The following is a 62518-nucleotide window of genomic DNA, read 5'->3' on the forward strand; positions in this document are numbered from 1 at the left end:
CCATTGATAAAGTGTAGACTTTACACCACCAGGCATGTTTTGGATGCTGCATCTTTCCTCAAGTTATGATTATTAAACAGGGTAAGTTTTTGTATTCCCAAGAAACTACATGTAAGCCCTACTCTGTCATAATGTAGATTTTTAATTGTTCTCATCATCGTCAATAGGTTTAGGGTGGAGTCACAATAAAGGATCAAAGTTTTGCAGAGATTATATACAGAAAAAAATTCTTTAAAAATCTTCTTTTTAAAGGTGCTTAGACACAGATTTGAAGTTAATATTTACTCAAATTTTCTGTATAATTTCATGACTTATATGTTGCTATAGCATTTCATATGAAAATTTGATAAAAATCTTATTTTATCTGGAAGAATTTCTGGACGCGTTTGATAGACACATCCTTGCACTTTCACAAATTTTAACTTTATCCTTATTACTTTAGAAAAGTAGCAATTATGTTGTTTATTAATGAAAAAAAGTAAAACTATAATGCAGAAATTTCAGAGTAGAAATGTAGAAAGCAAAATCCTCTCACCAGTATTGTCCGTCCGTGCTCAGTGTTGTGTGCAGAGTTGAACAATTGAACACACCAGGTGAAACGTAAACATTAACAACAACAGAGCTCGTGCCCTGTTTACAAAAACAGTTTGCGTTTCACTGGTGTGTTCAATTTGTTAAACTCTGTACACAACCACACAACACTGAGCACGGGCTGATAATACTTAAGTGAGTGGGTTTTGCTTTCGCACATTTTTACTCTGAATTTTCTGGATTATAGATGTAAAATTATTCGTCAATACACAACAAAATTGCTACTTTTCTTAAGTATTAAGGATAAAGTTAAAAATTGTGAAAGTGCAGGGATGTGTTAATCAAACGTCTCCCGAAATTCGTAGTTTCAATAATTTCCAGATTAAATAAGTTTTTAATTTTATTTTGGTGTGAAATGCTATAGCAACATATAAGTTGTGATATTATACAGAAAATTTGAGAAAATACAAACTTCAAATCTGTGTCTAAGCACCTTTAAGAACAAGACACTCTATAGTAATTTTAATTTGCAAGCACCCCGAGGTAGTGAAGAAATCATGTTCCCCAGTCGTAATGTGGAGCCAGGATAGGGGATTAAATTCTACCTGGGAATATGACATATAATGGCCCTGCTGTTCTTGAGATTTAACTTTCTTCCAATATTTTATATTTGATCAGTACACTATTTATATTTTATTTCAATTTTAATAGGAAAAACAAAAAATACGTCATAGGTGGCTTTAAAATACTCATGAAACATGCTTGAAGTCTCAGATTCATTAAAATAAGAAGAGATGTCTTGTAAACTCATTCTGCATTGTCTTAATACTCAAAATTAACTATTAAGTCTGAACTAATTTACAATGTTTGTTTTATAATATAATTATATTGGTAATTTCATAGGAAAGAAGAGGTAAAAACACATTTAAATCAGTTCACGATACTCAACGATCATTTAATTAAAATCATTGAAGAAACACAGGACAGACTGGGTAATGACGTGTTTATACAGCAATTAACATCTCGAAAACTGACCAATTATCCCTGCGATGTCAATCCGGAGAGGCTTATTTATTAATTATCTCCCAATCAGCTTAAATAGACAGATGAAAAAACTAAAGTCTCAGATATATTGTGTTTTTTTTTATTGAATTTTTTGGAAACTGTGTTCAAATTGACACAAATTTTATTTCTTTCCGACTAACCGATTACAGATTTCCTAACCGATTACCATCGTTCCGACCGAGTAACCGGTTAACCGATTAGAAATTGCCATCCCTAATATATATATATATATATATATATATATATATATATATATATATATATATATATATATATATATATATATATATATATATATATATATATATATTGTACTTACATAGACCAGTGGTTTCTAAATCAGCAACAATGATAATAGAGTTTTCAGAAGATTGTGGTAGAACATTTGATGGCTGTCTTTCAGATATGGGAATTTCTATGATAAGATCATCTAATTCATCATTCGACGCTGAAAAGTCTATATCTGTTGCGTACGTTGTACCTTCGCAGAGTTCCATTGTTGCCTCCGATGTCTGTCTCTGTTCCCTCAGCTTTAAACAATCTACTTTGGCTTTGTAGGTACTCCGGAAAAGTTGTTTCTTTGACCTTTTTTATAGAGCAAGCTCTGTTGTTTTTCTGTTTGTTTTCCAGGAAACAGGTTGCATGCCGAGATAACCTTTTGAAGAAAACAAATTAATGCAAAATCTTGCCCCTACTTAAGATATTCATTAGCTATCTTATCATCTGTAATACGGATTATCTATTTTTAATCAAAAAAAAAAAAATGAAGGTGGAAATTTTGCATTTAAAGTATATTTTGTCATGCATATTTTTACGTACGAGTATACATAGATGCTAAGTACTCTTTTTGGCAGGGATCCCCCCCTTCCCCCCCTTCCACACCCGATATTAAAACGTTTGTAATAACCGGATTATTTCAAAAGACTGCGTTTTTTGATCATTCTAAAGGAATGGTTTTTTTTTCGTGTTTGGACACAGTTTGTTTGTTTATTTGTATGTGAGTGTTTTTTTTTGTTTCTTTGTTTGTTTGGTTTGGTTTTTATTATTTTACTTATTTAATAATTTTTGAGCTTGTAATGTTAATTGGTATCATTCAAGGGAAATTCCTGAATTTGCTCTTGGCCTCTTTTGCAATTTGACTGTTTAAAAATGTGAGCCCCCCCCCCCCCCCATCCATGAAAGGGGAAAATGTTGATCCGCCCCTGTTACCGTATATGATGATAATGTACTTTATTAAAATATTAAAACAGCTTTACCTGTAAAATATATTTGTGACCTTCGTTTTTTTGGGCAACAGCAGCAGCAACTCTATAAGAAAGGCTCTCTGATCCAGAGTAGTGCTGAGCTTTCGGAGCCTTCTTCGCTATCATTTGGTTTAAATTTTCGTTGGCATTTGATGATCCAAGGTCTGTGTACTTTTCTGCTTTTTCAGCATGCTTCTGAAAGACATCCTGCAGAGCTTCTTTTAGTTTCTCTCCAACAAGATCTTTCCCCGAGGGCAATGATTTATGTTTGTAAGTGCTTGGATCTTTTAAAAATCCACACCAACTTGAGTTACATTGACTGTGATCTCCGAACGCATGCGGAACTGTTGCAAACAGATTTTTTCGGATGCCCTCTATGTCATCTTTGTTTTGCTGAATAGCATATGTAAAACATTTCTGGAAGTATTTTATAGTTTTGACAGAGAGACCTCCATGTGTTTCTTTGACCTTGTATAATGCGTTCGACAAGTTCCGAACTACATGTTTTTTATCGCCACATTTTGTAATATTTGAAACTGCCTTTTTAGTTCTCAAAAATGTAGTGCTGTCGTCATCCATAATTAGTTTTCGTACATCCAAGCCTTTCTCTTTCCCTTCTCTTCTCTTTCCCTTTCTCTTCCCGTTCCTCTCTTTTGCCAGCCGCCATCGCATGAAACTTCAGCACCCTTGTCGCAACGTAGATCCGGTGCGTCTCCGCTGATGAAGAATATTTTTTGGATTAATTTTGAAAATGCAATAAATGATAATTAGCTAATAAAACACCACTGGAAAATAAATTTTAGACATTTAACTCCTTCTTATATCAATTTTGTTATAAGAATGCCCCACTACAAGTATTTAATGCATTTTATGGAGTAGTGTGTGGAAAGGGGGGGGGGGGGTAAATTAATTTTAATGTATTTGGGATTATGTTATGTAAATATACCTATTAGAGCATAGGATTTCAGTCTGTATTGCATAATTACAAGAATTCTCTGCAACATCCTCCATAACACATCCTATTTCTCTTTCTCGTTCTTTTAGAGTTTTGTGATGAATGGAGGGGAGGTTTAGCTCAGCGAGAATATTATTAACCTGCTGTTCCCCTATACCAGCATGCAACATTGCTTCAATCAAAATCAACATCATTTATCTCCCGTAAACAGCTGTCAAAAAAAAATAACAAGTGAAAATGCTTGATATTTTTATTTTTCTAAATTCTCGTACATAAATACGTATTTCAAAGTAAGTTTTATATCTTTTGTAAATAGTACCATTAATATGCATTAATACGTATTTACGGATTTAAGTACTATAGTAGTCTTGTTAAGGGGAAAAATACCTGCAGCAAGCTTTGTGTTAACATCAAAGCATCTTAGCGGTCCTTTCCCATTCGAATTCGTCTGTGTCTCTTGCCTGTAGGCACTGAATTCAAGTTGTTGCACTTAACACGCTTTATGTACAGGATAGAAGCCAATCCATACTTTCTCTCGTCAACACAAGCATCTAATCTTAAGTTGCCTTTGCAGAAAACGTACTCTTTCAAACCTTGAGCCAATACGCTTAGCTCCACTATTCTTCTTCCCTCAACCCAGGAATTATTTTTGTCTTCTTGTTCATCTGTACCTCTTTGCTCTTTCTTACCATCATTTACGGAAGTGTTTTCTTTTCGATTTAGATTTTCCAAGCGATTTCTTTTTCGTTCAGAAATAAATTTTCCTTTGTGCTTCATGGTACCCGAGTCGTTTTTCACTTGTGACGTTGATATATCACAGGACGAAAGACCATCTTTAAGCAATCGCTTAATTGTGGCTTAATGGTAGCTTAATGGTGGCTTATAGAAGTTAATTCCTTTAAGCCACCATTAAGCCACCATTAAGCTGCAGCTTCTAGGTGCTTAATGTCCAAACTTCATTAAGCTACCATTAAGCCACCTTTAAGCTGCAGCTTAATGGTGGCTTAATGTCCAAGCTTAATTAAACCACCTTAACGCATCCAGTATCAAGTCTTTAAGCTAACTTGGTAAGTTTGAAGTTGTTTCAGAATCATTTACGCAAATACTTATTCAATTCATAATTTTTTTTCTCGCTTTTTCTAACATTTTCGTCAATGCTTATAAACTAGGGAACTGAGAACAGCTTCACCAAATGCCTTAAAATTTTCGCTCCCTAAAATCAGTTTGTTTGAATACTTGTATTTAAATTATTTTTACCCATAAATACATAGTATATATTAATTTTTTTTTAAAAAGTCACATATTTTTGTTTCGTGTTTGGAGAGCCACGTTCCACTGCCGAATTCATATAGAAATGTTGTAATTAGAGTCATTTTCTACTGGAATATCTCTTAGTCTCTTAATTTTTTGGGGGGTAGAGAAATGTTTAAGATATATATATATATATATATATATATATATATATATATATATATATATATATATATATATATATATATTTATATATATATATATATATATATATATATATATATATATATATATATATATATATATAGATTATACTGCCAATCATTGAATTACTTCATGAATAATTTGAATTAATTCGTGGTTAAGAGCCCTTATTTTTTCCTTTCTTTTAAAATAGTGCAGAAGTAAGAATTTATTTAAAATAATGCAGAAGTAAGAATTTATTTAAAATAATGCAGCAGTAAGAATTGATCAAAATATAGTCGGTCTTCAACGATTGTTATTTCAAAATCAATTTTCAGAAGAACAGCCGATCAGATTAAACAGGGCATCCGACCAGATTTATACACATTGAGAAGCGGGGTAAAATAATCAGTGTACAATATATAGACTAGTTAGACAATAGACCTTAATTAGGTGTCCCCACCAGTCCCCGGTCAATTAACAGGAAACTATACACGGGAACGTACAGTGACAGATTTTGATGATATATTATTTTTACAAAACTTAAAATTTATGCAAGCATATAACAAATTAGAAATTATGATTGTACACAAAAAGACAATTATTTTGATACCCATAATGATATAAGAAGAATTAAAACTGAAGATGATATGTTACAAAAATATTTTACAACTTGATTGTTACGGAAAGATTGTCAAAAATCGTAAATATACGCAGCATATTTATAAGAACTATAATCTGTTTTTTTTTTCCCCCATCGTTCTCTTTCGATGATATATTCCTTTTTAATAACAAAATTTTGTTATATCTGTTGAATTTCAATCTTTTCATGCTAATAAATCTGCGAATAACAGAACGAGGAATTCAGTTACTTAAAATCAAAAAGTTGTTTCAAAGGATCACACCGAACTCCGGTCCACGGTTAAGAAATATTAACTTAATCTAAAACTTTATAAAAATTTCTTTTTTTAAAAAAAAAATATATAAATAGAATTATTTGTATTATTGATTAATAAATATAAACATCAGAAAAAAAATACATGTACAGGTACCTGTAACCATACCAAAGAAGTTTTGTTAAAAATAAAGTTTTTATATTTCACTTCATTTTTCAACAGCCTCGATAGCTCAGTGGTTAAAGCGTTCGGCCTCCGATCTAAAGGTCGTAGGATCGAATCCTGTTGGGAATGCTTTTTTTTTCATTTAATATTTTTTTAAAAAATTTCTTTCTTTTACATTATTTTCGCCGAATTAACAAATGTATAAACTCGACATTTATAATTTTTGTGAAGAAATCATTATAAAAATAATATTTAACCCATAAAAGCAGTTTTATCGACTGCGTAATGGTGACTTAATGGTGGCTTAAAGGTGGTTTAATGGTAGCTTAATGGAGTTTGGACATTAAGCACCTGTAAGTCTGGCTTAATGGTGGCTTAATGGTGACTTAATGATTGTCTAGAAGCTACCATTAAGCACCTATAAGCCACCATTAAGCCACCATTAAACTACCTTTAAGCATCCATTAAGGACTTTGAGATGGCTTAATGGTAACTTAATGGTGGTGTATTTATTACTTAAATGTGGCTTAAAGGTGCTTAATGGTGACTTAAAGACAACCATTAAACCATCATTAAGGACCTATAAGCCACCATTAAGCCAAACTTAAAGGAAATGTTTCATCTTGTGTATTTTAAAAATGACGTAATAAAATTTGCGCCAAACCTTTCAAATATATTTTGTTCGAATTTTTTTTCATTTTGTTTCTTTAAACAAATACTTAACAATTAAATAAAGATGTTTACTACTAATTTTGTTATCATGATAATTATGTTTGTAGTTGTTAAAATTGCTGTATAAATACCTTGTGATCACTTATCGAGATAAATAAACAAAAATAAACAGAAAAGAAAAAGAAAAGAGAAAAGATATATTTATATATCGTATATATATATATATATATATATATATATATATATATATATATATATATATATATATATATATATATATATATATATATATATATATATATATATAAAATAAAAAATTAGTCTCTTTCTCTCTCTCTTAAAGCAGAACAATGTGGATTCATGGGCGTACAGGCGAACATAGATAGATCGATAAATAAAATAAATTCGATTAAATAATTGCAAAACACTAGCTCTTCTTCTTGTAAGTCATTATCTGTCCTTTTTTTTGGTCTAAACCATTCAAATATGTAAGTTTATTTATTTTTTAATTAACTACGGTTGTATAGCTATAAATTAAAATACTTTTTCCATTACAGAATACATTTCTTACATTTTAATTTAGTATGCATACTGTAGAACTACAAAACCAAAGGTTTAGTCCTCTAAAATGTGACGTCATAATCAAATGTGCACAAGAAAGTCACTCGAATCATAAGAATTGCGTACCAAGTTTTAATGACGTCAGCAAACCCGCGACCTACGTTAACTAGGTTGGATCCTGATATTTAAAGTCTTAAACTTTTTTTGTCAAGTATATTTTTAGTTTCTACACATATAACTTAATTAAAAATCAAAACAAAAAATGGGGGTCAATACGCTTCTTTTGGCGCTACAGTACATTTAATATGACCTTTTTGCACTGAAATTTGTGTTTTAATCAAAAATCACATCTTCGACGTTTTCCCTCCAATGTTTTTATCCAAATAAATCATGGGACAAATTAAACTATAAGTCTATTTAAAAAAAGACACTTCAAAATTGTGACGAAGAAAAAGTTTCAAATTGCTTCGCATAATCAATTATTTGACCTTTCTGCACTCAAAAAAATGTGATTTTTCAGACATTAAAAATTTAACAAGCAAGAAAATTATTTTAAAGTCTTAAACTTTTTCTGAATTTAGGCAGATTGATCAAAGTTATCTTATATATTCAGAAAATAAAAACAAAAGTGGGGGTCTATGATGTAAATTTTTAGATATTATTAAAAAAGTGTTAATTTTATGTTAAAATTGGCTAAATTTTCTCCTGGACTTTCAGAATATATTTACTATATTTGTCACAATATAATAAAAGAATTCATAAGAAATAATTTAATAGATATTTCAGAACCAGCATAAAACATTTCACTGCAAAAAACAGCTCTGTGTGCAACCAGCGTGGAAAAATAGGAATCTAAACTTAACTGTACTGTATATATTTCAAAAGGAGACAAAATGATCATTTTCTCCTAAAAAACCTTCCGCAACAAAATATAGTTCCTGGCTTAATCCTCTTTGAATGGAATTTAATCGTGGTTTTTTCATTGGATATAGTTTAATTTGCATTGTAGAATTCAGATTTAATGTTTAAACTTAAAAATGATGCAGAATTTTATAAATAAAGGTCCAGACCAAAATCTGCTCAAAAGCTCAGGATCGAACCTCCTTAAATCATAGTAATATGCAAACATTGTCACATATGTTGTGTGATTTGAAGTTAATTTCAAATCATGGGTTAGGCCTAAATCGGGGATCAAATTTGACAGAATGCATGTATACAGAATTAAACTTCCTTCTAACAACAAAGCCATGTTAGTCATATTCATATTGAAGTATCCCTATTTTGCTGGGTTCAGATTTGGATGAAAAAGGTGAAGATTACGAGCAATGAAGACCCCCTGGGCCTAAGACAGGACCACACTATATATAATTTTTTTAATTTTGGGAAAAAGAGGGAGAAGTCTTTTGAAAATTTTTTCTATTGAGGTTACCCAAGTAAGCGTAATGGTTCATGGGCCTTTTTGTTTTATTTTTGCATTCTAAACATCTGTACATGTGACCTCTCCTTTCTTGACAGGAGAACAACTGAATAAAACTAATATGAAAACATTGTTTGATAAAACTTTAAGAATATTATTTTAAGCTCAATGAATTATCATATTTTAGATACAGTCTTTTCTGTCAGATAGAAAGAGATCGTCCCAGATGTACATAATCTGTGGATTATAAGGTTCAAAATGACACACCATTGTCTGATTTGAATAAAACCTGGAAAAAATATAAATTTAAGTCAACTGACATTCATCGATTTTGTATTTGCCAAATATCATGTCAATTGTAAATGAAAAGCATATAAAATGCTCCTGTATATGTCTTTAAAAAAGGTGGAATATTTTAACTGGGCACGTTTAATTTGTTGCTTTTTGAAAACAAACCTCAAATAAGAAATGTCACATTCTCAAATAAATGTACTTCATCAAACTGTTTGTAATTTCTTGCTATAAGCACCAGGATTCTTTCTTTCAAGGTGAACATTCGAACCTGAGGTTCCATTAAACTATTCTTACGAAAATGTTATCTACATTTACGGTAAATAATTGCCTGAAAAAACCTTAACATAACACATTTTTTATTTTTATTAAAAAGGGTTTTTTGTCAATAAATATGTTCAAAACAAAAACAAATGACTTTTGGTTGCAGATTATAGCTAATTTGAAAAAAAAAACGTACATGTAGATATTCTATAACGAATTGCAGCAGTGACTTTACATGTATGATTGGCGGCAGTCTTTTATTTACCAAGGCACGTCCCATCCTAACAGATTAATAAAAATGTACAGTTTATTGAGATATGTTAGATCTGCCATTTTCATGTTCAACAAAAATTGCATATTACTTTTTCGTTACTTTTTTGAATTGTTACATTTTAATTTCCCTCTTCTTTTATAAAAATTGTCACTAATACAGAAATACTAATATTCAGTTTTAGTGAACAGAAGGTGATTTTCTCTACTCTAAGGTACTTGAGGTCTCACGACAATTTTATTATCAAACGTGGTCCTTTGGTAAGAAAATGAGATTACATTCAGAGAAATGTTTTCTGTTGAATTGCATAAATAATTTTCACTTAATTTCTTTGAGAGCAACAAAGGGTTTCTCTTTAATATTCCCCGTACCCTCGTTTTTCAGATTGGCTGGTCGAAATAATCTTTTTTTTTTCTACATTTCAATCACATTTTTTGATATCACAATGGACACAGATGTTTCAACGATTATTTTTAAATTGATGGATAGAACTACATTGTTGATCCCCTACGCCCTCGTGATTGTCACCTAGAACATAGAATTATATGTAGTTCGGGCCTGGTTGATAATTAAATTTAGAGTTAGAATTTAATATGATAATAAAAACACAAGCTCAAATCAAAAACATATATTTTTATATTAACGATTTATTAGATATAATAAATATAATTACCAACATTTGCATTCACGAGCGACACAATTATCACCAAACAATTAATGCAAGTAATTCATGACAGTGATTGTTGGATTATTGGATACTGGGAGAAGAACGTGATCATCTCTTTTCCGGCCTTGTCATGCGTAGCATTCAAAATAAAGAATGTGCAAACTCTTAAATCTTCTGTGTACTCCAAAAGAATCTACAATTCGAAATTTTATAAATTAAAACTAGTAATAAAGGAAAATTTCAATCGACATTAAAAATGTTTGCAGCGTTCCATAGCCTAAATGATAGAGTTTTCTTAATTTAATTGCAAAATACATGTATATATATATATATATATATATATATATATATATATATATATATATATATATATATATATATATATATATATATATATATATATATATATATATATATATATTCCAAAGTTACACAATTCTTTTAACTGAGTTGAAACTGGTCAACAGTTGTATTACTTGGGTGACATGAGTAATAGTTTTTAATAGACTTTTTCTCAAACTTTCAAATTTTATGCATTTAAGTATGAAATGAATTTTTTTATGGAAAGTCCTCAACTTTCTGTTGAAAGTGCAGCTTTACGTAATATACAGCGAAGGTTCTTTGGTTGCCTCTTACTTTTGATAAATTGGTAATTTTGTATAACTTTTGGAATTCTCTCATCAGTTTTTAGAACTCCATTGAGTTGCTGAACAATGGGTGTTATGTTTTTGATTTTTGGATTGCGGGTAGTAACGAAAGGAAGTACTTTTAGGTCTTTTACTGTCTTTTTAATTCTTTCTTCTATAATCTTTAAAGGATATTTCTGATCCAGAAGTCATTTTTTCAATTCTGCAAGATCTTTCTTTCTGCGTGGTTCATCACTAACTTACGTACAGATTCTTCTTGATAAATTATATGGAATTGAACGTTTTGTGTGTCTGGGGTGGCATGAACCGAAATGAATGTACATGTACTGATGGGTGTCCGCCATTTTGTACATGTTGTAAATATCAGTAGAAAATTTATCTCCATTTAGTGTTATGAGGACGTCCAAAAATGATATATTCTCCAGTCTCTCTTGCTTGCTTTGCTATTGCTTAATTGTTCTCTCTCTCTCTCTCTCTCTCTATATATATATATATGTAGCAGTATTTCACCCCAATAGCAATATTACAGTCACATTCCTTTTACTATGAGTGAAATGATTCACCTAGGTATCGAAATTTATTGCAGAATTTTTTTGTCAGTTTGATACATAGTAAAAAAATCTTAATTTTCATTCGGTTTACTTTTTGATCAGGATTGTTATTTAGTCAGATTTGGAATTCATAAAAATGCTACACAGCAATTAGGAAATATTAAAAAGTGATTCTCGAAGAAAAGAATAATTTATCGACAATATATATATATATATATATAATCTGTGGCCAATTGGGGTCTTCCTTAAAAATATAAATGAAATATTTGTTTTCTAACAATAAGACTTTAGTAATATTTAACAAAGTTTCAATATCTCGATGATTCTGGGAAGTTTGTTGAAAAGAAATCGGTTTTTACCTTTTATCTACAATATTCTGAACTTTAATTATGTGTTCAAAAATGTGCAAAAATGATAAAATAACAACCAATTTAGGGAAAAAAACTCACTTGTTATTTGTAACCGTTAATACAGATTTAACGGTTGCAAACTGAGTTTTACCAACGGCGCGTAAGCGTAATTCCAATGCAATTCCTGCATTTTGTTTGATGTTTACGTCTTATTTTGTTGCGTTTTCTTACATGAAATACGTCACGAAGCTTTGTGTCTGCCTTGTTCTATTTGAACGTCACAAGCAAAAACTTTCCTTTTCATTAATGCTCGTTAACTGCCTCAAAAATCAGTGTATTATCCAACCAAAAACATTTTACAATGAAAGTCGTATTAGAAATTACTTTTAATGAAAAATCAAAAAAATGTATATAGGTTAAACTTTTTTTTTAATTTTAGAGATCATGCTCGACATGTGCATAATCTGCTAAAATTGTAGTACAAATGGTACAAGTATAGAATAAAGACAATTCAATTAACATAGATGGATTAATAAAGTGTCAATGTTTTAACTGAAATTCATTTGACATGTATCATCCACATTTGTCTTACAAAATAAAGAGGAAATACCTTAACTTGACGCTCTTAATTTCTTGATATTAAACATCAAATAAAATATGTCAGGAGCTCAAGTGAATGTACTATTTTTAGGTCCCGAGTAGGAGTACAACTAGAATCCTTCACTTCAAAGGCAATATTTTGAGGCATAGGTTCAATTAAGGTAGTCTGATCTTATCTACTTCTATGGTAAATAATTGGTTTATCAACCCCAAATGTAAATTATAAATATTTGTTTTGAACTTTGTTTTACACTCCTAATTAATAAAGGAATAAAATATGCGTAATTTTTAATTCAAGAGTTGCAGCAATGATTCTTTGGACATTTTAGATGATTATGTTAATGTTATGTTTAGGATTTAGATGTTTTAAGTCATCTGGGCAAATAGGCGTCTACCTGAACAATGCTCTCACGTTCATGGCAGATGTGATCTGTTTACAGGGGATGCTTTTTCTTCCTAGGCAACTGATCCCACCTCTAGAATATCAGGGAGGGGGGGGGGGGTTATACCCTGTTTGCAAATTTGTATTTTATAGATTTTTTGAAGGTCGATCACTGTTCATTATCTTTACCATCTATATGTGTCTTCCTGCAGGTATTGGGAGTTCCCTCACTCAAATCAGAATTACAGTGTAGGAAAATGTCAAATTAAGATGGTTATAGGTTTCAGACAGATGTACAGGTTCTTTTAACCTCTTGGATAGAATGGTAACGAAACTATTACTGGATGGGGTGAAGCTAAGAAGATTGCATGGAATAACTGGAATTGAATTTAAATCACCATCGCATGGAATTGTTGCACGTTATGTCGAATATTTCCTGAAAGCCTACTGTTGAAAAACTGATCGGCTACACATGCAGGAAATGTTATCAGTAAGGGGTGGATTTGAAACGTAAAGTTGAGATCCCGATGTTGTGACTTTTACGTTAAATTTCATTATGTAAGTCGTTGAACACTAAAGATAGGAGAGGTCCTTCTTTGTTTGACATTATGGGAGACCATTCAGAGCTTGTTTGATTATAACAGGAACAGAACAGCTAGGAAGCCATCGATATATAGAGATCACAAGAGACCGTAGATAACAAACTATAGTGTTATTTGTATATAAGCCAATTCAATTACTTTCTGGATGTCTAATATTGTGAAATGTCTCATAATTTGAAGGAAGCAATGATACGCACTCTTGATAAAACATTTATTGTTAGGGATTTTGGAAATAGATATTTTGCACAGGAAACAACAGTTTTCGAACATTTTTTAAGAAAACAGGGAAGTAATTCAATCAGTCTTTAGGTATCAGGAGAATGCCAAGTTTTATTACTCCTTTGGGTAGACTTTACTTTACCGGTCCCCAGATCTGCAAGATCCGCACGCTCATTGCACTATGACGTAAGATTTACGTCACTCAACTGATTAGGGTTAGTTTTGCACATTTTTCGACTGGTTAGGGTTAGTCTTGCACCCACCTGAAAGATTAGGGTTAGTCCTTGCACAAGTTTTCGACTGATTAGGGTAAGTCTTGCATCCATCCGAGAGATTAGGGTTAGTCCTCGAACATGGGTTAGTCTAGCATCCGCCCGGGAGATTTGGGTTAGTCCTCGCATACAATCCGAGAGATTAAGGTTAGTGCCTTGTTCATTTAGATTAATTAGGAAATTCAGATGCATCTTTATTTTTTGTAAGATCTTAATTCAGCTTCAACGACATCTCGTTGGTTTGTTTACATGAAAAAAAAAAAAAACAACAAAAAAACAAAAACAAAAACGGTTAAGTACGAAAGAAACGGCACTAAGCATGCGCCGCACGCGCTTCGTTGACAATCATTTTTTGTCTCCTTTTCAATGAATAAACAATATTTATTACTTTTTTTCAGAGAACGAGGTTAAAAACTTCGTTTAAAAACGAAGTTTTAAACTAAACTTTTATCCGTAGAATTCGATTTGGGGTCAAAAAGGCTTAAAACCTCATACTTTTTATTTTTTTCGATCGCTCACGCGATCTCATATATATTGAAGTCGCCTACGGCGACACAATATTTTGGCGCGTTTTTCTGGGGACCGGTAAAGTAAAGTCGTTCCCACTTTGCTAGTCCTTCAAGTATTTCATAGATAAAATGTAGAATTGCCAGACATCATGTTAAATTTAACTGAAAAGCATTTAAAATATTCCTGATTTGTCTTTTAAAAAGATGGAATACTTTAAATGGGCACATTTTAATAAAACTCAAATAAGAAATGTCACAATCGCGAATGAATGTATTCATCAAACTGTTTTTAATACCTGATTATAAGCTCAAGGATAATGTCATTCAAGATGAAATTTTTAACCTGAGGTACAGTTAAACTATTCTTATCAAAGTGTTAACTTAGTTCAATAATTGGTTTATCAAACTTTAACATAAAATATTTTTTTTTAGTGTTAAAGGATTTTTTTGTACACTTTTGGTAAGACGTCATGTAAATTTTCTATCAAGATTTGCAGCAGTAACTTTACTTGAACATTTAGATTGGTATAATTACCAAGGCACGTCCCATGTTAAAATATATATAAAATAAAAATAAATATATACAAGGGTCAGTCAAAAATACGTAGACTTTTTAAAATTTCTTATTATGACCATATTCGGTAATAATATTTTAATAATAAATTCGAATACTTTGAAGTAAATATATATATATATCATTTTGTACTGCAATATTTAAAAACAATTGAAAATATAAAACTGCAAAAATGAGATCACCGAGCAGGTCAAAATTAAGTAATGTGATCTCAACACTATAAATGTCTATAATCATCTCTCTTTAACATGGCGTTAAACAAATAAAAAATATTCTAATTGAGTATGGTTACTTCATTTCATATGCCGAATTTTGATATAATGTATTGTTTTGTTGAACAGAAATCGCTTTCAGAAGACAAGTAGTGCTTCTTGAAAAAAAAAGATGACGTCGCAGGACGTCATGCAGCAGCGATTAGCGATGCAATTTCGTGTGGCACCGGGAAAAAAGTTAATGGCCATATGTGTATAAATGTCACAGGAATTTTTTTTGAGTTAAGACTCTTAATTGGACGAGGAACGGCCCCAAGGAAATTAATTATCAGTAAAATTCAGGTCAAAATCGTTAATAACGTCATGGAAAGAGATGTGCGCTTCAAATTTGCGGAAATAGTGAAAGCAGAGTTACGCGGTAAAAAAATGAATACATTGACGAATTATGTTGATGCTTTGATAACTGTAAGGAAGCTATAAGTAAAAAGTGGTATAGAAACTTTTTAGATAAATGTGTAAGGCACCATAGACTGTGTGTGAAATGAAGAGGTAGTGTATTTTTGAGAACCTGAAGTAATGGTTTTACTTTACGTTAATAAGTGTGCTCCTTGGTGACAAACATGTAGATTTTAAAATAATGTATCATTAGTTCCATTTGATAAAATAAAATGAAACTGCTCACAACAACAAAATAAATGTTTTTACATAATTATGATAATGTGCTAAATTTTAATTTCTAAAAATGATATGACGAAGAACGACATTTTCTACGTAGTTTTTGAATGACCCTCGTATATAGAATATTGAGATATATTAGATCTGCCATTTTCATGTTCAACAAAGATTGTTTATAGCTGTTCCTTAACTTTTTTGAATTATTTTAGAAAAATTGTCACCAATACAGAAATTCTAGTATTCAGTTATAGTGAACAGAAAGTGATTTTTCTCCACTCTACGATACTCTACGATCCTTTGGTAAGAAAACGAGATTACATTCAGAGAAATGTTGTCTGTGTGAATTGCATAAATAATTTTCACATAATTTCTTTCAAAACAACAGAGGATTTCTCCTTACCCCTCCCCTCCTTTTGCAGATTTTCTGATCGGAAATAATTTTTTCTATTCTATTTTATTTTCTATATTTCAATCAGTTTTTTAAAGTCACATCGGACACAGATCTAAGATGTTTCAACGATTGTTTTAAAACTGATAGGTAGAACTACATTGTTGACCCCTACGCCCCCGTGTTTTTAAAAGTGTCCTTTGGGTCTGCTAAATGATTAGTATTTAATTAAAAATAAAAATAATCCCTTTAAATCAAACACGCATAGTTTAATATTAACGATTATGTTGTATAAAGAAATATTATTAGATACGGTAAATATAATTACCAACATTTGCAGTCGTGAGCGACACAATTAACACAAAACAAATAATGCAATTAATTCATGACAAGGATTGGTGGATTTTAGATACTGAGAGAAGAACATGATCATCTCTTTTCCGGTTTGTCATGCTTAGCATTCAAAATACAGAATGTGTAATCTCATAAATCTTCTGATCTTCTGGGTACTCCTCAAAAGTGTCTGCGATTTGAGATTTGTGAAATAGATAATCAGGGAAAATATCAGAGTCGATATTTAAAAAAAATGTTTTGGTCGCGAAAAACAGTTTCCTATGAATTTTAGTTGAAAGGTTTTTGTTTGTTTGTTTGTTATTTTTTAAAAAAAATTCTTTTTAAATCTGTGGCCACTTGGAGTCATTCGATCAAAAATATTCATAATATCTTTGTTTTACAACAATGACTTTAGTCATATTTTGCAATTTATTTTATATCTCCATGCTTATGGGAATTTTGTTAAGAAAATCGGGTTTTTAGGTTATTCATTCCTGAGTTTGAAGTTAAATGGCATGTCAAACATATTAAAAATTACAAAATTACTGCCTATATCACTTTTAATGAAAAATAAAAATTCCCTTTATGTTAAATGTCTTTTAAATAGAGATCGTGCTCAACATGTGCATAATCTATTAAATTTGCTGTACAAATGATACAAATATAGAATAAAGACAATTAACAAAGACAGATTAACGAAGGTTCAATGTTTTATCTGAAATTCATTTGACACGTTTTTGTATTTTCATAAAACATAAAGAGCAAATACTACATAACTTGATTTTTAATTTCTTTCTATTAAAACATTTAATAAGAAATGTCACGAGCTCAAGTGAATGTAATATTTTTAAGTCCCGAGTAGGAGTACTAGCATCTTTCCATCAAGGTCATATTTTGAGCCAAGGTTCAATTCAGATATTTTGAACAAAGTCTAACCTACATCTACCTGATAAGGTAAAGAATTGGTTTATCAACCCTTAACGTAATAATTTTTTTTAACTTCATTTCTTTTACACTCCTAATTCATAAAAAAAATACAATTTTCTTAAGTTTTAAATCAAGAGTTGCAACATTGATTTTTGGGACAATTTATTTGTAGGTTTGGCGGTGAGCCAGTTTTCATTATAATAAAAGCCTTACCCAATTTTAATCTTAAAAAAAACTTTAGAGGAACAGGATAAAGATTAGTAGCTATATTATTTTCTAATTTACTAACTAAGGAAGAATGCCTCGTTGCTAAGAGAGAACTGTAACATTAATATTTTACTTTTGAACATTTATTCCCCCCATGTATATTGTACTGATCTTTTAAAAAAGGAATTGTCTCCATCTTTTGTTCTAAAATTGTCATCAATACAGAAATATTCAACTTTAGTCACCAGAGGATGATTGTCTCACAAACAAGATACCTAATTTCATAAAACATTGTAACATACTAGTATCAAATGTGGTCCATCGACATTTCGTTTTCTAATTGTTGATGAAGGATTTATCATATTTGTTATGAAACGCTGTTTTACTTGTGATTATATAGTATTATTTTCATTTACTGAATATTTTCTCTTTTATTCCCTATAAAACCCCATCGCTGTTATCAATCCACTACAAATAAATAAATAGAACTGGAATTTTAAAGTCGTCTGTTTGAGATATTTTCGACTGCGCGATTATGATCAGGAGCACACGACGTGTCGACAGGGGGATGTTAACTCCTCCATGGAACCTGATCCCACCTCTGCCCCGGATATGTACTGTTTCAGTGGGCTTTTGAGCTTGATTAGTGTTTAATTGTTATCTCCATATTTCTTCTTATGAAATGGGCTTTTTTGAACTGTAACATTCGGACGAATGATACAATATTTTGCGTACTTTCTTACATTTTATACATTAATTATTTATAATTATAATAACAATGCTTACACACCCTGTGATTGTAATAAGATCCTAGAGTTGTATGTATCGATAGTTTTCTATACATTGTAAAAATGACTTGGACATTTTTTTAAAGATTGAAATTAAAAAAAAAATAAATTAGTTGTAGAGCAAGGAACTTATATGAAAATAAAGAAAGTCGTAAATTTTTGTTTTTTCAAATTAAAATTTTGTATTCACGGATGTTTTAACGTAGGAAGATATGAAGATAATCAGATATGGTAAATATATTTACCATTTCTTGCATTCATGAGTGACACAATTAACAATAAACAATCCATGCATGTACAATACCACAGTGATTGGTGGATTAATCGAAACAGAGAAAAACATGGTCATATTTTTCCGGCTTTGATTTATATAATATCGAAATACAGTATGCACAAACTAACAAAACTTCTGAACACTTGTATAAAAATTGAAAAATATTCATGGAAAATTTCAGACTCAACATTTGAAAAATCTATTTAAATTGGTGGAATTATTGAATGAACTGATTTTCCATGAGATATCTATAAATTAAATGTGTTTTTAAATCTGTCTACTCTGTATGCGTGTCCTATCAGAATCTCTCGATTATGGAAAAATCATGAAATCTTTGTGTACCTATTCATCTAGTAATGAACTGGTAATCCATTATACCTCAGTGCTTCGGAGATATTTGTTGAAAAAAAAAAATCAGTATTTCATGAATATCAGGCCTATATTCAAACTAAATCACCTGTTAAAAAAGTGCAAAATTTCGGCCCACACTTTACTGTTTTTAAACATCTGATTTGACTTTATTTATATTTAACTTAGTTTAACATCAAGATCTAGAGTTGCAACAGCGATTTCCTAGACTTTTTTTTTGATTGGCAGTGAGTTATTTGCCATTCTGATAATAATAAGCACATGTGCATGTAGCTCAATATACAGAATACACAAACTCACAAAAATTCTCGCTACTCCTCAAAATTTTCCTGGAACTTGCCAGTGTTCGACCTTACAGTAACAAAAAATGGGGAGGGGGACAGCATCTGAATGAAAATTTACTATAGCAAAATACTATACTGAGAAAAAAGTGGGGGGGGTTGATGGGCCCCTCCCCTCCCCCTGCCTTCTACGTGCCGTGCCTGGTTTATGGGAAATATGTTAATAAAATAAGATTTTAAGGTTATCATCCATCTAGGATCTAGGAGATCACATGTCAAAAATATGCAAAAATTACAAAATAACTGCCTAATCCTTTTCAATGAAAAAAAAAAAAACAAAAAAAAAAAAAAACAAAAAAAAAACAAAAAAAAACAAACAAACAAAAAAAAAAAAAAAAAAAACTCCTTTATATACGACTTTAAATTTTAGAGATCGCTTTCGTTATGTGCATAATCTGTTAATTTAACAGTACAAATGGTACATATACAGAATAAAGACAATTAACACAGATGGATTGATAAAGTGTCAATGTTTTAACTGAAATTCATTTGACATGTTTCTGCATTTGGCACAAGAATTTAAGGGCAATACCAAATACTATAATTTGACGCTTTTAATTTCTTACTATTAAAACATCAAACATGAAATGAACTCAAGTAAATGTGCTATTTTTAAGTCCTGATTAGGAGCACTAAGATCCTCCCTTCAAGGTCATATTTTGAGCCAAATGTTCAATTGAGATATTCTGACGAAAATATTTTCTAAGATAAATAATTAGTTTATCAACTCTAATCGTAATAAATTTGTATTTTCGTAACTTATTTTTTTTTACACTTCTTTTTCATAAAATTTACAACATACTTAATTTTTAAATCAAGAGTTGCAACAGTGATTCTTTGGACATTTTCATTCGTATGACTACTGGTAAGATACTTGTCATTGCAATGAAGCCCCCCCCCCCCCCCCCCCCGGTATTGATCTATAAAAAAACCCTACAATATAGGATCAGAATAAAGAATAGTAGCTATATTATTTTCTAATGTACCCACTAAGGAACAATGCCTTGTTGCTAAGAGAGAACCATAACATATATATATATTTTACTCTTAATCATTTCTTCCCCTTTTATGCTTAACTGATTTTTTTTTTTAAAAATGTCTCCATTTCTATAAATAAATATAAAATTGTCATCAATACAGAAATATTCAAATTTAGTCACCAGAGGATGATTGTCTTACAAATGAGATACTTGATTTCATATAACATTGTAACACACTAGTATAACACGTGGTTCATCGAATGAAGGATTTATTATGAAACGCAGTTTTACTGAATATATAGTAATATTTACATTCACTAAATATTTTTCTCTTTTATTTCTTATAAAAACCCATTGCCATAAACAATGCATTAATAATAAAGTGGCTAGAACCAGAATTTTAAAGCCGACTGTTTGAGATATTTCCATTTGCCTTATCATGACCAGGAGTACACGGCGGGTCGATAGGGGATGCTTGCTTCTCCATGGCACCTGATTTCACCTCTGATGTTTTTAGCGATCCGTGTTGCTCTGCTCCCGATTTGTATTGTTTCAATGATCTTTTGAGCTTGATTTCTGTTTTTTCTCTCCATATTTCATCTTAATAAATGGGCTCTTTTTCACTGTAACTTACGGACGAATGATACAATATTTTGCATACTTTTTGATTTTATATATTAATATTTTATAATTATAATAACAATGCGCCCCCCTCCCCGTGATTGTAATAAGATATTGAGTCATATGTGTTGATAGTTTTCCATGCATTGTAAAACTGACTTGGACATTTTTTTTTAAAGATTGAGGAAAAAATACATTAGATATAGAGTTAGGAACTTATTTGAAAACAAAGAAAGCCGTAAATTATTTTTTCCAAATCAAAATCATATATGGATTTTATGTTTTTGAACATTTTAACGTAGGAAGATATAAATATCACCAGTTAAGGTAAATATATATATCATTTCTTGCATTCATGAGTGACACAATTAACACCACACAATCCATGGAGGTGTCATTCCACAGTGATTGGTGATTTATATAATATCGAAATACAGTATGCACAAACTAACAAAACATCTGGGCACTTGTATGAAAATTAAAAAAATATTCAGGGGAAATTTCAGACTCAACATTTAAAAAAATGTTCTTAAATTGGTAGGGTAATTGAATAAACTGCTTTTTCCATTAGATACCTTTAGAAAATAGTGTCTTTTTTTTTTTTTTTTTTTTTTTTTTTTTTTTTTTTTTTTTTAAATCTGTCTACTGTCTGTATGCGTTTCCAATTAGAGTCTTTCAAATATGAAAAAATCATGTAATCTTTGTATACCTATACATCTAGTAATAAACTGGTAATCCATTACACCTCAGTGCTTATGGGATTTTTTGCTCAGAAAATCAGTATTTCACGAATATCAAGCAGATTTTCAAACTAAATTACATGTCAAAAAAGTACAAAATTACGGCCCACACTTTGGATACTTTTTAACCTCTGATTTGACTTTGTTTACATTTAAGGTTATTTTTACATCAAGATCTAGAGTTGCAACAGCGACTCCGTAGATATTTTTGTTTGATTGGTAGTGAGTTATTTATTCTGATAATAATTAGCACATGTAGTTCAAAATACAGAATACACAAACTCACAAAATTTCTCCGTACTCGTCAAAATTTCCTGGAACTTGCCAGTGTTTGACCTTACAGCAACAAAAAGTGGGGAGGGGGGGGGGGGCAGCATCTGAATGAAAATTTATTATAGCAAAATATTATACTCAGAAAAAAGTGGAGGAGGGGGTGATGGGCTCCCGCCCCTCTCCCTGCCTTCTAAGGGCCTGGTTTATGGGAAATATGTTAATAAAATAAGTTTTTAAGGGTTATCAACCATATTCGAGATGAAATATGAAGATTACTTGTCAAAAATATGCAAAAATTAAAAATAACTGCCCTAATCCTTTTCAATGCGAAATAAAATATCCCTTTATGTAAAATTTATTTTTTAATTTTAGAGATCGTTTTCGGTATATGCATAATCTGTTAAATTTGCAGAACAAATGGTACAAATACGGAATAAAGACAATTAACGTAGATGCAAAAAGTGTCAATGTTTTAACTGAAATTCATATGACATGTTTCTGCATTTGTCTTAAGAAATTAAGGGCAAATACTATAACTTGACGCTTTTAATTTCTTACAATTAAAACATCAAATAAGAAATGTCACGAACTCAAGTGAATGTACTATTTCAAGTCCTGATTAGGAGCACTAGAATCCTCCCTTGAAGGTAATATTTTGAGTCAAATGTTCAATTGAGATATTCTGACGAAAATCCTATCTACATCGAAGATAAATAACTAATTTATCAACCCTTAATGTAATAAATTTGTATTTTTGTAACTTATTTTTTCCCCACTTCTTATTCATAAAATTCCCAATATACTTATCTTTAAATGAAGGGTTGCAACAGTGATTCTTTGGACGTTTTTATTCGTATGACTGATGGTGAGGTAGTTATCAATACAATTAAAGCCCCCCCCCCCATATTAATCTATTAAAAAACCCTTTAATATAGGATCAGGATAAAGAATAGTAGCTACATTATTTTCTAATGTACCCACTAAGGAACAATGCCTTGTTGCTAGAACTAAAACATTTATATTTTGCTCTTAATCATTTTTCCCCTTGCATGCTGTAATGATTTTTTAAAAATATTAATCAATATAAAATTGTCATCAATACAGAAATATTAAATTTTAGTCACCAGAGGATGATTGTCTAACAAATGAGATACTTGATTTCATATAACATTGTAACACACTTAATCTAGTATCACACGTGGTTCATCGGATGAAGGATTAATTATGAAACGCAGTTTTACTGATAATATAGTAATATTTACATTCACTGAATATTTTTTCTCTTTTATTTAAAACCCATCGCCGTTATCAATCCATTAACCGTAAAGTAGCTAGAACCGGAATTTTTAGTCCTCTGTTTGAGATATGTTCATTGCCTGATCATGGCCAGGAGCACACAGCGGGTCGATAGGGGATGCTTACTCCTCCACGGCACCTGATCCCACCTCTGATGTTTCTAGAGATCCGTGTTTGCTCTGCTCCCGATTTGTATTGTTTCAATGAATTTTGGAGCTCGATTTCTGTTTTCTTTAATCTTCATATTTCATGTTAATAAATGGACTTTTTTTTCAATGTAACATACGGACGAATAATACAGTATTTTATGTACCTTTTGCATATGATTTATAATTATAACAACACCCTGTGATTGTAATAAGATCCTAGAGTCATATGTGTTGATAGTTTTCTATACATTGTAAAACTGACTTAAACTTTTTTTTAAAAGATTGAGAAAAAATACATTAGATATAGAGTTAAGAACTTATTTGAAAATAAAGAAAGCCTTAAATTATCTTTTTCCAAATCAAAATTTTGTGTAGGTTTTATATTTTCTAACATTTTAACGTAGGAAGATATAAAAATCATCAGATATGGTAAATATATTTACCATTTCTTGCATTCATGAGTGACACAATTAACACCACACAATCCATGCAAGTACCTTACCACAGTGATTGGTGGATTAATCGAAACATAGGAAAAACATGGTTACTCTTTTCCGGCTTTGATTTATATAACATCGAAATACAGTAAGCACAAACTGGCGAAACTTCTGGGCATTTGTATGAAAATTGAAAAATATTCAAGGAAAATTTCAGACTCAACGTTTGAAAAATGTTCTTAAATTGGTAGGGTAATTGAATAAACTGCTTTTTCCATTAGATACTTTTAGATAATAATGCGTTTTTTGAAAATCTTTCTACTCTGTATGCGAGTCCATTTTGAGTCTTTTGATTACAAAAAATCACGAAATATTTGTATATTTTTACAACTACATGTAGTAATGATCTGGTAACTTATTATGTCTCAATTCTTACGGGATATTTGCTGAGAAAATCAGTATTTCACGATTATAAAGCATACAAGTATGTCTTAAGTGACATGCCAAAAAAGTGCAAAATTACGACCCACACTTTGGTTACTGTTTAACTTAAGATTTGTTTTTGTTTACATTTAAGGTAATTTTACTTCAAGATCTAGAGTTGCAAGAGCGATTCCGTTAACATTTTTGTTTGATTGACAGTGAGCTATTTATCATTCTGATAATAATAAGCAGTTATAGTTCAAAATACAGAATATGCAAACTTACAAAACTTCTCAGTACTCGTCAACATTTTCGGAAACCCGAAGTGTTTTTTTGAAAGATACTCAGTGAAAATTGCAGTATAGTTAATAATGAGGACCTCAGAACACTAATTTTAAAAGGTCCTTAATATAGGGAACCCCAATCCTTCAACTGGCGTCGGAATTTCATAAATATTATGGATTCTGTAGAGGATTACGCCAGGCGATGGGCCAAACATGAAAAAAAAGACCTTGACACTTTGTCAGAATGGATTAAATGTATCAGATGTATGTTAAAATCGCGCATTAAAAGATTGAGGGGAAATATGAGAACCATCTATCCTTCTGTATTCAATAATCCAGAAGTGAAAAAAGAATTAGATAGATTACATGATCAGTACGTACTGGTCCCTGCTGACTAAGCAGGTAACAACACTGTCTTTGTTTGTAAGGCTCATTATATTAAATGTATTTTAGAGGAACTTGGATTTAGTTCTACAAGTGGTAATCCAACTTATACTCATAGTTCTCTTTCTAAGGAAGAAATTCTTCAAAATCATATGTCAGTTTTGAATATTTGTAATATTCCAAACAACCAAAATGAATTTGAATTACCATATCTATATTGGATTCCGGAACTTCATAAAAATCCTTACAAACAAAGATACATAGCGGGTTCCAGTAAATGTTCAACCAAGCCTCTTTCTTTACTCCTCACTGGAATGGAACTCGTAAATTTACTTACCTTGTCATTGGTCATTTGCAAAATTATTTTGTTAAAAAACATTCTGATTGTACACACAAGTACTCTGAAATTGACATTAAAAAGATGATAGAGTTTCTGATTGACAATATCTATGTGGTTTTTGGAGACCAGGTCTTCCAACAATCTATTGGAATTCCCATGGGTACCAATTGCGCCCCGTTATTAGCAGACCTTTTTTTGTATTCATATGAAGCAGAATTTGTCCAAAATCTTATATGTGAAAAGAAGAAAACACTTGCTGTGGCCTTCAACTCGACCTTTAGATATATCGACGACGTATTGTCAATTAACAATGGTTATTTCCATTCGTATGTCGATACGATATATCCCAGTAAGCTTGAAATAAAATATACTACAGAGTCTGACACATCTGTTTCATATATGGATATTTTACTTGAAAAAGACGTTAATGGTAATCTAACAACCAAGCTTTATGATAAACGTGATGACTTTAACTTTTCAATCGTCAACTTCCCTTACTTATGCAGCAATATACCTTCATCACCTGCATACGGGGTTTATATCTCTCAGTTGATTCGATACGTAAGAGCATGCTCTACGTACGTACAATTTCTAAAACGAGGTAAATTATTGACAAACAAGTTGATGAAACAAGAATATCAGCAGTCTCGTTTAAAGTCATCATTTCTTAAGTTCTATGGTCGATACAATGACCCTGTCAGCAAATACAATTTATCATTGAGTCAATTGCTGACTGACGTTTTTCATACTAATTGTTAGGTCATTACTTACACACTGAATTGTCGACGGATTTTTCAGTTATTTCCTGATCATGACAAAAAGCACACGGCGGATGTGACCGGTCGGCAGGGGATGCTCACTCCTCCATGGCACCTGATCCCACCTCTGATGTTTTGGAGGTCCGTGCTTGCTCTGCACCTATTTTGTAACGTTTAATGGACTTTTGAGCTTGAATATTGTTCGTTATCTCCATATATTTCAGTGTAGACTTTACAGAATTGTTTTCGTTGGATAATTGCTAAAACACCATTTCCAATTACCATTTTATTTATATCATGTTTTCCCTTCCTTCTTTACCTTTTCTTGGGACCATTTCGGGTCTTTCGATCATAAATACATGTATTCATGAAATCTTTGTTTCCAAATATTCTAACAATGCTTTGCTAATTTTTGCCATCTCTATGCTTAAGGTCAAGATCTAGTTTATGAAAGGTGCTTACAGATTTCTTTAATTTGAGAAATAAATTCCTTTAATGGTGCTTTATAACTTGATTTTGGAAAGATTAGGTGTTTCGGGGCATAATTTGCAGGTAAATGAAATCACAATTTAAACTGTCATTTTCAATGAAAGATTAAGAAAACCAGTCATGAATACGGGAGTTTTTTCCATATCAGACAAAGGAAATGTATCCAGATTGCCTACAGTCTCTCAGAAAACGGTAACTTGTGTGTTCTAAGCCTCTTCTTTAAAATAATATTAAATTGAATATAGGTATCGGGATTACTTTTAACATGATTTCAAATTGAATTCCAGGAAAATACTTTATTTTCTACATAATTTTACTAGAGCCGTAAAGTAAGGGAAAAATAAGTTGAAATGCATGATTATGACATCATAATGGGTCTAGCACCAAAATTTTAGTCTAAAGTCATTCAATAAATTTTGACCTTAAGGTAAATTTATTTATGTTTTAAATACATATAAATAACATTTTGAACTTCATTATACATATTTTTTACCATAAGGTTGAGTTAAATTTGTTAAATAAATTTTGATAATATATATTGGAAAGATAGATTGATTGTATGTTGTGTTACGTCCCACCCGTAACGATCCTCTAATCAAACTTATGTCCAAATAACTGTATCTGGTTTCCATTTTCAATGACCGTGTAGTGTAGGGCGGCACCGCAAGAATACCATCGACATCGAAAGCAAGCATTTTTTACTTGCCTTGATGGTCGAGCGGTCACGAGCGGTCAAGCGCTGTTCCTGTACCACTAGGACAGATTCCGTAGGTCGAGAGTTCAAGACCGGGTTGGGGCGGAAGTGGGTATCCTTAAAAAAGTGAATTTCTCTGTGCTTTCTATATTAATATTTCTTCACTAAGGACAGTTATGTTAATTTAAAAGTAAATTAAATGTGCTTTATATATATGATATTAAATTTCATTACAATGTGTATCGGCATCCTCTGTCGACCGGTCACACCCGTTGTGAGCCCTATGTATTGATCAGATAGAGGAAGTATACCGTAGTCAAATTTAGTATAAAAACAAAGGACTAACAATTGGTATAAACAAGTCAGCCAAATTACGACCCAATATATAATATAATATAATTTAGGCTATATTTGCTAACATGGTCATTACAACGACCATAGAATTTGCGAAATGCTGACTTTAAACAAAGTTGTTGAAATCCCTTATTCATCAACTTATTTGTTAGTAGTCTGCATCGGTTTAATAATTGATCGTAATTGGAGTATGCTTTTGAGTATCAAACAATCTGGCAGACATAGACACCATATCAGGTGATAGAGGAATATTACTACATAAAAAAGGAAAGTTGACGATGCAAAAACTGGAGTCATCTCGTTCGTCATACAATTTAGTTGTTTGTTGGCCATTGTCGTCTATAGTCAGTAAAACATCCAAATATGAAACAGGTGTGGGAGACTTTGTGGTATTTCTTTTATTTGAATAAATTCTGCTTCATTATATAGGACTATAAAAACAGGTCGGTTAATGTATAATCTGGACAAAGTTAAAATAAGAGCACATAAATACATTAAATGTTGCATATGAATGACATTGAGATGGAAACATATTGTAACGGAAAAACTTATATGCACGAAGAATATGTGTACGAGTGTGCCTTTGAAAGTCACTTATCAAATCAATTTTCCTATACCAATAATGAAGAAAATCAGGAAATTTGGACATATCCCTATAAAATAGCTGATGATTACGTATCGTAATCGATCTCAAAAAACCTGCAAACAATACAAATCTTTGACCAGGGCATAAAACACTAACCCCTGGATATTCCAGAGTTGGAATCAGGTGCCTAGAATGGGTAAGCACCCTCTGTCCACCGGTCACACCTGCCGTGAGTACTTTGTATTGATCAGGTATAGACGGAGTGATCCGCAATTTAATGTAGCATAAAAATTAATCTTTATATACTTACTAAATTAAATTGTATTTTTAAAAAATAAAAACTGACTTGCTTTTCTGTATTTGACAAGCCTTGATTTGTCATTTGCCACTCCGAATTCTCTAACAAATCAATCAGCGTTCATTATTAATACACCTGCTGAATATCAATTTCAGCAGACTATCTCACAAAGCTTGAAATTAGAAATCAGGTTCCATCAATATTTCAAAGAACGTGAAAAGTTAGCTCTCATTTGAGTAAAACGTTTACAGGTGTTTATGTATCAAGTAAAACTACAAAGAATTTGGATTTCAAAATTGTTAAGAAACATGTCTGAACTCTCTTTAGGATCAAATTTCATTTTTCTTTTGTCTACAAGCCAGCCAAACATTTCAAAATCCTTGTCGCATAGATATTCGTAAAATAGTACACTTACTTGAAATATAAATTGTTGACTTTTTGGTCTTAACACTTAAATATGTCGCTAATAAAGATTTTTAAAGGAGAATTACTTGGTCCGATTTACATGTATCCTTGAAGACAGTATTAATTTGCTGAAGTAACAACCACAAAGACATGTCGTTTTCTCTATTTTTCCCCGTGTTTTGCATTACATATTAAAAATGTCCTTAACCTTAAATTCTCCCACTTAACAAATTTTATTTTTCCAAATGAAAAATTGTAGGTGGACTTCATCCATACAACACAACGTCTCATTTCTTGCAAGAGGAACATTATTTCTGACGTAATATTATAAAATTTTCTGTAAATAAGATTTGTAGTTCATACAATTGTACTATCCGTTATACAAACTAAAACCGATCATGTTGTATCTACATATCTGATATCATTTCAGCAGATTTTAATCCTATGGTTGATTTAGAGCAATCTTGAAGAGTATATTTTTTAATATTATATATTTCTCAGTATGATAAGACAGTGCTCCCCTCTTACCAGTGTGATTTACAAAATCACCGAACAAAACAATGTTCACTATTTCAATACTAGTAAATAAAAACGTCAACGGCTTTTCCGTCCTAATTACTCTGCAGTAGGTAAGAAAACATGATTTGTGGTGAGATACAGTTATAGCGAGTTCTCTCCACATTCATAAACTGTCATCAAATAAATAATTTTGATTTTGTTTTTTCAAATCCGGTTTAAAAATGTCTTTCCACATCTACTGATTTCGTGGGTTTTTTTCGTGTTTACTTTTTAAAGATTTTATTGAATAATTAAGAAAGTATTGTTCTGCCGCCTACCTCCAAGACAATTTTCAAAAGTTGAAATATTTGAATGATTTTTCATATTTATGTAGTTAATTATGTGAATTTTCATAAAACATAATTTATTTGGGAAAACAAAGAGATATAACTCTATAATTTTTGTAAAACTTGTGTTTTTCACTATAGAAATCAACGGTAAACGGAAAGTATTTTTAATACTTTTAATTGACTGCAATAAAATCACCAGGAATTAAACCAAAGAAATTGATAATTTCATAGTATAACCATTAATATCTGTTATGCAATGGCACGAGAATAGTTGAAATGCTCTCTTTTCCAAAGCAATCATAACAGAGACTAATGTTGCAATGTATATGTTTTCACTTTTCAAAACATGCTGAGTAGAAAGTTCACTTAGGGCCTTTTTTGGTCCTGTGAATTTCCGAAAAATCAAAACTGCTCAGTTTTAGTTGAAAATACATTAATTTTTACTTGGGGTTCTTGGTGACTGCATGTTTAAAAAAATGACGTATTTTCTCTCTTATTCATGTATTATGACACAAATTACGTCATTATCCTCAATTTCTGAAAATTTCTTTAAAAATGGCCAAAAGTTTAAGATGTTTTTCAATATTTTGCATAGACCCCAACCTCTGATCCCCCCCCTCCCCCCACCCCCCACCCCAAAAAAAAATCAATTATATAATGAAAGAACTGGTTCAGAAGATTATAATTCATGTTCTATTTTTTGGATCGAAAGGTGGGCTTATATTTTAATTCTTTGCTGAATATACTGAAATACACCCTTTTTTTCAAAATTCGAGAACATTGCACTTTTACAAAGCCTGTTTTTCAATACATCGACTCTCGGAGGAAACATTTTTAAAAATAGGAAATGAAAGCACCAAGACTCTACTTTATCTTGATGTTTGTAATGGGCATATTGGGACTTGGTCAGTTAATTAGTATATGGGCAGGCTTGTGAATTATTAATTATTCGGAAAAAAGTTCAAAACAGAAAATAAATGACAAATATGTTTTGATTTAAAACCGAGAACCTTGTTTATCGATGACATAAAAACGACATCTGCTAATAAATAAATCTACAAAATTAACAACTTTTAATAAAACTTCCAAATCTGTTTGATTAGGTGTAAATCAGCGTTTTGATTGTTAAAAATTAAAGATAAGAACGTGATTGTGTTAGATACGCTGTATGTAACTGCCACTTAACACCTGCTGGATTCACGTTTAAGTGCACACAAAGAGTGCCACTAATAAAATGTAGTAATTTCACAGAATAGTTGAACTAAAGTTCAGTCTCCCTAGGTTTTCACCCACGAACAGCACAACAGTTTTGTATAGGTTAGGTTTCTGAGATGGACATCTGTGTGTGCAATTTTATTCAATAGTGTAAGCTGACAATCATAGACATGTACATACATCCAGCGAAGAAACAACATATTATCATTTGTTTTGATCTAATATTTTGTATAAAAATGAAAAGGGAGAAAAGCTTATTGTAAAGATATAAATTCTAGATTTAAGTTTTTCCAAGTTTTTATGCCCCCCCCCCCCCCCCCCCCGTTGGACAGTCATACCTAAATACACATACAAGTAATGCATGAATCAAGTACTATTCATGTACCATTGTTGAGGTTCATTTTGAAGTAATATTCACTGTGTATTTTTTTTTAAATCTAATAAAATGAAAGGCAGAATTACTTGATTATAATAACTAATAATTGAATTTTTTTCTCTTGAGTGTTTGGAAACTTCCAATTCCCTGGAATACATTTTGTAGTTTGATTATAAAGTTCAAGGTTGTCAAATTTGAATAAATTCAGCACTGAGTATATAGTGCTGCAGAGCATTTTTTGTTTAAATACAACACCAGAAGTTTCAGTCCATAAATCCATATTTAGTCGTTACCATCTCTGAAGACCTCAAGTGGCCAATCCACTTCTCTTACATCACCAAATTGATTGATTGGTTGATTGTATGTTGTTTTACGTACCGTTCGAGAATTCTTCGGTGAAAGGCTTCAAATTTAGACATTTACTCGGCACTCAGAGCCATTGAGCAGTGAGGAATCTTTATTGTGATAACGCCAGTCGTGACAAGGGGCCTCGGTTTTTAAGGTAAATCATATATTCAGTACCAATTTTGATGCATCAGATGCGCATTTCGACAAATTATGTCTCTTCAGTGAGGCTCATGGGATCGGACATCAACAACATGGAGCAAGTGCAACATCGAGCAACACCGAGCAGAAAGTTTCATCTCAGAAGATTATGCCACCCAGGTGCCAAGTTGCATCACACTTCACTCTCTTCTACAACGTCGTTGAGAGACAGGGGTCATGTGCAGAACCATGCTAAAACAAATACGGACTTAATGACTGCAATATCGTCGACCGTTCATCCCCTTAGCAGCAATTGGAGTACCAACATTTTTAAATTTAAGGATGGCATTTACTCAGATGACCAAAAAAAATATCCACTGTTAAAATTGGAAAACCTTCTATTGTACATTGTAGTCCCACGATTGTAGTGTTATTATTCCCTGTTAAAATAACTAGGTTAAGGCCCTCTTTTTCATGCTAGTGGCCCCTAAGTATTTGTCGAAAATTACTTCAAATTATTTTACACTATGACCAATTTTCTTCATAACCAAAATATAACAATATTGAAACATATTGGAATATAATATAAAAAGAATAGTTTTTCTAACTATAAATTATCATTGAGATTTTTAGCGAAAAACTTTTTAATAATTTCAGTCTGAATGTCCTCTGTCCTTTTTTTTATTTTATTTTTTTTATTTTTTACCCATTTTTTAAAACCTTTTATTACTAAAAACCGAATGATAAGAACTCTAAGAACTCCAAACAATTCAAAGCTTCAATTCAAAATATTCGCAAAGTGGTGTTAAAAAAAACTGGAAACTTCACTTTATGAGTAATATTGCAAGAAAAAAGTATATATATATATATATATATATATATATATATATATATATATATATATATATATATATATATATATATATATATATATATATATATATATATATATATATATAAATGAAAAATTGAAGTATAGTCCGAATTTCTTTTGAATCACAATAAATTTTACTTTTGTTCTTGCTTTTTTTCTTCAAATAATAAAATATCAATTTTTTAAAAATCGATATTGAGCTATAACTTGTTCATTTTGAACATTTAGAAAAATTTTCGATTTTACATATTGTGCTTTCCAGCATTCCATTTCTATCAATTAAAACCCCGAGTAAGCGTCTTTCTTAATTAGCTCAAGTGAATGCACTCTAACAATGGTTTTTCTTAAAATTCTTTACTAGGATCACCAGGATACTGTGGTTCCTTCAGGTCATATGTTGAGCCAAAGATCAATTAAGCTATTCTGACTACATATGTGTTCGATTAAAACTTAAAATAGGAGGTCACAATAAAACTAAATAATAAAAATTCCGGGAAAAAAAATCATTAAATTTTATTCAGTAATATAGAACGAGTTGCGGATAAGAGATGGGTGCCCCAGTATTATAGAAAGAATGGCAGTGTCCATGTTTTGCAATGGGAAACCCCAGATATGTGTTGATCAAAACGTAAAATAGAGATTCATAATGGCACTATGCATTAAATATTCTGTTAAAGTCTTCTTTAATTTTATTCAGTGGTATAGGAGGAGTTGCGGAGATGGGTACCCAAGGCCTAACAGACGGACGGACACCCCTATCACTATGAAAATAATCTTTTTTCCTAACTTTGATTTACATATCAAACTACAGTGTGCGGAGAATAACAAAACTTCTGGGGACTGTGTATGTCATACTAGATTCAGCATTTCATTGTAATTGAGCTATGTCTTGTTATAAAACTGTTATCGTTACGAAAATATATTTGAATTCTGGTGAGAGGTTGATTTTTTAGGCAGGGACCCTTATAAAATATTTAAGATGTTTCGAAGGAATTTTGTTTTGTGATTGTTAAAGAAGGAAATGTTTATAGTAGTCTTGTTTCCTATAATTGTTTGGTCATATTCTTACTGTCGGATATAAATGGGATTACATTCAGATGATATTTCATGTGTGAATTCCTATTAATTTTCACTTCATCACTATGAAGAAAGAAATATTTTCTCCTTAAATAAATACTCCCACACCCTCAGATTTGAACCTTGAATAGTTAATCACATCCGCTCCTTATATGGTTACTGAATGACCACTGAATTGTAACTGAAGGGTCACTGAAGGAAGTCTGTCAATGACATTTCAGTGACCATTAAGTCAAATGTATGGCATGTACATTTCAACGTCTATTTGGTTATCTTTCATGTGTTACTTACTTTTAATTTCTTACTTACTTAATATGGTATATGTGCTTACCCAAGCAAAATTTTTCCCACTCTTGGTAACATATAAGCTTATTTTAGAAAGTTAAATTTGTATTAACTTTTAAAAGAAGCCCCAATGACGTTTAAAGATCGCTGTCTTCCCCTTGAATTCATTTTGTGCAAAAATACCTAGAGACTTAAGCTTATAGTAACCAACTGTGGTCAATCGAGCCTACTGTTGATTTTGCAGATTTACGGGAAAATCATTATACATCTACTAGTATCTTTATATTTTTTAAATGAAATGCTATATGGTTAAATTTATACAAGTGTACTAAGGGTGTAGCTAGGTATAACTCGGAAATAAAGTCATACTTACAATGTTTATTATGGATATAGTTAAAAAGGAACACAGAGACATATATCCATTTTGTATTCTGGATATTCTAGTACTGTTAACGCAAAGACAAAGGCATAAATCCTGTGTTTATTCTGGATAAAGATATATAAAAGCATAAAGCTTTCAATCCAAAAAAAAAAAAATAATAAAATAAAAAAATACAGTATTATGAATATATTAATGACATGAACACAAAAACAAATATATCCAATGTATTTCTGGATTTAGTGTGTCAACACGTTCCAGAAAGGCAAATATCTAAGTATATATTTGATTTTGCAACGCCGAAAATCTCCTGTATATATTAGATAAAGCTATAAAACACTACAAAATATATCTTTGGTCCCCAAGATTATGTTATCTGATTCTTAAATTGTTGTTCTCTTATGTTAATTAAAATATATACGTATACCCAGCTTTAACTAATGTTATTTCAAACATTTTTACAAAAAGTTAAATTCATAATATACCTTTTTAACAGGAAATGTATTTTTAACGGGAAATGTGTTTTTTTATCAAATGAAACGTTTTTCTATAAGTATGCATGAAAAGGCGCATTACTGAATTTTCTTGGAAAAATAGAAAATTGAGTTATTTCTCTTTTGAATCTGTCAATAAAATTGATCAATTCGGTAGTCTTTTACCAGATGAGGCGTTGCTTGAAAAACTAAAGATTATTTTTTAGCTTAATGTACAATGTAGTTAAACATAAATACCAATCAAATGTATAATCTGGATATAGATATAAGACCACAAAGATATAAATGTATAATCTGGATGTATTTCTAAGATCAACACAAAGACATACACTGTATATCCAATGCATAACCTAAATAAAGTTAAAATAAGAACACATAAATGCATTAAATGCTGCATTTGAATGATATCCCGCGTTGATTCGGAAAGAAATTGTAACGGAAAAACTTCGATACAAGAAGACTATTTGTACCAGTGAGCTAAGAAGCACTTTAATAAACCTTTGAAAGTCACTTTTACATTCAATTTTCCAGTGGACTTGGACATAGCTCATTGAAATAAGTGAAAATAAGGTACAGTAATCGATCTAAAAAAAAACCCCTACAAACAATACAAATATTTGGCCAGGTATAAAACACGGACGCTGGAAATTCCGGAGGTGAGACCAGGCCCCAGGATCATGAAGCAGATTTAGACTAAAGTCAAATTTTCAATCACCTGTAAGACAAAGCAATCTATATATTTGCACATAACAACACTTTGATGGTGCAATATTATATTATATTTTTACATTGGACTATTTGATGTCTACAAGATTTCACTACATGATAAAGTTTTTGACTTAAGCTTAAGATCTTTCATGATCCCCGGGCCAGATGTCGGGGAGGAAAAATTAAGCATCCCCTCACGACTGGTCACATTCGCCGTGAGTCCTATGTTTTGATAAGGTAGACATAGTGATCTGCTGTCGAATGTAGTATATAAATGAATCTTTATACGCAGATAAAACGTAACTTGTATTAAAAAAATAATCGACTTGCTTTTCTGAGTTTAATAAGCCTTGATTTATCGTTCTTCACTCCGCATTGTCTCAAATCAATCAACGTACATTAATACACCTGTTGAATATCAGTTTCATTACACTGTCTCACAAGGGTTGAAGTTAGTAGTCAAATTCCCGCAATATTTCAAAGAAATGACAATCTAGCTCTCAGTTCAATTAAAAAAGTTATTTCGTGTAACGAGTAAATCTGCAAGGAATTTTGTATTTTAGAATTATTAAGAAACATAAATAAACATTTTTAGGATCAATTTTTTTTTGTGTGTTTACAAGCCAAAATCTTCATAAGATAAAGATATACATAGATATTTGTTAAATCGCACACTTACTTTAAATATAAATAATTTAAATTGTTGCCTTTTTGATCGGAACACTTAAATATGTAGCTCATAAAAATAGTTAAATTTTTAATTTGACAAAATTATGATCACAAGAATATTGCCGTTTTATGTAAATTTACCGTGCTTTGCATTATACATTGGCTTCAAAATTCAAAATTGCCTAAACCTTAATTCTTCCCACATAACAGCAAAATTTTATTTTTCCAAGTAGAAATTGTGGGTGGACACTTCTTCCATACAACACAACATCTCATTTCCTGCAAGGGGGCCATATTTCTGACGTAATATTATAAAACATCCTGTAAATGCGAGTTGTATTTCATGCAGCTATACTATCCTTTATGTAAGCTAAAACTGATTACGTTTTATACATGTCTGATATCATTTCAGAAGATATTGATTTGTTCCATAGTTGATTTAGACCTACCATGTAGTGTATGATACTATTTTTTTTATGATGAATATTTCTTAGTATGGTAAGGCAGTGCTCCCCTCCTCCAAATCTGCTCTTATTTAAGAAATTACTGAACCAAACAATGTTCACTATTTCAATACTAGTAAATAAAAATGTCAACGTCTCATCCGCCCTGATTACACTGCAGTAGGTAAGAAAACATGATTTGTGGTGAAATATAGTTATAGCGTGTTCTCTCCACATTATAAATTTCATTATTCTAAGTATTATGGATTTATGAAAGAAAATCTAATCATTAAGTTGTCATCAAATAAATAAAATTTGAAAATGTTCAGTTAAAAAAAATGGTACACATTTAGTTGTCTTAATTTTTTACGCAAAGTATTTGTGGTTTTATGAGGATATTTTATTGGAATATATGGCATTTATATGCAAATTACTGCACGTGCCGATGGAATTTATAAAACCAGTTATTGTAGGAAGATAAACATTTAAATGAATGATTCTGGACAAAATACTGCCCTCGTCCTAATATTAACTGACCTAACTAACTTATACTGAAAGAAAATGATTCGTTAATTCAAGCTGATTTATTATATCAAGCAAAGAAAATTAAATCAGGCACTTCAGGCACTTCTGCAGACATGATAGTACATGCATGATACACACCTGTATATTAATGTGCTTAAAGTTTACTTTTGGCATTAACAGATTGAGGGTTTTTATCAGTACACTTTAAATTACGAAAATGTATGATTTTCCTTCATTGAATTGACCTTATATGTCTTTACATGTTGGATATCAGTAATCATAAAATAATTTCTGTTGCAATAAATTTTAGGCTATATCTTTGGTAAATTGACCTGACTGTTTACGAATTACTAATATTCACTATCTATAGTTTCATTAAACGCAAAATATTGCTTTTGATTTCAATACAGTCAATGGAAATATTTGAGATATCCTGTTGAACTTGTGCATAATCTATTAATTTTTTTTAAAAGAAATGCAACATCATAATCCCATTTTAATATAAACCCAAACCAATATATAAAATAAGAATAATTAAGATACATTTTGGTTTTTGCATAACAGCTTGTAATATTTTAAAATGGAAATCAATTTGTAAGTTACTCCATTTGTTTTTGAAAAGGGATATACTTATAACTAGACACTTAATTTCTTGCCTATTTAAACATCAAATGAAAATGCGATAAGTTCAAGTGAATGTACTTTGTCAAACTTAATTATTGACTAGGAGCGCCAGGACTGTAGAGCTACGGTTCATACGAAGTCATATAATGAGCCAAAGTACAGTAAGGCTATTTTGACCAGTGTTGTTTACCTAAAGAAAATGATGAGTTTATTAACCCTTAGCATTATATTTATACCCTAAGGGTAATTATCTTTTGCACTAACTGTAACGTTAATCATAATTTAATTTTTTAATCTAAATAAATATAGGAAACTTTTACATCAGGTGTTGCAGTAGCGTGTCCGTGAACACTTTGATTTTTAGGATTGACGAGGTATGTGCCATAAAGTCAATGATACACAAATCCTATCAAAATTTATCTTAATCGATGTATAAAAATTTAGTATAACAATAAAGTATAGAAGCTTTACAATGATGTATTTACCGATTAAGAAGCATTGACTGATAATTTTAACATTGCAATGTTCGGTGCATAAATTTTCATCATAATCAAAAATGTTTCTTACATTTAATGTTAAATTTCCAAAATTTCGTTTTTATCTCAACTCCTATTATAGAAATGTCATAATTACAGAAATATTCAAAATTAGCCGGTAGAGGGTGATTTTCTCATGAGATATTTGAAATTTCATGACGTGAGCATCGTAACATATTTAACGTGGTCCAATGGAATTTGTTTTCTAACTGTTAATGAAAGATTTATTACAGTTTGCTATGTCCATTGGAATCAGTCTTATTTGTGATTAGATACTTCCTGTAGGCTATTAATACTTAATTACTTTCAGGCAACAAAACATTTCTCATTGATACACTCCTATCCTTTTGTATTTGGTTGGTCGGAAATAATTTTTCTTTTTATTATATTAATTATTGCAATCATTTTAAAAGATGTAAAATTTTACTCAGATCTCAAACTTTTTAATTAATGTTTACAAACAATAAATTGTAATAAACAGTGCTCCACTCAGCCCCGTCAGATAAATAAAGATTAGATCCTAGAAAAAGATAAAGATCCTAGAAATATATGTACCGGTACCATCATAGTAATTGTAAAACAAATTTTGACGATTTTGTTTGCGTCTGAAAAAAATAAGGAATTTTTAAGAAAAAGAAAGCTGTTAAGTATCCCTTTTTTCAAATCAAATTCATGCAAAGGTTTAAGATTAACAATTATTGTAAGGTAGAAAATTATCAAGATCAATAGATATGTTAAATGTATTAACTATTTTTGCATTTATGAATGACACAATGAACACCACACAAATTATACAATAGAGATTGATGAATTAATAGAAATGTAGAGAAAAATTTTCATCTTTTTTGCGGCTTTGTTTACAGAAAATATCAAAATAAAGTAAACGGAAACTTACACAACTTCTGTGTATTCGTATGAAATGACCTTGTATATTAAACTAGATTTCAAAAATTTTGCTGCAATCTCTATTGTTGTAAAACAGCCATCTTCACAGAAATATATTCAATTCTAGTGAGTAGAGGAAGATTTTCTTTCTGTAGAACAGGGTTTTTTTTTTACCATTGTAATACATAAAAGGTGGTAGGTGGGAATTTTGTTTTTCGACTGTTAATGAAGAAAATGTTATAGTGCCGTTTCCTGTAATTTTTGGTCATTCACTTACTGTCGGAAATTAACGAGGAAATAAGATAACTATCATAAGGAATTTCCTGTGTTAATTACTCTTAATTTTCACTTTATTACTCTGAACCCCACAGATTCAACCTTGAATAGCGAATCACATGTACTCCTTATATGGTCACTAATTGACCACTGAATTGTAACTGAAGGGTCATTGAAAGATGTCTTTGAATGACCCTTTTGTGACCGTCTTTTCGGTTATCTTTCATTTGTTACTTACTTTTCATACTTACTATCTTACTATAATTAATGTGATTAATTTTTACCTAGCCAAGGTAAACTTTTCCACACTCTTCCTTTATATTGGTGATATATATACTTATTTTAAGGAGGTTCGATCCTGCTATCAAAAGTTTAAGAATTTTTGTCAGGTATATTATTAGTATCTACATCCATAGCTTAATTTAAAAAAAAAAATAAAGCAAAAAATGGGGGTCAAAACTCCGTTGCATTTAATATGACCATTTTGCACTGATTGTCTAAAACAAAAAAAAATCACTTTTTCGAAGTTTTTCCTCCAATATTTTCTTTCTACATAAATCATGCATGGGACCAAACATAGTCTTATTCTCTTTTGAAAAGGTACATCAATTGTGATGAAGAAAAAGTTTAAAAAGTTGTAAACGATTTCTCATAATAAATTATTTTACCTTTCTGCACTAACAGTATATCGATTTCTGGCATTAAAAATTTAACAAGCAATTAAATTATTTTTAAGACTTCTACTTTTTAACGAATTTAAGCAGAATGGTCAAAGTTATCTTAAATATTCAGAAAATAAAATCAATAGTTTATGAAGACAATTTAGGGAATAAATGTCTGCTCATTTTATTTGCGACCGTTAATACTGATTTAACGGCAACGAGTAAGCGTTATTCCCATTTTAATGCAATTTATGCACTTAGTTTGATGTTTACGTCTTATTTCGTTGAAATTTTATATATGAAATACGCTATGAAGCGTTGTTTTATTATGGCGTCAAAATCAAATGCTATCACTATCGTTAATGCTTGTTTAACTGTCTTAAACATCGGTGCATTAGTTTATCAAAATGCAGATTACAAAACAGTTGCACCAGAATTTAAGATACTTCTAAAAAGTGTTAATTATAAGCTAAAATTTAGGTTATTTTTCCTGTACTTTCACAATATATACACAAGATGAAACACTTCCTTTAAGTTTGGCTTAATGGTGGCTCATAGGTCCTTAATGATGGTTTTATGGTTGTCTTTAAGTCACCATTAAGCACCTTTAAGCTACCTTTAATAATAAATACACCACCATTAAGCTACCATTAAGCCAACTCAAAGTCCTTAATGGGTGCTTAAAGGTAGCTTAATGGTGACTTAATGGTGGCTTATAGATGCTGAATGGTAGCTTCTAGACAATCTTTAAGTCACCATTAAGACACCATTAAGCCAGACTTATAGGTGCTTAATGTCCACACTCCATTTAGCTACATTAAACCACCCTTAAGCCACCATTAAGTCATCATTACGCAGTCGATAAAACTGCTTTTAGGGGTTAAATATTATTTTTATAATGATTGCTTCACAAAAATTATAAATGTCGAGTTTATACATTTATTAATTCGGCGAAAATAATGTAAAAGGGAGAAAATTAAAAAAATAAATGAAAAAAAAAAATATTCCCAACAGAATTCGATCCCACGACGTTTAAATTAGAGGGCGAACGCTTTGACAACTGAGCTATCGGGGCAGTTGAAAATAAAGTGAAATATAACACCTTTTTTTGTAACAAAACTTGTTGGGACTAGTACCTGTACATGTATTTTTTTTCTAATGTTGATATTTACGAATAATACGAATAATTATATTTATATATATTTTAAAAAAGAAATTAAGTTTTATATTACGTTAATATTTCTTAACAGTGGACCGGAGTTCTTTGTGATGGTGTGAAACAACTTTTTGATTTTAAGTTACTGAATTCCTCATTCTGTAATTCGCAGATTTATAAGCATGAAAAGATTGAAATTCAACAGATATAGAACGATGAAAAAAAAAACCAGATTATAGTTCATGGCCGTAGGAACCGGGGGGGGGGAGCGTGCCCCCCCCCCCCCAATTATTTTGCCGATATATAGAATACTATAGAAAACATAGCTTTTATGTGCTTGTGCCCCCTCAATAATAACGTCTGATGACCTTTTTTTTTTTGCTTGTCAAGGAATTTTGGTAGATGATAGTGCCCATCCAACTGAAAATGTATGGTTGTGCCCCCTCAAAGTGAAATTGCTTCATACGGGCCTGTAGTTCTTATAAATATGCTGCGGATATTTACGATTTTTTTGCGATTTAATTGACAATCTTTGCGTAACATTTAAGTTATAAAATATTTTTTTTAACATATCATCTTCAGTTTTCATTCTTTTTATATCATTATGGGTATCAAAATAATCGTCTTTTTGTCTACAATCATAATTTCTAATTTGTTATATGCTTGCGTAAATTTTAAGTTTTGTAAAAATAATAGATCATCAAAATCTGTCACTGTACGTTCCTGTGTATAGTTTCCTGTTAGCGGACCGGGACTGGTGGGGACACCTAATTAAGGTCTATTGTCTAACCAGTCGATATACTGTACACTTTATTTTACACCGCTTCCCAATGTGTATAAATCTGGTCGGATGCCCTGTTTAATCTGATCGGCTGTTCTTCTGAAAATTGATTTTGAAATAACAATCATTGAAGACCGACTATATTTTGATCAATTCTTACTTCTGCATTATTTTAAATAAATTCTTACTTCTGTATTATTTTAAATAAATTCTTACTTCTGCTGTATTTTAAAAGAAAGAAAAAAATAATGGCACTTAATCACGAATTAATTCAAATTATCCATGAAGTAATTCAATGATTGGCAATATAATCTGAACCTATATATATATATATATATATATATATATATATATATATATATATATATATATATATATATATATATATATATATATATATATATATATATATATATATATCTTTTTATATCTTAAACATTTCTCTACCCAAAGAAAAATTAAGAGACTTAGAAATATTCCAGAAGAAAATGACTCCAATTATAATATTTCCTATGAATTTGGCAGCGGAACGTGGCTTTCCAAACACGAAAGAAAAATACGTTATTTTTAAAAAAAATAAATAAAAAAATAAATATATATTATGTATTTATAGCTATAAATAATTTTAAAACAAGTATTCAAACAAACTGGTTTTAGGTAGCGAAAAGTTTAAGGCAGTTACCGAGTTTATACCCATTGATAAGAATGTTAGATATAGCGAGAAAAAATTATGAATTTAATAAGTATTTGCGTAAATAATATTGAAACAACTTTAAACTAAACAAGTTAGTTTAAAGACTTGATACTGGATGTGTTAAGGTGGTTTAATTAAGTTTGGACATTAAGCCACCATTAAGCTGCAGCTTAAAGGTGGCTTAATGGTAGCTTAATGAAGTTTGGACATTAAGCACCTAGAAGCTGTAGCTTAATGGCTTAAAAATTAATGGAGGCTTAAGGACATTGGCAAGTCAAGGTTTTCCGGAGAAAAAAGGTTTAATACATGGGTTTTTGCACTTATGAAATAGTGATTGCGAGTAATCTCCCGTGTAGAATTCTCTAAGCGGTGAAAACCAATAAAGCGTATGTTTACAGAGGTAAACAAAAGCACGTGTACTTCTTTCAACGGGTAGAATCATCTATACAGCAAGAAAGAAAAGTAATAATGGCTTTGTAGTAAATTGTATTCAGGGGACAAAGTAGCCAACATCGTCATTTACCATAGTTATGCTCAGTATGCTGGGAAGGGCAAAGATGTGACATATGCTGAAAGGTAGACCGACTGAGATCAGTTCTCAGGTTGTATGAAGGAAGCAGCATTTAGTAACTACGAATAAAATTTCAAATAAATCCATGCCAATATTTTTATGACAATGTGTTTCAATCAATTCAGTCAATTACATGATAAAATCAATCAACCAGTCTGACTCTCTTGACCATTATGAATAATACATGTACGTAATTATATGCCTGTGAAGGGAAGTAACTCAAAAATAAAGATTGGTGCCGGTATGTTATTGTCTTGTTTCTATATATACATTTTCAGCCAAAATATCTAGAAACCATAGGAAATGAAGATACAATAATGTATATAATACAAAAACTATATAAGATAAGTGGGTTTTGGAGAAATATTATGGTGAAAAATTATGTAGGTCCCTTTTATCAACATTTTACATAGGAAATGCACTGAGAATTGCAAAAACACTGATTTGACAGAATCTAAAAAAGAAGACTGGCTTGGTAGGTTAAACAATCCAGAACATAGCCTGTTTAGTACAATTAAACTTACTCAAGAGTTCTTGAAAAATTCTATACTATAACCAGGAACCTTGCCAATGTCCTTAAAGGAATTAACTTCTATAAGCCACCATTAAGCTACCATTAAGCCACCATTAAGCGATTGCTTAAAGATGGTCTTTCGTCCTGTGATATTTGTTATCCCACTATGATGATAGAATTCATAACACTCAATTTAATAAATAATTTGTGACCAGTATAAATATTTCACTGCACAAAAGAACTCTGTGTGTAACTTGCATGGAAAAATAGGAATCCAAGCTAAACAGCACTGTGAATATTTTGAACGAAAAGAAAATCACTTTCTGAAAAACCTTCCACCACACAATATAGCTCCTCACCTAATTCTTTTCGTATGGAATTTAATGGTGGGCTTTTAATTGAATACAGTTAAACTGGCATTGTAGAATCTAAATTTATTTTAAGAACTTAAATATGATGAAATATCTTAGAAATATAGGTCCGGGCAAATATCAGCTAAAAAGCTCAGGATAGAACCCCTTTAAAAATAAATCTGCATATATATTACCTTAAAAAAGACCCCTATGTCAATGAATGATTACTGTCCTCCTGATTGAAATCAAGATCACATATGAAAAGGCGACTAGATGATAGTTTTGCGAAATAATATGATAAAGTAATAGTAACCGAGTGTAGTCATCCGAGTTTACTGTTGATTTTGCAGAATTTTGGGAAAATCGTGCATATAACCAAGACAATGACAATTATCTACGATTGGTACATAGTAGTACCTTTAAATTATGTTTAATAAAATCTTATATGGTAAACGAATAAATCCAAGTTAATTAAGGATATGGTTATAAAACAAGAATAAAGTCATATATATAAAATGTTCATTCTGGATATACCGTATAACGGGTATTTTCTGCGGTTGGAAATTTTTGCGATTTAACCCCTAAAAGATAGCAAATTAATCTCTGCGTTTTCAATTTCTGCGGTTGCATTATACCGCAAAAAATATATACTTGGTATGATCACCAAACTCTAAGAATTATCAGATAGCTGCCATGTTTATGTTTTATAAATTCATTGACACATATTGATCAAAGGTGCATGAGAACTGGTATTAAGCTACTTAGCTTAGTTAAACTACTATCTTTTAGTTAGTCTTTGTACAATTATGTCGAGTCCCAATTAAAATGAATTATTACAGTATCAGTCCACCCAAACAACAATAAAAATCTTTATTCTACATTGTAACAAACGTTTTTTTGCGATGTATTAAAATATTTAAATATATAGATAATGAATCCAAGCCATATTCTACAAATACACTTATAGTTAATTGCCATCAAAATTAACCTGGTGTTTATATTTTAAGCTCAAACAAACAGTTGCATAATCAAGTAACCTAAAGTTGACCGTATACAATCACAGGTGCCATGTGCAATGAGGCGTAACTTATGCTGTCAGTCGTCTGCATTGAGTGAAATTCACGAGACAATCAAGCCACATTGTGTATACAAGCAGTAATTATGGTCTCAAGATAAAACACAAGATTGAAAAAAGTGTTAAAGAAAGAAAGAAAAGCTAATATGTGTTGTTTGCAGCTATCGGAGTTTGGACGAATAATTGCGAAATCTCTTTTAGTCATTTACATGTAGGCCTACATGCATATCCGTATAAAATGAAGAAATAGGTACAAGAAAAGATCTTTTGTATAAAATTATTAAATTGATATTATTTACAGGAACGTTTTGATTCAATATGTTTTGGACAAATCCTGAGTGACATCTAAAATCTTCGACTTTCGATGACACCCGAATATTCTCGCTAACGAGGACGTGTCCACTCATGAGTTTGCGGACGCATCGTTTTTAAGAACCTTGCGTCCCAAATAATTTTGCTGCGTCCAGTACGCAGCTTCTTGCGTTAATGAGAATCCTGTGACATACGCACAACTTATCATACTTGCATGTATAAAATATATATCTGAAGAAATATTGAAAAATATTTTGCGATTGTAATTTTTGCGGATTTGTCCTATCCGCAAAATTCCGCAAAAATTGGACAACCGCAGAAAATACCCGTTATACGGTAGTTTCAAATTAAACACAGAGACATGTATCCATTGAGTACACAATGCATGATATAATGAAAGCGCAAACTCTAAGGAATAGATCCAGAGTTTATTCTGGAAATAAAAATACACAAAAAACATAAAACTATATACATATATACAACAAATACAGCATTAGGGATATTCTTATAGCACGAACGCACAGATAAATCCATTTTATTTCTGGATAAAGTCTGCCAGCACCAGCCGCAAGGGGATATGAACAATGTATATTTAGGATATTTCAACGCCAAAAATATCCACTTTATATATTGGATATATATATAGTTATAAATCACCAAAACAAAAATAAGCCAAATATAGTTATAACACAAAAAATCTTTATGTAGATATAATAAGGATACAAATACATACAAGTATATTCAATGTATAATATAGATAATTTTAAAACAAAAGCACATAAATGCATTAAATGTTGTATAAGAATAATATCCCATGTTGAGTCGGAAAAAAATTGTAACTAAAAAACTTAGATGAAGAAGAATATTTGTACGAGTGTGCGCAGATCTTTTATGAACCTTCGCAAGACGTGTATGAAATCAATTTTCCTCTTCCAATATTAAAGAAAATCAGTGGAGTTGGACATGTCCAAAATAAATATGCACATATTTAACAAAAAAAAGACTTGCTTTTCTGTATTTAACAAGCCTTGATTTATCGCTCTTCACTCCGAATTGTCTAACAAATCAATCAGCGTATATTAATACACCTGTTGAATATCAATTTCATCACGCTGTCTCACGAGGGTTGAAATTAATAATCAAATTCACGCAATATTTTGAAGAAATGACAAGTTTGCTCTAAATTGAATAAAAAAAAAATTCATTCGTGTATCAAGTAAAACTGCAAGGAATTTTGTATTTTAGAATTGTCAAGAAACATGTATGAACTTTTTAGGATCAAATTTTATTTATTTATTTTTTTTTGGGGGGGGGGGGGGAGTACAAGCTAAAAACTTCAAAATCATTACTGCATATATATTCGTAAAATCGCACTCTTACTTGGAATATAAATTATTGACGTTTTGATCGTAACAATTAGATATCCAGCTCATAATTAAAAATCGTTAAATTTTTATAAAGAGATTGATTTGGTCCGATTTACATGTTATTTGAAGAAAGTTTTTATTTGACAAAATAACGACCACTAGAATATTGACGTTTTATGTATTCCCCCCCGTTTTACAGTATACATCAAAATTAAAAATGGCCTAAACCTGAAATCCTCCCACATAACATCAATTATTTTTCCAAGTAAAAATTGTGGGTGGACATTTCTTCCATACAACACAACATCCCATTTTCTGCAATGGGAACCGTATTTCTGACTTAGTTATAAAACTCCCTGTATATACGATTTGTATTTCATACAATTATAATATTCTTTATGTAAACAAAAACTATTCACGTTGTATACATATGTCTGAGATCATTTCAGAAAATATTGATTTGTTCCATAGTTGAATTAGACCTACCGATTAGTGTATGATGTTGTTTTTTTATGATGAATATTTCTTACAATGATAAGACAGTGTTCCCCTCCTATCAGTCTGCTCTGTTTTAAGAAATCACTGAACCAAACAATGTTCACTATTTCAATACTAGTAAATAAAAATGTCAACGCCTCATCCGTCCTAATTGCTCTGCAGTAGGTAAGAAAAGATGATTTGTGGTGAAATACAGTTATCCTGTGATCTTTTCACATTATGAATTTCATTGTTCTAAGTATTATGGATTTAAGAGAAAATCTAACCATAAGATGTCATCAAATAAATAATTTTTATTTTGTGTGTCAATTCCAGTAAAACAAGTCTTCACGCACCCACTTACTGTGAGATTGAATTCTGAAATTTTCGCTTGTTTTTTTTTTTTTTTTTTTTTTTTTTTTTTATTTATTTTTCAATGTTTTATTTTATTCTTATTTTATCTTTATAATCTTATATTTTTTAAATGCGTTGTTACTTTGTCAATATTTTTTTTAGAATATAAACTATTTTTTAACCTTGAAATAGTCCGAACAGTCTAGATATAATAACATTCACACATCAAAAAGGCAAAATTAATCCTTCACGAAATAAAGACCCACTCTACCCTAGAAATACAGTCTATGACACAGCACTCTTCTCTTTCCGACAAATATTTAAAGTCCACTTATTCCATTGTCATACCACAAACAAGATTTTTCAAAATGTCATTAACTGTTTAGAGTTACATGTTTTGGTGGTTAATGTGTCAATCTCAAAAAAGAAATTTAGGATTTTAATGACCTGTGTACCATCCCCACGGAACTCGAAATTCTCTCGCAGAAAAGTATTGTTTGTCATAATTTCATACCTATCAATAATACAAATCTTTCTCTGAATTCTTACTTTACAAATTTAATTTTTATAGATTCGAAGCTTATGTAATTCCCACGTCTTATCCGCCCATGTATTTTGAATTGCAGTTAAAAGAAATCATAATTAAATGAAGAGTTTTCTGAATATTTCTGCATTATTAATATTGCTTACAAACATGTAGCGTGACAATGATACTGCTTAATATTAAAAGATGTACGTATAGATTGATAAAATAAATCACCCCAAAAGAGGAGATTTTGATTGTTACTGCATGCATCAAAGCACCTCTGATTGGTTACTGGTTATGTTTGTCAAGGAAATAGGCAAAAAAAAAAATCGATAAATTTCGAGTTTAGTAATTAAATAATCTCTGCTTTGTAATGAAGTGAAAGTTTTGAAGTGATGATTCCTCTCTCTCTCTCTCTCTCTCTCTCCCTCTCTCTCCAAAAACAATCGTATTAGAGATTAGTGATGTAACGTACATGTTTCTAATTTTTCTTATCCTGCTGTGTTCACATCAATTAGGAAATACTAATAAAAGATAATTATTCAAACACTACCTAAATCGATATGCAATAGCATGCTCTAGGTACGAACAATTTCTACAACGAATCAAGTTATTGACAAATAAGTTGATGAAATAAGAATATCAACAGTCTCGTTTAAAGTCAACATTTCGTAAATTCCTTGGCCAATACAATGGGTAGAATGTTAACTGACGTTTTAAATACAAAAATGTTTGGTCACTATTTCACACTGGTTTGTCTACGGATTTTTCCGTTTGCCCGATTATGACAAGGAGCACAAGGCGGTTGTGACCGGTCGACAAGGGTATGCTTACTCCTCCATGGCACCTGATCCCGCCTCTGATGCTTTTAGAGGTCCGTGTTTGATCTGCTCATAATATGTATGTTTCAATGGACGTTTGAGCTTGATTACTGTTTGTGATCTTCAAAGTCCATTTACAGAAAAAAATGGATGACAAATAAGCTTTAAATTATACATCAAAAACAATGTTTATCGATGACAAAAAACATGATAACTGTAAATAAGTTAATTGAAGAATTAACAACATTTAATAAAAACTTGTTAATTTTTTGTGACTAATTGTAAATTATTCTATTGATGTGTTAATGATTAGAGATAGAAATTCGATTTCTGTAGACACATTATATGTATTAACCACTAAAAACCTGCGGGACTAACTTTTAAGCGCACACAAAGAATGTCCTTTATAAAATGTAGTTATTACACAGAATAGTTGAACATATGTTCAGTCTCCCAAGGTTTTCACGCACGAACCGAACAGTGATTTTGTATCGGTAGTAATTTGCATGGACATCTATTCATCAACGTACTATAACATTCATAGACATGCATATGCATCCGTCTAAGAAATACGACAGTATCATTTGTTTTGACTTTATATTTAGTTTAAAAATAAAGAAGGGGAAGAAATTTTGTACATGTATTCTAGATTGAATGCTTCTCCAGCTTTCATGTTAAGGAGCACTGTAGGTTATAGATCTGATGCTCTTAAATACACAGAATCTTTTTTTCTCGTTTGTCCCCCCTCCCCCTCCATATGAAGTGCTTATTCATGAAGCAATGATCTGGTTCATTTTGAAGTCATAAAGTAATGTTCACTGTATGATGTAAAAAAAAAAAATAAAATAATTAATTAAGATAATTAATCTTTTTTCCTCCTAAATGCATGAAAACTTCAACTCCTAGGAGTACATTTTGTACTTTGATTACTAATGTTCAGGATTATTTACCAAATTTAACCAAATTTAAACAAAATCAGTTACTGGGTATATAATGCTGCTTTTTTTTTTTATCCAAATACATAAAATTTGATTAATCATATAGTTACAATATACAGAGATTAACAATAATATACATGTACATAAAAACAAAAATATTCATTTTTATAACTAAGAAATTTTGATTAATAATGATAAAGATCACAATGATAATAATATTTATAAAAGTATTAAAAAGGTTAATGAATATTAATAAATTTTTGAACAATACCGATTTTTTTCATTTTCCTGCAAAAATGTATGCACATTTAGCATTATCATTATTAATTAAAAGATTTGCATTCATCATTAAACGTCTTAAATTTTAAAATATTTTCTATACACAAAGAAGAAACAGTGACTATCTTCCTCATATCCATAAGAACAATTTGGATCTGTTTAATATCAACAAGGTCGAGTCTAATTATTTCTACCCTAGATATTTTGATAAACTTTCTTGTATGAATTTTTTCTATTACATTAATTGTTTAAGATAAAAAAAAATCGAATGTTTACTATCCCGATTTCTTAGGGGGGAGGGGGCATTTTAAAAGTTGTCAAGTTTTACTATTGGACCCTATGGGAATTTGTGGGAAAAGTGCCAAATTATCACATGGACGTCTTGAATACTCAAGCGAGTCATGCGTCATTCTTCAGCGTCATTCATTGCTACAGAACCGAAAAACAGTGACGTCCCAAGGGCCATTTCAGCGTTTATTTCTAATTATTGTCTTGAAATGAAATATTCGGAGATGTTTTACCAAATTTCTAAAGATAGAGAAATCAACATTATTTGAACAAAATTTAACATGTTTTATAAAAGAAGTTCGACTTTTCATACCATGATTGGAAAACATGTCTTTTTTTCGTATTGTAAAATACGAAATCTACTCAATTTTTATTAAAAAAAGAAGTTGGAAGTATTTGGGTTATAATCTGCACGTGTACGAATCATTCATACGCTAACAAAAAAATACTAAAGTTACTATAGTTTACTATAGTTAACAAAAGTTTAAAAAATATATATGTAAGTATCAAACTTTTCACTATATTTTGTTATAGTTTTTACTACAGTAAATCAAAGTATTCTAACTATGGACTTCATATTCTTATATTTTGAGTGTTATACATACATGAACATTTTTTTTTATATTAAATGGAAATATTACTTACTACTATATTCACATATCATTTCCATATTGTGCAACGTTGATATTGAATTTAAGAGATTTTAAAATCTCAGAAAAAATTCTAAATGAAAAATATGGAGATAACGAACAATATTCAAGCTCAAAAGTCCATCAAACAATACAAAATAGGAGCAGAGCAAACACGGACCATCAAAACATCAGAGGTGGGATCAAGTGCCATGGAGGAATGAGCATCCCCTGCCGACCGGTCACACCCGCCGTGTGCTCCTTGTCATGATCTGGAAATAACGGGAAAATCCGTAGACAATTCAGTGTGTAAATAATGGCCTAACAATTAGTATGAAAAACGTCAGTCAGCATTTGACTCAATGATAAATTGTATTTGCTGATAAGGTCATTGTATCGACCATAGAACTTACGAAATGATGAATTTAAACGAGACTGCTGATATTCTTGTTTCATCAACTTGTTTGTCAATAATTTACCTCGTTTTAGGAATTTTTCATACGTAGAGCATGCTCTTGCGTATCGAATAACTGAGAGATATAAACCCCGTATGCAGGTGATGAAGGTATATTGCTGCATAAGTAAGGGAAGTTGACGATTGAAACGTTAATCATCACGTTTATCATAAAGCTTGGTTGTTAGAATACCATAAACGTCTTTTTCAAGTAAAATATCCAAATATGAAACAGATGTGTCAGATTCTGGGGTATCTTTTACCTCAAGCTCACCGGGATATATCGTATCGACATAAGAATGGAAATAACCATTGTAAATTGACAATACGTCATCGATATATCTAAATGTCGAGTTGAAGGCCACAGCAAGTGTTTTCTTCTTTTCACGTATAAGATGTTGGACAAATCCAAAAAAAAAATAGGAAAGTTGTAATGTCGTACCTACGATTGAATGAAATTAAAAAGCTGCGCAAAGTTATGCGCACTCGAATTAGACTCGACCTCTGTAAGTCTATTTAAATCAAAATGTAACTAGTGCTAATTGTAACGGGAACCGTTACAGATGTTCCCCAAACGGCTCCCCAATTCCTTATGATGCCCCATTCCCTACAAGCTTCAATAAATTAGACAATACTTTTGTAATATAGATGGACACTTTATTTTTAAGGGTATTTTATTGGAAAACTACTCCTTTATAGCCATATGGGTATTAGCCAATCAAATTTCAGTGCATGTGCTTGCACATGTTTTCTACATTTTTCACATTTATTTTCTTATAGTGTCTCACAATACATACATTTGTTTTAAATATTAAAGAATTTCATTGATAAATAAGAGAGATGTGACCATTTAAGTATTAGCCAATCAGAATTCAGCATACGCGCATGCATGGCCTTGCATTCAATTTTGATAGTATCATAATGTAGGAGTTCTATGTGCCTATCCATGTCATAAATTTCATCATGTTTTGTTGAAAACCAAGGGAGTTATAGACATTTAAAGTTTCAACCAATCAGATTGCAGCACACCTGCATGCACATGTTTTCAAGAAATTTCCTATATAACATGTTGTAGCACCTTATAATATATACTTATATTCTAAATTTCAAAGTATTTTGCCAAAAAACAAGGAAATTATTGAGATTTTTGTATCAGCCAATCAGAGAAGAGCGCACGTGCATGCGCGTGAGTTCACGCTAATTTGACCATGTCATCTTGTCTAGACTACTAATATATCTTTATATTTTGAGTTTCAAAGCAATTCATCAAGAAATATAAAAGTTACGGCTTCATCAAGTATATCAGTCATTTCACTCATTGCACGCGCGCGCACGTGCATGCATGTGCGCGCAAAATGACCTTCGTTCCGAACACCTACACAACATGCCTATTAACCCTAAAAAGGTTTCATGTCAATCGGATGAGTGGTTCTATGAGAACACTCCCGGACAAAAAAGTACCGGAGAAGAAAGTAGAAAAAAAGAATAATAATAATAATAACTAGAAACTCATTACTAGTAATGAGAAGGTCTTCCGTTATACTACTTCCTGTTTGCATCAACATGTCTATTCCAACGTCGGTATTAGCCTAAAATTTATGTAGAAACAAACCAACTGAAAAAATTACTTTTTTGCTTCGTTTCCTCTCACGACCGGAAGTAATGACGACACACGATCTTTACACGATGCAAATGAACTGATGACTGACTATAAGTCCTGAAAGTTTTAGACTTCAGTCTATTATTGTTGCCGAACAAATGTGAGAACAAATTTTAATTTTGAGGACAGGAAAACACACGACCAGAAGTGAACTGAATAAAAATCTCTGAATTTTCTCTTGACTTTTGCAGTATCTACAGTATATGTAAAAAACATTTCAAATACTTATATATAAGTGATATTTATGAGAAAGTTAAACCACGAAAAAACGTAGTTTATCTCTTAAGACCGGAAGTTTTACGTTTTTGTTTCCGATAGAATCTAACATATTTCAAAACAGCGAAAAAGAAGCAATAAAGTGATGCAAGTTTTAATTTAAAAAAAAAAGTTGAAATGTTTGATTTCTTTGATCACTTCCTGTGACGACCGGATGTGACGGCTTACGCGTTTAACCCTATATGTTTTGCCTACTAACCAAGGTTTATTACTCCTATAAGTTTAGTGTCTTAATCTCATGTCGTTTCCGAGATCTTTCTGAAATAAGTTTTCATTTTGAGGACAAGAAAACACGCGACCGGAAGTGAATTTTACTAAGATATTTCACGTCACTCTAGACATCTGCAGTCTCAATAACATATATTAAAATCATTTAAAGAACTCTATCTATAGGCGATATGAATGGGAAAATTAAATACCCTTTTATGTAGTTTTTTCTCTTATAACCGGAAGTTGTCGTTTTTGTTTCCGGTGGGACCAACACATATCGTAACTGTGAAAAAGATACAATTATATGATGCAAGTCTTATTCCAAAAGAGAAAAGTTGAAATTTTTTATTTCTTTGATCACTTCCTGTGACGACCGGAAGTGACGACTGACGCTCTTAACCCAAATGGTTTTGTCTACTCCTCAAGGTCTAATAGTCCTATAAGTTTGGTGTCTAAATCTCCTACCGTTTCTGAGATATCACTGGGACAAGTTCTCATTTTGCGGACATTTAAACGCGCGACCGGAAGTGAATTTTACAAAGATATTTGACGTTGCTCTAGACATTTGCAGTCTTTATAACATACTCAAAAATCAGTTCAAATACATTGTCTATAAAATATATTTATGGGAAAGTAAAATACTCAAATTATGCAGTTTTTCGCTTATAGCCGGAAGTTGACGTTTTTGTTTCCGGTGGGACCAACATATTTCGAAACTACAAATAAGATGCAATAATGTGATGCAAAAAAAGATTCAAAAAAGAAAAGTTAGAATTTTCGATTTCTTTGATCACTTCCTGTGACAACCGGAAGTGACGGCTGACGCTCTTAACCCAAATGGATTTGCCTACTCCTCAAGATCTATTACTCATGTAAGTTTGGTGTCTTAATCTCTTACCGTTTCTGAGATATGACTCGGACAAAATATTTCTGAAAAAAACGGAAATCGGACATATCTGACGACCGGAAGTGAATTTTGAAAAAATTCAAAGATACATTTGTAGGTATTTTCATTCTCTATTATCCCTGAAAATTTCAAGAAAATCCGTCCAGCCATCTCTGAGAAATCGTGAAAAATAGAAAAGGAAAAAAAAAAAAAATAATAATAATAACTAGATACTTATTGCCTAGGCAATAACAGGTCTTCCGTTTTCTTGATTCTTTTGTCAACTGTTCTGAAAAAAAAGCAGAAAATGCAAAAAAAAAAAAAAAAAAAAAAAAAAAAAAGTTCTCCCAGCATGGATCGAACTCAAAACCTTCGGGTTATAAGACCTGTGCGCTAACCACTAGACCACGTATTCCGATGAAGATGGAGGTAGTAAATTAATTGTTTAAGAATAAATAGGAATAAAAGCACGTGTTCTTTTGTTTGTTATGGAATGTAGTGATCAGTATTGAATAGATTGAGAAACACGATTGGTGTATAATGCAAATGCAGATTGTCGGCTTAAAAAATTATTTGAGTTGGTCTATATTTGGAATGCATTGAATTAATCATTCAGAGCCTATGATGCATTAGAACTGCAGTGTCGAGACTTTGTTTACAAATATATGAAAATGTCGGATCGGGTTCGGATGTGACTGAATATCCTGAAATAATAGGTAAGCATCTCTGTGTGGATTGAATTAAATGTAAGTAGCATGAATCAAAATTTCAGATATGCATTTTAGAAAGAAAAATGTGCCAATGAGAGAGTGAAAATTTATTTGCTGGGAAAAAATCGCTGTTTTCGACATTCATTCGATTAATATTAATTCTAAATAAAATTGAAATAAATTCCACATACTAGAGAAAGCAAGAATGCTTGGTGTTAAAATATCATATCATATCAAGAGAATCGAGTGCTATTCATAACAACTGAAGAAATAAGCGAGAAAAGCTTTAATTAATTTTTATGTTCATCAGCACCTAAATTTCAGATACGAAAAAAAGATGTAGTGTTTGCCGTTAACATTCATAATTTCTATATACTTCAGAGATTCACTGTCAAATTTTCAGGAAACTTTCTTTCAGGTATCTTCTGCAAAACCCCGAAATTTTATGTCGATCCGAGGTGTTGTATGAGTTCTAGAGAAATATTCTAGGCTGATATTAATCTGATTTTTTTTTTTTTGATTTTTTTGGGGAAGGGGAGGGGAGAAAGAGGAGTAAATTTATTATTGATTCTGACCTTTTGGTCAAAAGTCAAGGTCATCGAAGTTCAAGGTCAAGATCAAAGGTTAAGATCAAAGGTCAAGGTCATGAGAAAATCCCGGAAATAAATTTACTTTCTATGTTTTTTTTTTTTACTTCATCAAGACTGAAATTACTCCAAACAAATAAAATGTTCATTCTACACCTAAATTATTCACAACTGATCATCCCTAAAAGTTTCCATGAAAAACTACTCATGTTTGAAACAACGTCCGGTTTTTAGGCCGGCACTCCCAGTGAAAATGATTTGCATGGTTTTAGTCTATCTAACATCTGCATTAGCCAAACATTTCTGTAAAAAGAAAACAAAACTTGGAAAATTCACTTTTTTTGCATCGCTTCCGGTCACGACGGAAACTGACGGCAACGTACGATTTTCACATGATGTAGAAAAACTGGTGACTGACTATCAGTCCTGAAAGTTTTAGACTTCAGTCGTTTACTGGTGCTGAGCAATTAGGTGAATAAAATCTCAATTTGAGGGCAGGAAAATACGCAACCGGAAGTGAATTATACTAAGATGTTTGACGTCAATTTAGACATCTGCAGTCTCAATAACATATATAAAAATCATTTAAAGAACTCTATCTATAAGCGATATGTATGGGAAAATCCAAAAACCCTATGATGTAGTTTTTCTCTTATAACCGGAAGTTGTTGTTTTTTGTTTCGGGTGGAACCAACACATATCAAAACTGTGAAAAAGATACAATTATATGATGCAAGTCTTATTCCAAAAGAGAATAGTTGAAATTTTCGATTTCTTTGATCACTTCCTGTGACGACCGGAAGTGACGATTGACGCTCTTAACCCAAATGATTTTGTCTACTCCTCAAGGTCTATTACTCATAAAAGTTTGGTGTCAAAATCTCTTACCGTTTCTGAGGTCTCACTCCGAAAATTTCTCATTTTACGGACACCTAAACGCGCGACCGGAAGTGAATTTTACAAAGATTTTTGACGTTACTCTAGACATTTGCAGTCCTAATAACATAAGTAAAAATCAGTTCAAATACGTCATCTATAAAAAATATTTATGGGAAAGAAAAATACCCAAATTATGTAGTTTTTCTCTTATAACCGGAAGTTGTCGTTTTTGTTTCCGGTGGGACTGACATATTTCAAAACTACAAATGAAATGCAATAACGTGATGCAAAAAAAGATTCAAAAAAGAAAAGTTGAAATTTTCGATTTCTATTATCACTTCCTGTGACAACCGGAAGTGACGGCTGACGCTCTTATCCCAAATGGTTTTGCCTACTCCTCAAGATCTATTAACCATTAGAGTTTGGTGTCTTAATCTCTTACCGTTTTTGAGATATGACTGGGACAAAATATTTTTTAAAAAGACGGAAATCGGAGATATCTGACGACCGGAAGTGAATTTTGAAAAAATGAAAAAAACGCCTGGGGGTATTTTCATTCTCTATCATTCCTGAAAATTTCAAGAAAATCCGTCCAGCCATCTCTGAGAAATCGCTCCGACAAGAAAAGGGGAAAAAAAAAATAATAATAAAAAGAAACAGTAGAATCACTATAAGGTCTTCCGTCTGAAACGGAAGACCTTAATAACAGAATGCGGTGTAAGGTTCACGTCAAAACATGGTTGACGCAAAACAATTCCTGAATTTTCCCCTTCAATTCGAGCATTTCTGCATTGGACAGGGCTGATGGTTGTTTATGAGATGAAAAACTATGTGTAAACTTTCTTAGTTTAGCGGAATCATGAACATTTTCGGCGTGATGAATAATTTGTTTACAGTAGTGATGAGGCTTTCGCGCACCTGCAGGAGCGGATCCAAGGATTTACAAATGAATAAAATTTAATAGAAATGAAGTTTTAATACTTTTAAATATTATTTAATGAAATTATTAATATGCAAGTAATAGATATAGAAGAAAACGCGCAATGCTAATGAATGCAGCTGACAATCACTACTTTCTAAAGATAAATTAATTCTAAATAAAATAATTATAAATTCTAAAGACAAAACAGAAGAAGAATGAATGGTAGTAAAATATCAAATCACATCAGGGGAACCGAACTTTATTAATGAAACTCTTAAGAAGTTCCTTATAAGTTGTGAATTTTATATCTGTGTATTCTACCTGGTTGCTTCGAGGAAAGGGGGGGGGGGCTTGAACATAAACATGTAAATTAGCATTACTTTGTAGAAAGAATTAAGGCTTATAATTTTAAAAACGTCAAGAAGAGTTGCTTGTGATATGAAAGTCAAGATTATTTTATAAAGAATGCAAAACATAAAAGAGAAAAAGGGGGGGGGGGTGTAAAGATGGCAATGTCTTCTTCAGTTGACAAAAATAGGGGCGAATAAAATGCACACACATATCATATACAACCGTTTTTATTTAATATAAACTCGTTTCCATGGCAACGGCAAGGTTTTTCTGGCCTATCAAAATCACCCAGTAGGTTTTAACTTTACACCAGTTCCTACGTGAATGAGCACTGAGCAGTCCCCGCAAACTATATATACGGGGGAAAAATCAATATTTTGTAGTGTTTAAGAAACGTTGGTCCTACGTTTTCGGAAATTCTAAGATATTTAAAGATATCTAATTCCTTCTTAATCCTATCAGGAAACTGGTAATACGTAAAATCTTCAAAGAGGGGCCTTTACATACCCTATGAATATTACAGAAAAAAGAAGTTAGAAAGACGAAGAAATAGAAAAAAATCGACTTTTTAATCCAATTTCTGTGACGACCGGAAGTAATGACGACGGAAAGAATATTCATGGTGACATCTACAAGTCATTATCTATGATATCTGACAAAGTTAACTTTCATATCTTAAGCTGTTCTGGAGAAATGGAGCGGACATAGTCCTTTACCAAATTTCGTCTATACAATAATATTAAGAATATAACAGAATGCGGTGTAAGGTTCACGTCAAAACATGGTTGACGCAAAACAATTCCTGAATTTTCCCCTTCAATTCGAGCATTTCTGCATTGGACAGGGCTGATGGTTGTTTATGAGATGAAAAACTATGTGTAAACTTTCTTAGTTTAGCGGAATCATGAACATTTTCGGCGTGATGAATAATTTGTTTACAGTAGTGATGAGGCTTTCGCGCACCTGCAGGAGCGGATCCAAGGATTTACAAATGAATAAAATTTAATAGAAATGAAGTTTTAATACTTTTAAATATTATTTAATGAAATTATTAATATGCAAGTAATAGATATAGAAGAAAACGCGCAATGCTAATGAATGCAGCTGACAATCACTACTTTCTAAAGATAAATTAATTCTAAATAAAATAATTATAAATTCTAAAGACAAAACAGAAGAAGAATGAATGGTAGTAAAATATCAAATCACATCAGGGGAACCGAACTTTATTAATGAAACTCTTAAGAAGTTCCTTATAAGTTGTGAATTTTATATCTGTGTATTCTACCTGGTTGCTTCGAGGAAAGGGGGGGGGGGGCTTGAACATAAACATGTAAATTAGCATTACTTTGTAGAAAGAATTAAGGCTTATAATTTTAAAAACGTCAAGAAGAGTTGCTTGTGATATGAAAGTCAAGATCATTTTATAAAGAATGCAAAACATAAAAGAGAAAAAGGGGGGGGGGGTGTAAAGATGGCAATGTCTTCTTCAGTTGACAAAAATAGGGGCGAATAAAATGCACACACATATCATATACAACCGTTTTTATTTAATATAAACTCGTTTCCATGGCAACGGCAAGGTTTTTCTGGCCTATCAAAATCACCCAGTAGGTTTTAACTTTACACCAGTTCCTACGTGAATGAGCACTGAGCAGTCCCCGCAAACTATATATACGGGGGAAAAATCAATATTTTGTAGTGTTTAAGAAACGTTGGTCCTACGTTTTCGGAAATTCTAAGATATTTAAAGATATCTAATTCCTTCTTAATCCTATCAGGAAACTGGTAATACGTAAAATCTTCAAAGAGGGGCCTTTACATACCCTATGAATATTACAGAAAAAAGAAGTTAGAAAGACGAAGAAATAGAAAAAAATCGACTTTTTAATCCAATTTCTGTGACGACCGGAAGTAATGACGACGGAAAGAATATTCATGGTGACATCTACAAGTCATTATCTATGATATCTGACAAAGTTAACTTTCATATCTTAAGCTGTTCTGGAGAAATGGAGCGGACATAGTCCTTTACCAAATTTCGTCTATACAATAATATTAAGAATATAACAGAATGCGGTGTAAGGTTCACGTCAAAACATGGTTGACGCAAAACAATTCCTGAATTTTCCCCTTCAATTCGAGCATTTCTGCATTGGACAGGGCTGATGGTTGTTTATGAGATGAAAAACTATGTGTAAACTTTCTTAGTTTAGCGGAATCATGAACATTTTCGGCGTGATGAATAATTTGTTTACAGTAGTGATGAGGCTTTCGCGCACCTGCAGGAGCGGATCCAAGGATTTACAAATGAATAAAATTTAATAGAAATGAAGTTTTAATACTTTTAAATATTATTTAATGAAATTATTAATATGCAAGTAATAGATATAGAAGAAAACGCGCAATGCTAATGAATGCAGCTGACAATCACTACTTTCTAAAGATAAATTAATTCTAAATAAAATAATTATAAATTCTAAAGACAAAACAGAAGAAGAATGAATGGTAGTAAAATATCAAATCACATCAGGGGAACCGAACTTTATTAATGAAACTCTTAAGAAGTTCCTTATAAGTTGTGAATTTTATATCTGTGTATTCTACCTGGTTGCTTCGAGGAAAGGGGGGGGGGCTTGAACATAAACATGTAAATTAGCATTACTTTGTAGAAAGAATTAAGGCTTATAATTTTAAAAACGTCAAGAAGAGTTGCTTGTGATATGAAAGTCAAGATCATTTTATAAAGAATGCAAAACATAAAAGAGAAAAAGGGGGGGGGGGTGTAAAGATGGCAATGTCTTCTTCAGTTGACAAAAATAGGGGCGAATAAAATGCACACACATATCATATACAACCGTTTTTATTTAATATAAACTCGTTTCCATGGCAACGGCAAGGTTTTTCTGGCCTATCAAAATCACCCAGTAGGTTTTAACTTTACACCAGTTCCTACGTGAATGAGCACTGAGCAGTCCCCGCAAACTATATATACGGGGGAAAAATCAATATTTTGTAGTGTTTAAGAAACGTTGGTCCTACGTTTTCGGAAATTCTAAGATATTTAAAGATATCTAATTCCTTCTTAATCCTATCAGGAAACTGGTAATACGTAAAATCTTCAAAGAGGGGCCTTTACATACCCTATGAATATTACAGAAAAAAGAAGTTAGAAAGACGAAGAAATAGAAAAAAATCGACTTTTTAATCCAATTTCTGTGACGACCGGAAGTAATGACGACGGAAAGAATATTCATGGTGACATCTACAAGTCATTATCTATGATATCTGACAAAGTTAACTTTCATATCTTAAGCTGTTCTGGAGAAATGGAGCGGACATAGTCCTTTACCAAATTTCGTCTATACAATAATATTAAGAATATAACAGAATGCGGTGTAAGGTTCACGTCAAAACATGGTTGACGCAAAACAATTCCTGAATTTTCCCCTTCAATTCGAGCATTTCTGCATTGGACAGGGCTGATGGTTGTTTATGAGATGAAAAACTATGTGTAAACTTTCTTAGTTTAGCGGAATCATGAACATTTTCGGCGTGATGAATAATTTGTTTACAGTAGTGATGAGGCTTTCGCGCACCTGCAGGAGCGGATCCAAGGATTTACAAATGAATAAAATTTAATAGAAATGAAGTTTTAATACTTTTAAATATTATTTAATGAAATTATTAATATGCAAGTAATAGATATAGAAGAAAACGCGCAATGCTAATGAATGCAGCTGACAATCACTACTTTCTAAAGATAAATTAATTCTAAATAAAATAATTATAAATTCTAAAGACAAAACAGAAGAAGAATGAATGGTAGTAAAATATCAAATCACATCAGGGGAACCGAACTTTATTAATGAAACTCTTAAGAAGTTCCTTATAAGTTGTGAATTTTATATCTGTGTATTCT

At 31.3% G+C, this 62518-nt stretch overlaps 1 protein-coding gene and 1 pseudogene across 1 annotated transcript; both read right to left on the reverse strand.

Moving 5' to 3' along the window:
• Positions 1–2837: 2837 nt before the first annotated feature.
• Positions 2838–3423, reverse strand: LOC133175731 (uncharacterized). The gene has a single exon (XM_061310837.1). It carries the CDS (start codon positions 3417–3419, stop codon positions 2838–2840), a length of 582 nt encoding a protein of 193 aa, XP_061166821.1. The 5' UTR covers positions 3420–3423.
• Positions 3422–4572, reverse strand: LOC133175732 (uncharacterized; annotated as a pseudogene).
• Positions 4573–62518: the final 57946 nt, after the last annotated feature.

Source organism: Saccostrea echinata, unplaced genomic scaffold (genome assembly GCF_033153115.1).
Source record: "Saccostrea echinata isolate AGI-Se365-2 ecotype Australia unplaced genomic scaffold, CSIRO_AGI_Sech_v1 ptg000064l, whole genome shotgun sequence".
NCBI classification, from domain to species: domain Eukaryota; kingdom Metazoa; phylum Mollusca; class Bivalvia; order Ostreida; family Ostreidae; genus Saccostrea; species Saccostrea echinata.

Excerpts from the sequence above, each read along its gene's own strand:
- LOC133175731 (XM_061310837.1), bottom strand. The coding sequence starts at position 3,419 with ATGGATGACGACAGCACTACATTTTTGAGAACTAAAAAGGCAGTTTCA.